The sequence below is a fragment of the Strongylocentrotus purpuratus genome, unplaced genomic scaffold (assembly GCF_000002235.5).
Source record: "Strongylocentrotus purpuratus isolate Spur 01 unplaced genomic scaffold, Spur_5.0 spur5_contig_846, whole genome shotgun sequence".
Classification (NCBI taxonomy): Eukaryota; Metazoa; Echinodermata; class Echinoidea; order Camarodonta; family Strongylocentrotidae; genus Strongylocentrotus; species Strongylocentrotus purpuratus.
This window is the reverse complement of record NW_022145553.1, coordinates 813,499-874,446: the sequence shown is the minus strand read 5'-3', so window position 1 is coordinate 874,446 and position 60,948 is coordinate 813,499. Positions and strand designations below refer to the sequence as shown.

Here is a 60,948-nt window from a genome sequence, read left to right as displayed (position 1 = left end):
GGGGATTAAGAGGAATATGGTAGGGGAAAAAAAGACGCATGGTGCCAGGAATGACTTCTAAGGGGCCTTTTGGACGGGATCTCCATTGTGGCCAAGTGAAAAAGAAAAAAAGTGAAACGGCACGATTTTTGGGAATTTTGTTGGTCAACCAAGCCCCCCCCCCCCCATCTGGGCCTTTAGAAAGCCCTAAAATACATCAGCTGCAGGGGGCTCTGCCCCCTGCACCCCCATCCATTGTCGGCTCGGTCGCTACGCTCCCTCGCAGCAAAATCAAACATACAGGTTGGCACTTCAACTAAAAATTCTTTTTGTTTTGGCACTTCTAATAAACTAGTTGAGAAGGCCTGGTCTAATAGATAAAAGACAATAAACACATTTATTCCTTTCAGACTGCTGCATAAGAAGTCTTTCATAGTTTATTAATTTCTTTTACATCTCCTGTTGTACAGAAGGGTGCTAAAACTTCAAATAAAACTCCTTTATTTACAAACTTTAATGAGATTAAAAGATAAACACACTTGCATGCTTCATTATAGAAGGACTTGTGCATGTTATGTTGGATTAAAACGGTGTACAAGAAATACTACCGGTAATCAAACTGTGAATGAGTTAATTATGGGAATACTGCAAGGGTAGATGCCAAGGGGTGATATGAGACAGACATACAATCATATACACTGTACTCTAGTTGTCAAAGACTAATACAGTGACCAGATTTCTCAACTCTACTCTTTTCTAATCATGAATCTTGTCATTCCTGTAGTGAAACATATTAGAAAATAGCAAACTAATGTTTGTTGAATGTTTATTGTCTACAATTGGCATCTGATGTCAGTTATAAATATATGTCTACTATTTTGGTGTTCCTACGTCAAAGGTTATCCAAAGAACATGCTTTGTCTGTCCAATAATAGTCTTGGCTATTTGGGGGTTATCATGCTAAACCCAGTCAAGTATTGGTGTCCAACCCTCATGCAAATGTATCTATCTATACAAAGAGCTGTTCCAATGGTCAAATCAACAACATGCCATCAAACATGTTTACAGCAGTGCACAATACTGCCATACTGCACATGGAGACAAGTATTTTACTGCTTAAGCAAGGTTGTTAGGAGATGGGAACAGACTCTTCATTCTCAAAAATATACAAAATATACTGTATTAATGGCCAATATCAAAATGGAGTCATTTATCGTTTTTCTACCAATGTGAACATCTTCATTTGACCAGTTTTTACTGCTACAAGTAAAACAGAAACTTTCAAGAATGAATTTCAAGCTTTCCTTTGTCAAACAATATTTGGAACATACACTGTCATAATTTGGGTGATTTAAACTGCATACAGCACTGTATTGGGCTGAATGGATCTGATGTCAAGAGATTTCCAAGTCAGATTTTGAATAAATTCACCTCCTTTTGGGAGCAGTCAATTCTATTATATTCTAATATAATAAAGGCCTCAACACTTTCTTAATAATCATTCATATTTTTCTCATTAAAGGGCAAACAACATCAGGCAATAGCTTCTTCATCTCAAGTTCTGGTGAAGAGAGACATCTTTCTTTTGTCAACATGCAAGTTTATTGATTCAATGGTTAAACTATGCAATACCTCATCTCACCCTATATCCATGCTTACCAAACTTCCATAACCAAAACTAGGAATAACTTGAGGTAAAATTAAGAATACAGTGTCTTTCATATGGTTATCACAAGAACTTTTCAAAACAAGAGAGATAGATATCTATCTTATAGTTCTTATTGATTTAAGGCCCCCAAAGATTGATTATTCCCTCAAAAGATAAATTAGTCCTCCAAAATAGGAATTCATTGAACAAACTGTGAACGTCTTAAGAATGGGAAAGGTTGGCAGCTACATGTACATATTCTCAAATTGTGTTTATGATAATGTGGGTGTTTGGAGTCCATTTTGATAGTGGCCTAGGTTGACTTTTGATCAGATTGCAAAGTCCTACTTGAAGAAAAGCTTGGAGAAGGGCTGGTCAGGATTGAAGCCTGGTGCAAAACCTTTTCCTATCGAGTGGTTCTGTGTAGAGAAATAGGAGATAAAGAGTGATCAAAATTGGTTGGTGTTTAATACTGAAGTGGACACACTTCGTAGACCGATTCATGTCCAATTTTGCATGGAGGTACATTGAAGTATTAGTGACGCGTTCATATTTTCGTTTTAACGATCCAAAGTTAAATATGCAAATTATGTGCATATTAATGACCGAAGTACGCTAATTTTTCTAAATTTCAAAGAAAAACACAATAAAAAGTATTACATTGACTCAAAATGAATCACAGACATGGACAAGTTTGAGATTTAGGTATTTACATTGTTCATTGTAGTAGATATTTATATGTGCATGCATAAATTGCATATATTATCAGATACACACTGATGTGTATGCAAGAAAACACATACATTGTAGATGTATGGAAAAGTCACCGTTTTTGGATGACCTTTGACCCTTATTGGTCATGTGACCTTGGTCTAATCTTCGCAAATTTAGTACCAAAAGTTGCGCAAGACTTCAAAGGAAAAAAAGTCATGAACAAAAACTTTATATCTGCCGCGGTTCCGGAGAAGTCGTTAAATTACTACAGGGGGGATGGGGGTCAAATTTCCACCCCCCCCCCCCCCCACCCCGGTTAAAATAGGGATAAAGCATAGACAGCAGGAAGTACTAATAGATTAGAATCATCTGTCCATTTTGTTTGTTTTATTTCCGAAAAATCATCATAAAAAACAATAACACAATATAACAAAATCAAAGACTTATATAACAATGATAGAATGATGAAACGGTTGGATAGTCCATGTATGGGATATTGGTGTTTCCCCAGGGTTCTTTTTGTTCTGCATGATAGTATTTACCATATATACTCATCTATGTCAGAGATGTGTTATGCTGATATTAAATACAGAGATATATGTTCTTTTAAACCATGTGGTTTCCAGAGTGCAATCTACCAAGAAGAGTGTTGTGTGAAGGAGATAAAGCAATGGTCAATTTGAAATGGTCTCAAACTGAATGATTAAAATAATTAGATCTTACATCTCATATCTGGAAGTGTCCAGTTGTTCATACCAACTTCTATGGGAAGTTGTCCTTTACTTATGCTGCCCCTGCAATTTGGAACACTACCCCACTCATATGAAGGAAGCAGCCACACGTTATAAGTTCAGACTCTCCTTTTATCTCCATTTATACTGAGTTACAGTCATGCATTACCAGCACCTACTTCTCCTTTCTATAGATCTTTCTTCCTAAGCACAAAGAGATGCTATGGCAGTCATATGTGCTATAAAAGCACTGTATTATTATTATTATAACACAGGGATCCACACCAACTTTTTTGGAAAGGGACCCGGATTTAACTTTTAATAGTCTAAATGCATGAGCCCTATGTAAAAATTAAAAAATTGGGGTCCAGACTTAGATTTTGGCAGCCCATATGTTCAGCGCAACTGTTAACGACGAGCCCGATATACATTTCCCATTATGGAGGATCTTGATGAGGGGAATACTTTACCTGTTCAAAATCAATTGTGAGGTCATTGAACTGATCGGCACCAAACGTGATCTCAGGGAGGTACTTGGGCATCCACATGGACTGTGCTACCCTCCCCTTGTCACGGACACTGCGCAGGGAAATAGAGAAAATGTAATATCATATGCTGATAACATGAGATAATACAAATATTATGAAACAGATATCATGAAATCATAATGAAATTAAGTAATGCAGATTCTTGTGAGTGCATTTTACCCTTGGTGATAATGAAAGAAGTGTAAAAAAATACCCCAAAAATGAAATAAAATATACCAAAGGCAAATATTCCCGGACACTGACAAGGGAAATAATTATGAATGTACACTTTAAAGATGCACTCATCTTGTCATGGACACTATCAATGGATAATTAGAAAATGTAATACACACTTAACACCTGAAATATTAAACACACATAATGGCATGTATTCTACTCATACTATTTGTCTTATTAATATTAATATTGTCTTATTAGTAGAATACGGACCAATGGGTTCTATTCAGTACATCACTTGGTGCTTTGATCAAGCACAGAGTCTTCAAACACAAAATATGAGGGGCAAGCTCTGTCAGACTCTCAAAGAAAGGTACTGACAAAGTTAATAAAGATGTCAAGGCATACATTCAATCTATCCTCATCTTGTCACAGACACAATGCATGGAAATAGATATACAGAGAAAACAAAATCTTCCTTGATATTATGATATCTAACATGGTACGACACAAAATATGTTGTTGTCATATACACTTTACATAAATGAATTGCTTCAGGAATGGTGAAAAACACAATACAAACACTGCAATAATTGTGAAACTCACTGTTCATTTGTCTAGATTTTTGGTGCCCCTACTTATAGCAGATAGGAGGTGCAAAGGCTCAGTGGTAGAGCAGTGGTCTCATAACCGGGTTTGAAACCAAGTCAATGTGCCCTTTGGTAAGGTATTAATCCTCATTACCAAGTCCATCAGAGGGCATTTAACCATTGTTCCCCTGGATGCATACATATTCTTTCTTAGCAGTCAGATAAAACCAACCAACCAACCAATGTAAGTGTTCTTTAAAGTGGGCTGGTCAATTGAGCTATTTAAGATTTTAATCACAATGTAAGTTTATTTCTTTTGGTAAATTAAATCCAGCAGCCTTCTCCAGTATTGGATAGGCGTCGTCTGCAGAGCTGCCAACCTCCAGAACAGAAAATCAGAAGGTTCAAAATCAGTAATTTGGGGAATAAATCAGTAATTTCCTATGTGGTGCTATGAATCTTTAAAAAATGGCATGCAAATGCATGCGTGCATGATTATCTGAAATTTGTTGGTGATTTTAATCACACAAAGTTGCTAAATATTGATTTTCAGGTCATCAAAACACATCGGTTTTCGACAAAAAATTGGCTTCTATTAGGAGAATACTTGATACTTTTCTGTCTTTCTCATGCAGCGAGTGTTGGATGGCCGCCATACTGCAACATCACTCGCTACGATAGATCCCTTTGCGGAAAAAGAAAAAGTTTTTTTTTTTTCTTTTTGTAATCCGTAATTTTAGACAACATTCCGTACTGCCGTAATGATCGTTAATTTCTGTACCAATTATAGGAAATCCGTACTAGTTGGCAGCTCTGCGTCTGTTGGCGCAACAGTGAAATCATGGACAAAAAAGCATGGAGAATACAGGTCAAAAGATCATTTAAGGGCAAAAAGGTTAACCCATTGACGACTGGGACAGGGTGATTTTTGTATTAAACCTGAGGGGTTATAAGAATTCAGTAGACAATGGGTTAACCAAAGTTTCAGAGGTCGACAGAGGTCAAGTACTTACAATCTGTAGAGCTTGTCAAAGTTGTCATTATTCATTTCATTCCATGGCAGGTGCTCAAACTTTAGCATATCAAAATCTTCTGCCACCTATAAAATAAAATAAAATAATATAAAATAAAAGTATGAGAATAATGAGATGTCATGACAAAAATGAAATATACCGGTATATTCATTTTGCTATTCCAGTTACCCAGGGTGATTAAAACGAAAGTGTAATGGTTGAAATATCATCATACGCATAGAGGTATAAGCAAGCCATTAAGACAGAGCTGGTAAATACCTCTCCTGTCTTATTTTGGCTGAATATTACTAAAACTGGCATTAGTTCAAATGACACCTTGTAACTTTTCAAGGCTTGTGAATAACATTGCTGAAATAAGATTTTGTCCTTATTTTGACTTGTTTTTTGCATGTAATATGGACAAAAAATGTATATTTGTTGCATGTTTTTTTTAAATCAGAAAACAGATCAAAGGGAAAACTGACGTACATAGACAATAATTAGCAGCAGATCTTCCCTCTTACGTCACACAAGTCCGGGATGTAAAAACAGAGTTGCTCAGCGGGCAAAATTTAGAGTTGCAAATCGTTCACTTCAAACAAAGATTACTTGGCTGGATGACAATGTTTGGCTTTCATACTTACTTTTTTTCATTTACAAGACTCTCTCCTTTATTTACATGCAAAATTTATCCTAATCTGACATTTCCAACTTTTCCATCCTCCTTTAAGCTTTTAAGTCCATATCTTCAAACCTTTAGCGGTTCTAGAGAGAGGCGCATCTTTGAGAGGCACATAAAGAAATGAACGCAAAAACTCTCAAGCCTCACATCAAAGCCCATACCCCCAAAACATTGTTCTAGATCTGCTTGTGCAACAAACCCAGAGTAAATGTTGCCAAAGCAACCGTGGGATCACTCCTGATGCCATCTTACCCTGTCAACATCTCGAGGAACATTCTTGTCATAGACCATGACCTCTGAGGTCTCCTGCATTGCTGGTAAGAACTTGTGCTTGTATTCATCCTCCAAAGCTTCTAGGTACTCAATAGGGATGTTCTGCTCATATTCCTTAATCAGATCAAGAGAGGGGGCAAGGAGAAGGAGAGAAAGAGAGAGAGAGAGAGAGAAAGAGAAAGGGGAAGAGAGAGAGAAAGAGAAAGGGGAAGAGAGAGAGAGAGAGAGAGAGAGAGAGAGAGAGAAAGGGGGAAGAGAGAGAGAGAGAGAAGGGGGTGAGGGAAAGATAGGAAAGAAAAATAAAATGAGGAGAGAAAGTGAAAAAAGACAAAGAAAGATGAGACAGGGAAGAAAAATAGAACAGAGAGATAGAGAAAGAGGGAGACAGAGAAAGAGGGAGACCGAGTAAGTGCAGAAAAGGAGAAATATGGGACGGAGAGAGAGAGAGAGAGAGGGGGAGAGATTTTTTTAAAAATGTAAGAGAAAAAGAGAGGGGGAGAGAAAAGAAGGAGAGAGAGAAAAGCATGAGAAAAAAAGAAAATAGAGATAGACGGTTATAGACGGAAAGCCATTGAGGGAGGCAGATAGAAGATAAAGAAAATGAGGGAGGGGGAAGGGTGTGGGGAGATACACACACAAGAAAAGTGGAAACGTAAACAGAACACGAGATACACACAAAGATGCAAATTTTCAACAGAAGATAAATAACAGACATAGAGCAAGAAGAAGAACATGGAAGAAAGAGATAAAGAAAGAGAAATGGAAAAGCTTTGAATGTTAGCATTTGGAAATATGAGCTTTTTAAAAAAAAATGCATGGAAAATGTATGTTCACTGCAATACGGAATTGATACAATCTAAAGAATGTTTATTTTGAAAAGTCTGGAGAATAACACTGTATGGTACAGAGATCTGAATGATTGCTTTGTACATCACTCAGACTCAATTGTCTGCCAACAGTGAAACAGGCCCTATCTTACAAATGGATACACAGAAGTAACACCATTGTGGCTCTCTACAGATAAAAATACTATTAGAATTACACTGCAATGTTGACATGACTTTGTTGGGTAAAGGTATGCTCACACATAAGATGTGGAGTTACAATGTCAAGAAGTACTTATTTATAAATGTAATGTATAACTTCTAAGGAACACAGCCATTTTTAAAGGATAAAATGCAGCAAGCCAGCCTTTAGAGCAGTGATAATGAAGTATTTTTGAGTGAAAAAAAAAACTATAAGGCAAAGTTTAAAGACTATTTGAGAAATGAAATACATGTGTCAATAAATATTATTCTAACAGTAGTTCAATCACATGATTGGAAATGCAAAAGTCATGGGTTCAAACCCTGGCAGGATACTTATATCCTGGAGCAAAGGCATTTGATCTACATTGCTCCTCTTCTACCCAAGGGTTAGTTGGGTAATCACTTCTCAGATGTGAAATTCAATGGGATTGGATTAGCATGTGCGTGCACTCTTGAGATGTCATGATAACAAGGATAATATATGTAATTTCAGAAATTTGACCGCTATAACCTTTGACCTACGTACCCCCAAATCAAATGAGACTACTATAGTGATACACATTATCACCAAGTTTGAAGTTGATACCTCAAGTGGTTCTTGAGATATCATAACAAGGATAATACCTGTCATTTCAGAGATTGACCCTTGTGACCTTTGACCTTTGATCTACTTGTCCCTAAATCTAATCAAATTGTCTTCCTCTGGTGATGCATACCTGCACAAGGTTTGAAGTTCATATGCTAAGTGGTTTTCAATGTATGGTGATAATGAAGCTAAAACCTGTTGATTAAAAAATTGACCTCTAAGCCGTTCAAATTTTGACCAAATGAATTTAAAATCTACTTATCTTGTCTTCTTATGGTAATACATACTATCACAACGTTTGAAGCTTTTTCCTCAAGTGGTTCTTGATATATACGATAGCAAGGCTAAAAACCTTTCATTTCAGAAATTGACCTCTATAACCTTTGACTATTGACCTACTTACAAAAAATCAAATCAGATTGTCTACTAAAGATGATACATGCTATTGCCAAGTTTGAACCCCATGTCTCTAGCGGTTCTTGAGATATCACAATATCAAAAACCTGTATTTTTACTAATTGACCTCTTTGACCTATTTACCAAAAATCTGATCAGATCGTCTTCTTATGGTGATACATATTATCACTAAGTTTAAGCCTCATACCTCTAGTGGTTTTTGAGATATCTCAATAACGAGAATGCATGATGGACGGATGGAGAACTCCCCCCCCCCCCCTAAAAAATGCCTCGCCTCCTCCTTCGCTCGGCGGAGGCATAACAATCATCTATTAATCGTTACCAGAGATTTTGTTGAATCACCTGATAAACCACTGCCCCCTCCCCACTTCCTTCCCCACCCCCCCCCCCCCCTCCCCTCCCTTCCCTCCATCCAAGCTTGATCCACTCACCAAGCCTCTTGACTTGACATTGTCAATCAGATCTGCAACGGGCGTGTCCATGTAGATGACGCAGTGGGGCGGTTTGAGACGATACATGGAGATCTTCTCGACCTCTTGGTAGTAGTCATAGCCTGGTGAATTTCAATTGAAAGGTGACAATGTTTTATTTAGTACTAGCAAGTCTTGTAAGCACTGGTCATGACCACTGCAATGGTCTTCCAAAGAGCTTCACTTGTACATATGTCACTTACTATATGACCCCCCCCCCCCTCCCACACACACACACACAAAAACAAAACAAACCAAAAATCTTGGAGAATTTTGACTGGTTTAAATGATCCATCTACATGGATACATTTACAAGGAAAACTGCATCTGGTTTATGGCATTGATGTTCTACGAATAAAGCTGATATTAATCCAAAAGCGCTAGTATGTGAAACACTATGACAACCCTGGATGGTGTAAGAAATCATAGGTTAGATACTAAATTTGGAATATATAAATATTCTCTGATTGAGGTCATTGTCATATGGGTAAGTCCATGATTAGTTACATAACATTTTTAAGAGAAACTTTGCACTTATGATCCCAATAAAAAAAAATGAGCATGTTCAATTGCATTGTTTTTTCTTTTTCTTCAAGTGCATAGAGACATGCAATTTGCCTAGATGTGTTATGCGCTATATAAAAATGTTTAATTATTATTATTATCATTATCATACCAAGAGTAGTTCTTGTGTAGACCTTTAACCTGTGTGAAAATCGAATCTAGCGCTGCTTGAAGTTACAGTGACGACACAAATTTTGGTTACTAACTAACTAGATATACAGTTTGTGATTTTAATTCATTAATAACCTAGTGGCTTGATCAGAAGCAGGCTGGCAGGCTAAGGGTACCATGCAATTCTCATGGATATTTAGATGACCTTTCAGGTCTTCAGTCAGAAAATACTGACAGAATTGATAAGATATTGGCTAGGTTTGGAATCTCTTCTTGAAGATCAGGAGGTCATCAATCAATGTATGAACCATACTTCACAATCCTTGTTCTTGTGATGGTAAACAAACATTTGATTGGAATAATAGATTTCAACTCTACAAAGTACAAGAAGACTTACATTCTTTCCTGAAGTATCCCATTTTGAACATGGCTTCCATGAAGACACTGTCACTATACACTGACCTCTCCAATACTACACCTTGACCTGCAAGTAGAAATAGAATTCATTAATCTTTATAATTTTACAAAAATGTGTCACCATCTAAATGAATTAAAGATAAAGTTGAGTTCTGGTCATGCGATTGCATTGTGAGAGAAACATTGTGGCATTAATCAGAAAAGTTTGATCATCTGGCATATAAATATTGGTGTGTACTGCAAGGTTCTGGAATCATCAAAATAATACGAAATTTGGTGACATAAAAATCTGTCCCGATTTTTATGATGTTACATGCCATGTTTAGAATATTAAGGCATTTGAAGAGCCATGCTTTTCAGGGAACATGTTTTATCTGATGTTCTTCCATTCCATGATAACACTTGCAAATTATTTATCACCTCTTCCCAGAACTCAACCTTCCCTTTAATGAGATACAACTGTACAAGAGCATTAACACACACACTCTTAGGGCTTAAGACAGGGCTCTAGACTAAGTTTTGACAATTTGGAGGTCCAAACTGAGATTTTGGGTGCCCATGTGTCCCGGGCACCCATGTGTCCCGGGCACATGTTAGTGTTGCTTAAGACATCAGGGCTCGAATTACCCACCGGCAATCGGCAATTTGCCGCCATGCCCCTCTCACTGGCCGGAATGCCCTTTTCAAAATCAAACCATTTACGGCCACAATATTTTAATCCACAAAAAAATTTTGCCGACATTATAGTCATCTTAAGCCAACCCGACTTGTAATGTTCAAAAAGGTTTTGTTGCCCATATGGAGCTCTAAAAACAATGATAGTCGGCAAGGTTTTGTTGCCCCTCCGGAGCTCTAAAAACAATAATTACCGGAAGGTTTTGTTGCCCCTCCGGAGCTCTAAAAACAATATTTATCGGCAAGGTTTTGTTGCCCCTCCGGAGCTCTAAAAACAATAATTACCGGAAGGTTTTGTTGCCCCTCCGGAGCTTTAAAAAAAAAAATTACCGGAAGATTTTGTTGCCCCTCCGGAGCTCTAAAAACAATGATAGTCGGCAAGGTTTTGTTGCCCCTCCGAGGCTCTAAAAACAATAATTATCGGAAGGTTTTGTTGCCCCTCCGAGGCTCTAAAAACAATAATTATCGGAAGGTTTTGTTGCCCCTCCGGAGCTCTAAAAACAATAATTACCGGAAGGTTTTGTTGCCCCTCCGGAGCTCTAAAAACAATGATAGTCGCCAAGGTTTTGTTGCCCCTCCTGAGCTCTAAAAACAATAATAGTCGGGAAGGTTTTGTTGCCCCTCCGGAGCTCTAAAAACAATGATAGTCGGCAAGGTTTTGTTGCCCCTCCGGAGCTCTAAAAACAATAATAGTCGGCAAGGTTTTGTTGCCCCTCCGGAGCTCTAAAAACAATGATAGTCGCCAAGGTTTTGTTGCCCCTCCTGAGCTCTAAAAACAATAATAGTCGGGAAGGTTTTGTTGCCCCTCCGGAGCTCTAAAAACAATGATAGTCGGCAAGGTTTTGTTGCCCCTCCGGAGCTCTAAAAACAATAATAGTCGGCAAGGTTTTGTTGCCCCTCCGGAGCTCTAAAAACAATATTTATCGGCAAGGTTTTGTTGCCCCTCCGGAGCTCTAAAAACAATAATTACCGGAAGGTTTTGTTGCCCCTCCGGAGCTTTAAAAACAAAAATTACCGGAAGGTTTTGTTGCACCTCCGGAGCTCTAAAAACAATATTTATCGGCAAGGTTTTGTTGCACCTCCGGAGCTCTAAAAACAATGATAAGTCGGCAAGGTTTTGTTGCCCCTCCGAGGCTCTAAAAACAATAATTATCGGAAGGTTTTGTTGCCCCTCCGGAGCTCTAAAAACAATAATAGTCGGCAAGGTTTTGTTGCCCCTCCGGAGCTCTAAAAACAATAATTATCGGCAAGGTTTTGTTGCCCCTCCGAGGGTCTAAAAACAATAATTATCGAAAGGTTTTGTTGCCCCTCCGGAGCTCTAAAAACAATATTTATCGGCAAGGTTTTGTTGCACCTCCGGAGCTCTAAAAACAATGATAAGTCGGCAAGGTTTTGTTGCCCCTCCGGAGCTCTAAAAACAATGATAGTCGGCAAGGTTTTGTTGCCCCTCCGGAGCTCTAAAAACAATATTTATCGGCAAGGTTTTGTTGCCCCTCCGAGGCTCTAAAAACAATAATTATCGAAAGGTTTTGTTGCCCCTCCGGAGCTCTAAAAACAATAATTATCGACAAGGTTTAGTTGCCCCTACGGACCTCTAAAAACAATAACAATCGGCAAGGTTTTGTTGCCCCTCTGGAGCTCTAAAAACAATAATAGTCGGCAAGGTTTTGTTGCCCCTCCGGAGCTCTAAAAACAATATTTATCGGCAAGGTTTTGTTGCCCCTCCGAGGCTCTAAAAACAATAATTATCGAAAGGTTTTGTTGCCCCTCCGGAGCTCTAAAAACAATATTTATCGGCAAGGTTTCGTTGCACCTCCGGAGCTCTAAAAACAATGATAAGTCGGCAAGGTTTTGTTGCCCCTCCGGAGCTCTAAAAACAATAATTATTGGAAGGTTTTGTTGCCCCTACGGAACTCTAAAAACAATAATTATCAGCAAGGCTTTGTTGCCCCTATGGAGATCTAAAACAATGATAATCGGCAAGACTTTGTTGCCCCTACGGAGATCTAAAACAATAATTATTGGCGAGACTTAATTTCCACTATGGAACTCCTAAATTAATTGGCGGGACTTAATTGCCGATACGGAGATATGAAAGAATGTCTTCATCCAAATGACTGAAACGTTTGGCACAAAAAAAACCGTAATGACTCAGGCTTAGTTTTTCAATCCATCCTTTTTATTTGAACCAATCAATATCGGGAAGTTTTGTTTACCCATCGTTGGTTCAACATCTTTACTTCGCGTTGTGACCTTTTTAGTGCGTTTTCACAGTTTTTAATCAGTGAAAAACTTGGATTTTTCTCGGGAGGAGGGTCTGGAATTAAATCAGAAAAGGATTAAGAGTCGAGATAATGGTACAAAGAATCGTCTTCTTTCCCATACGTTTTAATTAAAACGTCATAGCTTCCGCCCATCGCGCGGGAGGGGTGTGAATTGAGTTCAGAAAAGGATAATACCGGTAGTCGAGATCGAGACGAATCGTCTTCTTTCCCTAATAATTTATTAAAAACGTCTAAGCTTCCGCGCTTCCCTTGGACTTCAGAAAAGGATAAAGAGTCGAGAACGGTAGAACGAATCGTCTTCTTTCTCTAATGATTTAATGAAACATAAAAGCTTCCGCGGAAAACTGTATTCATGCAGGCGAGGATTATTTTCGAGAACGGTACAACGAATCGTAGTTTCTCTAATAATTAAATTAAATGTCAAAGCTTCCGCGCTTCGATCGCGCAGGAGGTGAGGGAACTGAATTCAGACGAGGATTAAGAGTCGAGAACGGGACAACGAATCGTCTTCTTTCTTTAATGATTTAATGAAACGTAAAAGCTTCCGAGCTTTGCGGGGGAGGGGGGGGGGATGAATTTAGACGAGGATTAAGAGTGAAAAACGGGACAACGAATCATCTTCTTTCTCTAATGATTTTATGAAACGTAAAAGCTTCCGAGCTTTGCGGGGAAGGGGGGGGGGGATGAATTTAGACGAGGATTAAGAGTAAAAAACGGTACAACGAATCCTCTTCTTTCTCTAATGATTTAATGAAACGTAAAAGCTTCCGCGCTTTGCGCGGAGGGAGGGGAACTGTATTCAGACGAGCAGGCACGTACGCAGGGGGGGGGGCGTTTGGGGCGTTAAACCCCCCCTTTGGTTTTTTTTTATGACTGTATTTTGGAGCAAACCCCCCCCCCCCCTTTTTTTTTAAATGAAACACACACACAAAAAAAAATTATGCAAATGGCTGATCTAAAAAAGGTGACGTCACCCCCCCCCCACCCCTCCCCCCACCCCAAAGGGAACAAAATGTCAAATTTTCAAATTTCGAGACCAAAAAACAAAAAAAAAGTGTCCTTTTACCCCCCCCCCCCCGCTTATTCAGCGGCTGGCTGAGTCGTTACGATTTTTTTTGGGACAAAAAAAAAAAGTGGCCCCCAGCCCCCCCCCCCCCCTAAAGAAAGAAATCCTGGATCGGCCCCTGGGTGCACATATCCCCCCCCCCCCCACCTTGAAAACAACAGCGTGACGTGATTTTACGCGCACTTTCCATGTTGGCCTTAGTGCCCCTTAGGATAGATTTGTGCCCCTTTCAGTGGATTTGTGCCCTCTCAAAATAGTGGCCTTGACCCAAATTTGATGTAATTCGAGGCCTGAGACATGATTACATGTATACACTGCCCATTTAGGAACATTATGACAGTGTAATCTATTCTATCATTTATGTTCTTGTAATGCTTCATTTTATTGGATATTAAATTTGGTGACTGTGTATGTATGAACCACAATTAATTTCATGGTTTTTTTAATGTTGGATTCCCTCTACAGTTTAATTGTCCCTCCTTTACTCTTCACTCATTTCAAATTTACAAAAAAAAAATTCTCCTGGAGATATTTTGGCCAATTGCCTGACCCCAACATTAAAAGAGTGACAGGAAAAAAGAAAGAAAATGGAAATAATCTGTTAATTAAGTTATCTAAGGGTAATATAGAAAAATCTATGGGTATAGATCATAACTACTATCTCGATGGTCCCGTCTATTTATGATCACGTTCGTTTTTAAATGGTCATACTTTTTTTAATGTTTGCTAAACCTACCTGTTTCTAGTAGATGTTGTAGTGCATCTGCATACTGAACAAATCTAACTGCATACATGGCGAGCTGAAAGCGGAAGGAGTGCCCATCCTTCGCAAAGGGATCGGCATAGAAACGCTCCAGTGAACAAGAGCCTATGACAAGGAAGCAAACAGTGAAATGTACATATAGTTTAAAGTAGATATTCATTGATTTTAAAAACTAACTTTATTTTCATTAATGCAAAGTTGAAACTTTGATTCGACAAGGTTATCAAAATTCAATGCTTGGAAACATTCAAACTAATGATTATTATAAATTTAAACTAGATGGAATTCGACTGCGCGCAGTCGAAAATGATGCCTCCGTCATAGAGCAATTTTACAAACCAAAACCGAAGAAATTTTTTGGATTCAAGTTCAATTGTAATCCATTGACAGGTTCTCAGAATATCGTGATTACAAGCAATTTCTCATATACATATATATATGACTCTTTGATCTTTGACCTCATGACCCTAAAATCTACTCAGTTCATTGGCTCTGCAAGATGTCCTGAGTTAAATAAGTAACATACATGACCTAATTTTGGCAGGAATCCATCAATCGGTTCTTGAGATAATGCGATCACAAGCTGTTATTGCATACATGTGTGCTGTGGCCTTTGACCTTTGACCTCATGACCACTAAATCTAATCAGTTCATCGGCTCTGCAAGTAACATACATGACCTAAGTTTGGCAGCAATCCATCAATCGGTTCTTGAGATAACGCGATCACAAGCTGTTTATGCATACATAATGAGCCCTGTGACCTTTGACCTTTAACCTCATGACCCCAAAATCTAATCAGTTCATCGGCTCTGCAAGATACATACATGACCTAAGTTTGGCAGCAATCCATCAATCGGTTCTTGAGATAACGCGATCACAAGCTGTTTATGCATACATAATGAGCCCTGTGACCTTTGACCTTTAACCTCATGACCCCAAAATCTAATCAGTTCATTGGCTCTGCAAGATACATACATGACCAAAGTTTGGCAGGAATCCATCAATCGGTTCTTCAGATAACGCGATCACGAGCTGTTTTTGCATACCTAATGAGCCCTGTGACCTTTGACCTTTGACCTCGTGACCCCAAAATCTAATCAGTTCATCGGCTCTGCAAGATACATACATGACCAAAGTTTGGCAGCAATCCATCAATCGGTTCTTGAGATAACGCGATCACAAGCTGTTTATGCATACATAATGAGCCCTGTGACCTTTGACCTTTAACCTCATGACCCCAAAATCTAATCAGTTCATTGGCTCTGCAAGATACATACATGACCAAAGTTTGGCAGGAATCCATCAATCGGTTCTTCAGATAACGCGATCACGAGCTGTTTTTGCATACCTAATGAGCCCTGTGACCTTTGACCTTTGACCTCGTGACCCCAAAATCTAATCAGTTCATCGGCTCTGCAAGATACATACATGACCAAAGTTTGGCAGGAATCCATCAATCGGTTCTTCAGATAACGCGATCACAAGAACGGGACGTACGTACATACAGACGTACGTACGTACGGACGGACAACCCGAAAACATAATGCCTCCGGTTACTTCGTAACGGAGGCATAAAAACGCTTAAATACCGTCCCGGCAAAGCACCTGAAGAGCTCTCTGAACGCTGCTGAGATGTGTGAGATCATAGTATGGACATGACTTGCACAAGCAGACGATGTCCCATGACATCTCACACATTTTCAGTGTCTGTGTTTTTATCTACTCTTGAGTTCTTTCTCTTACTTCACTACCGTCAGGCTAAATGTATAATATATTGCCTCACTCTAAACCCCGCGCATGGTTTTATTTTGATGACAAATGCAGCGATACAAAAATAAAGGAATCTGTCGCTTGTAAACAAAATAAGACGCCATCATAGACGCCATTGTATATTCAGCTGCACACATGTTCGGCGTTTCAAGAGGGAACAAATGCCGTCCTTAATATAATTCCGGGGCTTTTCAATTTGAAAGTCTGGTTTCTTTGATTGTTAATTAAGCCCTATCCTGTGTATTTACAAGCAAAAGATTTTAGTTATTAGAATCGGGTCATATCCCCTTTTGAATGGTTTGACATGCCATTACATTTACATACACTAAACTCATTATAATTTGAGAAATAATAGCTTTGCAATTATGTTCATTCTCCATGGGATGTCGTCTGCTTGGGCAGCGTTGGTCCATATAGTGACGTCATTAAAACATCGTTATTTTCCGGCGAATCTTTCGTATATCATAGCTGCTATGAAGGTGGTTGTATTTGTGTTTTTATAAATCACCGATATGTAGTTGACCTAAAACTGGTCCGATGGCCATCTGTTAGCTTACCAGTTTCTAGTGATACATTAATTGACATATTTGTGATCTTCTTTGAATTTCACCTTTAAAGGGCTGTAGCATGACGAGACTACATGTACATGTATGTGTCTTTCCCGTGGCCCTTGGAGCCAATCGGGTATAATACGGACGACGCGACCGCAGTATTCACGTGCATGCAACATACGCGAAACTGGAGAGTAAGGAGAAATTCGTGTTTCGTGCCCTTTAATCTACTACCGAACACAGTACAAGCATTTTTTGTTTCTTGCTTTGATCATTTTGCAGATGATACCATTCAAAAGAGGGTGTTACTCTGCAAGTAAAAACTACTACAAAACAAGAGAAGTGTTTTTAAAACGAAATTATGCGGTTTTTTTAAATACAGTACAGTAAAATACAGGCAACAGGAAAATAAAATAAACAATATCTTGAGGGCAATAGAATATTCTTCCTGATTCCAAAATCTACATTTTTAAGGATACAAATGCAAGTGAAATGCCTTACCCATGAATTTGTCATCATATTTCTTTCCCTCTCCAAGCTCTTTCTCATCAAAGTAATGAATAGTAGCCTCCTTCATATATTTCATTCCAAGCTGGTCAGCCAGACCCTTGGCCAGTGAAGTCTTCCCAGCACCAATGTTGCCATCTATCACCACAATCTTGCTTCGTTCATCAAACCGATCGAAGAATTTATAGCCAAAGAGGTTGCCAAGGATGCTGTCTGTGCCTTTGTTTCTTGTAGGTTGCTGAAAGAACAATGTTAAGTGTATGTAATAAAATACAGTCAAAGTTATGAAAATGAAGTGGAGATTTCTGGTAATGTAACTTGCTCTCTGGGGAAAAACAATCAATTAATTATTTGTATTGCTTTAGACCAGTCCTTTGAACCATCAAGATGTACAATCAAATTGCGGCACATCATATTTACAGAAACCATTCACGATAGAAAAATGCATGACACACATTTGCAATAAAGTTGACTACATGTACAAGTACATGTATGTACATTTTTTATTCTTCCAGATATATTTATATTCTTACTTGCTGCAGTCTCTCTGCTTGCAGTAAATGAAAACTTAAAATTTATAGCGCTCAATTACATTTTCTATCAATTCATTACCAGGACTAAAATTTCATGCTAGAAGATAAAAGTGAAAGAGAAGGAGAAAGAGAAGGAGAAGGAGAAGGAAAATGAGTAAAAGGTGATCAGTTAAGTTTCTTTTAAAGCGGTGTTTCCTTTTACCGTACCACTTCTTTCTGACCTACCTGACACAGTTTGATCTGACCCCCCTTTATTACTATTCTTTTTCTTCATAGAGGCATTTTTATTTTCATTTTCGCGCTAAGCCCAGTTGATCATATTTTTTGCGCGACGAAAAGATAACCACGCCCATGAATCACGCCCGGTATCTTCAGATGGTGCGCACTGTGAATTCGCCACAAGCGGCTCGTGCACAGAAGCAGCACCAAGCTAAAGACCCCTTGCATGCACTGCATTTACCACGCACGCTGGGCTGTGCATTATTCGTAGACTAAAATTGCATTGATCAAGACGGCATGTGATAAATGCGTGCATAAGCATTTTAGTAGACTTTTCATCGAGAAAATTTAACCCTAATTGTTGGATGTAAAACAGAATCTAATTCATAATTGTGTACAAAGTAGTTCACCCCACTTTAAATATATTTTGAGTACGGTAGTGGCCCAATGGAGAAGGAACTTAGGAAATTAGTGATAATTTTGTGTAATATTGTTCACGGAATATCAATGGGAGAGTTATCCACGTCCTAGTCCTATGTCAGTCTACTAACCAAACTACCAATAGGGTGTCTGATCACGCATCTTGTTTTGTGTGCTAATACCCTTCCCATAGACATTGCACACATCCCTATGCAGTCTACGTGCATTGCGCGACCATGCTAAATTGGTCAGTGTTTTTAAAAATAAATTGAGATTTAAACCTTTATTTGTTGTGATCCTGAAGGTGATATTAAGATAAATGAGATGTCATATAAAAGAGTAGACCAAATTTTCTGTCTCTTTCGTTTGTTAAGCCTCTTAGACGGAAAATTTGGTCTAATGAAAGAGCAGATTAATCTCCATATTTCCATACCCGCCAACATTTGAAAATAAGAATTAGGAATTGTTAGCACGGTAGGCCTATGCCTGCGAAAATAAGAAATCGCACATGACATGCAGCGGCAATGTGACGCCGGCTGCGTATTTTTTATTTACACGGCAGCAAGGGGAATTTCTCGATTAATTCCAATGAAACCGCTCAAGATGAGTCTAGACTAGACCGAATTGGAGTACGAGTACCTAGCAGTGCAGTGCCCTGTATTATAAAGGGCATTGTACTTACGGAAAACCAAAACCTTCATACTAAGTTACTTTTATTGTAAAGTTTAAAAGATTTGAATAAAATCAGTGAAAATTTGAACAAAATCGGGCAAGGAATAAGGAAGTAAGAGCTTTTTGAAATGACTAGTCACTAGAGGGCGGTATTCAATTTGATGACATCATCTGTGAACAACTCTCCATGCCTTTTGTACATAAAATTTCACAATTTTTTTGTTTTCTTCTTATTTATTTGTGTTCTTGATCCGACTTCATAACATGTGAAGTAGAATATCATTTTGCATTCTACCTGTATATCTTGCTTTCGGGGGAGTACATTATCTCAATCACAAGAAAGAAAGAAAAACATGAAATTTGATGTACAAAAGGCATGGAGAGTTGTTCACAGATGATGTCATCAAATTGAATACCGCCCTCTAGTGACTAGTCATTTAAAAAAGCTCTTACTTCCTTATTCCTTGCCCGATTTTGTTCAAATTGTCACTGATATTTTTCAAATATCTTAAACTTTACAATAAAAGTAACTTAGTATGAAGGTTTTGGTTTCCTTTAACATGTAGATCTAGAGAAAGAAACGAAGAAAGACATCAAAAGGAAAACAAGAAAACAAAATAGATAGGTGTCTTATGCAATAAACAGAGACGGCAGTATGAAATTATATGCGACACCAAGGCACAGAGAGCGTGAAAAAAATTGCTCTCGGCTCAGTGAAAAAAATACAGGGCGAATTTGCCCCCAAATGCCCAAAAGAGCCCCCGAAAATCAGAAAGAGCCCCCATCAATTTGCATAGAGTTCAATGCAAAACAAATTTTAGAGTGTTATTTTTATGCAGACAAGCTTGAAAAGTAGCCCCCGAAAAATATATATTAATTTTATCCCTGTCTCGGCTACGTACCAACAACACACATTACATCGACAGCACAAAACAAGTCATATTCAGTATAGCCTAGGCCTATCATCACTTTGTACACGCACTACAGACTAGACTCTCCGCGAGCGGTTTCATTGGAATTAATCGGGCTTTTCCCCTCGCCGCCAGGTAAATAAAAAATATGCACCCCAGCCCCACTCAGTGTTATTTAGGGTACGCATAGACCCTATATATGCATCTTACTAGTTCCCAGCACCCCTACCCCCCCCCCCCCCTCTCCCTTTTCAGCAGAAGTCCGGTGGGTAAAGTCAATGGCCCGAATTTCACAAAGCAAGGTTTGAGCTCAGACCAAGGTTTGTCGTCAAACCTCCTTTTGTTTCGCCAAACCTCCTTTTGTTCTTTACAAACCAGGTTTGTAAAAAACGCATCATATGACGTACGAAAACCAAGGTTTGTTCGACAAACCAGGTTTGTAAAAACGCATCATATGACGTACGAAAACCAAGGTTTGTCGACAAACCTCCTTTGTGAATTCGGGCCAATACGGGTAGACTAGATCTTTTCCTTTGGTTATATGAGTCTTTTCAGCACAGTCACAGGCGCATGCCTTGCCATTACTCATTCACTTCACTCATCTCAATTTAGGCTCACCTACAACAAGACCTACAACAAGATCTAGACTACAACAATACCGACATCGCAACACTATCCAAATCCAATGCTTTCTGAAGACAGGAATTCAATTTATCATTAGGGTCTAGGCCTAGGCCTAACGTTAAACTTACGTGTAAATGCAAGTTAGACGATGCTTTTACAGTTGTTCCGACCAAGCAGATCTGTCTAAACACAGCCAAATTGGAGTTGGAGCTAGAAAGTCCTGCTCTAAATAACTGATGTGCCGCCATGATCATATCTGATGATTGATATTTTTTCGGCGGCCCAACGTGATGTGAAGCGCTTACCGTATATGAGCTAGCTCCCAGTTAGCCCCAGCACGATACGGCAGCAGTGATGGATGGCCCGGTAGCTCTCGGCGCCGTACCCTCGTTGATGTACCCTCGTTGATCCGATCCGCTCGTCCGGCCGCACGCATTTACAAATAGCACCTGATCTTGAGGAGAAATGCATCTTCGAAGCAGGGAGGTGATAGAGAAGGAGTGGAAACTCCACTGATCTCTACGGGAAATAGAGATCAGTGGGAAACTCTTGTAATATAGTCAGACGCATGCGTATGTCTACAGCGTATAACAATGGGATGGGTAAACTTTCCACTTTGCTTTGAAGTTCCATGCTCCGAGCCGCTCTTCCACTGCGGAGAATTTCGGAGGCAAAATTTCAGTGTAAATTATAAACTTTTTATTGGGAATAGTGCATCAAACAATTTTTAAATTTAGTACTCAGCACTTCCTATAATATTTGTGTAATAATGTGTACCAGAGCTGGTAAAAGAAAAATTAGATCATGACAAATACTTACTATTTTGTGATCGTATCCGGACACTACCCCTGGACATCCACCCCCGGATAATTAACAACCCCCAGTCTACAACCCCCACCCCCAAGACTACCATCACCCCTCGGACAACTACCCCCTAGGGCAACCACCCTCTATATGACGACTACCCCCGCGCGGACAACTACCCCGCCCGCTGGACAACTACCCCCTACGATAGTTGTTCGGGGCTAGTTGTCCTAGAAGATGTTGTCGTAGGGGGTAGTTGTCCGGGTGGTAGTATAGTTGTCCTTGATAGTGGGGGGTTGTCCTAGGTGTAGTTTACTGGGGGTATTTGTCCGGGGGTAGTTGTCCCAGGGGGTAGTCGTCCTATAGAGGGTGGTCAGGCGCGCCGGAAGCAGTTTGGGATTGGGGGGGGGGTGGGCAAACGTTCCAGGGGGCTCACATTCCAGGGCAGTGGCATAATGAGCAAAAACGTTTGGAAGCCCCGGCAGGGGGTCAAAGGGCTGAGCCCCCGAAAGCTCAGCGTTTTTATTTATATACCTTATTTGTAACACTGTTAGGTCACTATTGGCGGAGAGTCCAGGGGGCAGAGCCCCCGGAACGGCTCAGGGATTTTAGGTATTAATTACGGTTAGATGAGCATCCAGGGGCCCTACTTAAGGCAATTGATGTGGTCCGGAAGCTAAGGAGTTTCAGGTATTTAATTACGGTCAAATGAGCATTCAGGGGCCCGCCTTAGGGCCCTTGGTGGGGTCCAGGGGGCAGAGCCTCCGAAAGCTCAGGGGTTTTAGGTATTTAATTACGGTCAGATGAGCATCCAGGGGCACTATTTAAGGCAATTGATGTGGTCCGGAAGCTAAGGGTTTTAGGTATTTAATTACGGTCAGATGAGCATTCAGGGGCCCGCCTTAGGGCCCTTGGTGGGGTTCCAGGGGGCAGAGCCCCCGGAAACTCAGAGGTTTTTTTTAAGGTATTTAATTACAGTCAGATGAGCATCCAAGGGCCCGTCTTAGGGCACTTGGTTGGGTCCAGGGGGCAGGGTGCCCGAAAGCTCGGGTTTTTTAGGTATTTAATTACGGTCATATGGGCATCCAGGGGACTGTCTTAGGGCTCTTGGTGGGGTCTGGGGGCGGAGCCCCCGTAAGCTCTGGGGTTTTAGGCATTTAATTACGGTCAGATGAGCATATTTTGATACCTCTTTTATGACATTGGCAGGTCTCTAATTTTTTCTCTATCTCTTTCTTTCTTTTTCTCTGTAACATACTTTTTCAAAAAGTGAGGGGGGCTCGAGCCCCCGAACCCAGCCGTTTCTTCAGGCCCTGACGTAAAGGCTTTTAAATAAGTATATTTTTCGCCCGACTGTAAATTAGGGAATTTTTAATTTTCCAACAAACTCATAAAAAAGTATATGACTAAAAAAAATACCGGAAAATCATGTCATTTCAGCAATATTTGTAAATCAGTGGTATCGAATAAGAAATACCACATCCCCCCCCCCCTCCCCATCGTAAGCCAGTGTTCAGGGCTCATGTCTTCTCACCCCTATTACAAAAAAACACACACGCTTTCCCATCCTCTCATATTTCCACGATATGCGCGTATCGCTATAATAAAAAACCTCTATTGATAAATATAGGTGGCATGCGGAATGTTTAGAAAATTGAATTCCTGTTAACTTTCCTTTTCTTTGAATGTAATTTTATATGTGATTTAATTCCGGTTTTTATTATTGTTATGTTCTTTGGGGTTTAAAATACAAACCATCTTTACTCCTTTACTGCATTTCTTTCTTTCTTTTTTGGAGGGGGGGGGGCGTTTTGGGGGCAAAAATGCGTTTTGCCCCCCACTTTTTTGTTTGGGAGGGCAAGTGGCAAATCATTAAGGCAAAGGAAAATCATTTAAGAGGGACAGCGAACGTTTGTAGAAATACCATTTTCTGATTTAGGAATTATAAATCCTGATATTTCATGCGCTCTTTTATCTCACCATCATGGTCAACAGTAAATGTTGCAGATTAGCGCATAACTTTTCGGCAGCTCGGGTATAGTGAGAATTTTTTTTTGTCTTTTATGCTTTTTAGCCCCCCACCCCCCCCCCCCCCCCGAAATTTGAGAATTGCGCCGACTGATATTCGCTTAGTATGGGGGAATAGGGGGTATTGAGAGCACTATTTTTTATTTTTTGTTGCCCGTCGGAAATGTGAAAATCGCGTCGACCGATATTTAGCTCAGTGGGGAGGGGGGGGGGGGGATACTCAACACCCCCACCCCCCCCCCCCCCCCGTCTTTATCGTCTTCTGATCCTATCACATTTTATAATATTAGTGTCTTCCATATATCCCACTTTTATGTCTTTGGGTTTGTTTGAGTGTTTATTATCATGATTTTTATGTTCCATTTCCCTTTGTATGAATTCTCCAAAATGTTTATTTTTTTAGTGCCAATGTGTAGAAAGATCACAAAAAGACTAGAGGATTTCTTGTCCTTTTTTTAAAGTCATACTCTACCAAATAATAAATTAAATGTATAGCGTTACATATCGACAAAGAAAGTTATGACAGTCGAGCTGCGTGGGACGTACACTTTCAATATTAATTCTGTGAGTTGGAGGCGTCCTAGCTCCTAGGCCAGGATGAGGCTCCTCTCAGTATCTCGGAAAAGAGCAGGGGCGGATCTAGGGGGTTCGGTGGTTTAACCCCCCCCCCCCCCCCCCCCCATTGGGCTGCCAAGTGAAAAAAGGGGGGAGAAGAAAAAAGGGGGCAAAAAGAAGAAGAAAAAAGTAAAACAGTAAAACGGCGCGATTTTTGGGAAAATCCATGATCCGCCACTGGTCAACCCCCCCCCCCCCCCCCCCCCCCCCCGCTTGGCGAAAAAGATCCGCACCTGAAGAGCACTTTCTAAAACGCGTAGCAAACAAGTAGAGCTTAAAGATACAAGCCAACATGTAGAACTTTGCATGAATTATGAATATGTCATGTATGTCATAATTATGTGTGAAATTTAAACCTTAGCAGTGTCCTATTATTCGAATTATGCAAGGAAACCCGTTTACTTTTTTCATCTTTGGTAATAACGTACATAAAATGAGCTGTAAAGAGTACATGAGCATTTGTCTACATTCTTGTAATGGCCAAAATAAAACCGATTGAATCTTTGCGCAGCATAAAACGTACGACCATTCGGTACAATGGTCTGAAATATCAGACTATTACTTTCTGGTTCTATAGCTCCTAAGTCGATTCGACAACTAATTAATACTCGTTATTTTCCCACTTCCACTTCAAGCCCCCCGCCCCCCCCCCTTTTTGTAGGAAGTTCTAAATTAGTATTGTCTTTCAAATGACGTTGGAATTTAACCTTTTCATTTTTTTGGCCTGCAAATGGGACGTAGTACCTTTAAGACCATTAAAAAAAAAACATGTTTAGCGTCCTGCCTTTTTGAAAATTAGGAGGGAGGAGGCCCTTTGTTTTCCAAAAAGGCCGCTCGGTACATTTTCCCTCACAACTTCGGGCTGTTTTTCAAGCCGGCATTTTCTTTCTTCTTGAAAAAAAAAATCAGAAATAGATCGTTTTAGCAGTGTTTTTATTCATTTTTAAAAACGGGGACGCTAAATGACTCGGTAACATTATTGAAGGTTGATGAAAAAAATTGCTTAATTTTGTATAAAATGTTAATTATTATATTCCTTCTACTGTACTTACCCTCTGACATGCAAAAAATCCTGAACAAATTCTTAAACCATAAATATATATATGGTTTTCTTTGAAGGCGTCAGTGTGCAGTGATTAACAGACATTTTCCCAACCGTTTTTTCCATGAAGAAAATACATAAAACAGGCTATTGAAAATTTGTCAACACTTAAAAGTCTGGAATGGTATGTAGAGCCAATTCATTGGCTTGTGACGATTTACATTCACCTCAAATGTAATTAAATTACAATAATATAGTTGGCTTGTGACGATTTACATTCACCTCAAATGTAATTAAATTACAATAATATAGTTGGGAGAATTAAGGAATCGATCAGATCAGTTTCTCCCAATTAATGGTCCGTTTTCACTAAATCTTTAATTGTACATCTAGCATTGAAGTTTAGCACCGCTTTCTAGCTCTCATCTGAATAATGTTACTAGATTCTAAGTCCCTGGTCATATAGCTATATAAGATTATCGTTGATTTAGTCAAGAAGCTAGTTGGTTTCGAGAAACGGGCCTCACTCACAGTTGCTGTTGTTGTTGTTCATTGTTGATGTTATTGCTCTCTGATTTATTTTGTTAAAGGTATTACAAAGTTTTGGGAAATTTTGAAAAATGGGTGGATAGTGATTCTTTACAATTTTGATATATTTGGATGCCTCTGGGGATGAATTAAAAGAACTAGAAATTTTAGCCCCTAAAACACTTCTGCTTTCGAGAAAAATTGAATATAAAGATTTACCGGTGCTCCCGGTAAATTTTGAAAAATTTCAAATAGCTCCTACGGCCGTACAATGGTAGCTGCGACCATGAAAATCTCAGAATATGTAGTTGTGGTATATAATTTCCGAACGGGAATAGCTAATCAGTCGATTTCAGTCAAGAAACATTGTTTTACAGCTTAATGAATATTTGACCTTGAGAGGGAGCTATACAACATAAAGTGTTTATTATTTACAATTTCATAACTTTAGGGTCGATTTCGACCGCGACAACGATCAGTGAATATTGTAGGATCGCATATGCTTCCAATATGTTCATTTGAACCAAATTCACGACCCCATACCAAAAGTTTGTATTACCTTTAAAATAGGTCGAGCTGCTTGATTCGCTTACAATTAAATAAACGACTTCTAGACTTGCTTTACGTACTCGATTGGTATTTGAACACAATTATCCATTCACCCCCCCCCCCCCCCACCAGTTATGGTGGACAAAATATAGGATACAAGAATATAGGCCTTATTTTTCTTTCTTCATCAATATACAAATTTGCCATCTCAACGATACCATAAGTTGTTAAAATTACGCACAGCGAGTTGAAGGTGAAAAAACCTGAAAAAATTATGGAATACTTAAAAAAGAGTGAGTCCAGTATACAAAAAGCTATTGTACGGTTCTTTCTCAGAACGAAACGGTTCCCTATCAGGAAGTAATACCTCCCTTGATGAACAGTAAAATATAATACAATATTATAAATATGCTAAATTACACTCAGTACATTAAAAATATAATAACATAATGTAATAAGAAAATAAAATAAGAACAGTAAAACATAATACAATATTATAAATATGTTAAATTACACTCAGTACATTAAAAATATAATAACATAATGTAATAAGAAAATAAAATAAGAATAGTAAAACATTATACAATATTATAATATGCTAAATTACACTCAGTACATTAAAAATATAATAACAATCATAATATAAGAAAATAAAATAAGAACAGTAAAACATAATACGATATTATAAATATGTTAAATTACACTCAGTACATTAAAAATATAATAACATAATGTATTAAGAAAATAAAATAAGAAAAAGTAACAACAATGATAAAAGGTATGATAAGATTACTGAATATAGAAGCTTGTGTAGGTGCTATCTTATATACATATTTATGTATGGTGTGTATGTGATATAACAAATAATCTGCACGTACTGTTAAGAAACACTAACAAAGCCCATGAATGTTTTGCTTACGATATTATTTTACGATACTATCTTAAAAGATAGATAAATATAAAACGAAATAAATGTATTTTTAAAAAAATCCAAAATTGAGAGATATAACACGTGCCGTAAAGTAATTTGGCGACAATAGTCAAATCACTGACTAATCGCCAATAACTCAAAACACAACAACAACAACAACAATGGCTGAGGGTGAAGTCGGTATTTTGCGAAGAGTTCGGGCAGGGTCGAGGGCTGAGGTATCTATTTTGAAGTATTTTCCTAAAATATTAGTTCAGTATGTCATTTTGATTCTTGATCCTAGATCTAGGCTATATCATTTTGAGTGAAAATGCATGTACCGGTATGCCATGATCACTCGGCATCTCAATTCAATCACCTATGATGATCACGGAAACAATTCCCTGTCAAGTTCGTGCTATTGCTACCGCCGCGCGCGCCCCGTAGATCTACATGTATAAAGCCTACATACTTGGTACTTGGTTGGGTAATCCCTTTGGCAGCTCACTCAGGAAGCTATACTGGGATGGTAGGTGAGGCAAGTGACTACAAGGAGTGTCATGAATTGCTGGAATGGTATGTAGGTCTACATAGTACATGGCCTAGATCTATGGATTATGCCTTTATCATGGTCGGGGGTGGTATTCTGAACATTGTTGTAAGTTTTGTGTTATCTTTTGTTGTATCTCACAGAGATAACAGCCCTAATATTGTTGTAAGTTGGTATTCTGAACATCAGACATTTTATCCCTGTGTTTGAATTGAACTTTTGAAGGACTGCCTCTATCTTCTTTGACCACTGTTGACATGCCCATTTGTATGAACACTACCAATCAAAATCTGTTTTATATAAGCATGATAAGTAGGTCAACCAATAGGAATACTTTATGCCGTATCTGAAGATGCGCCTAGCACATACTAATCTTGGGCGTAATTAGTTATTTGAGCGCTTATTACGCGCGTCATCATATGCGCTGTGGCATGTGGATCATGAAGACAAATCACGCTTTCACTATATTGGTTAAGATAAGAGTCCTAATGCAGAGATAGGGTCTAGGAGATGAACAAACAACATGTGAATGCGGCCAGGAACAGACAATGGAACACCTGCTAGTCTGCCCAATCCTGCCAGAGCCATGCACCCAAGATGACCTGGAAGCCGTGAATTGCCGTGCCAAAGCCTGTGGACCACTGGACGGGACTTGTGTAGTGACTCGATAAGAGGTTAAGATGAGAGCATTAAAATCGTCATATCCTAGCATGTCATTTCTTAGAAAGTTCTCATCTGTGATGTTTCCGGTCAACACACAATCTTCTTCTAACTCGTCTATTGGCACGAAGTTGGTTTGGCGCTAGTGTAGTTCCGTATCCGTTTTTTTTTAGCAGTTTAATATCGATTCTTAGCAAAGGAATTTTAGCCCAATTTTAATCATAATCATGTATTGCATTTTCCACCTGAATTTAGATCGCATCCGACATTGGGAAGCCTCCGTGTAGGGCTTCGATGTCGACGTCGTCGCTCAGTACCGTCTCCGCGCTATAGCTCTGCAACTCAAACTGAAGCTATCAGTCTAAAATTAAGCTTCAGTTTGAGTTGCAAAGCTATAGCGCGGAGACGATACTGAGCGACGACGTCGACATCGAAGCCCCAAACAGAGGCTTCCCGATGTCGGATGTGATCCAAATTCAGGTGGAAAATGCAATATATGATTATGATTAATATTAGTAAAAAATTGGGCTAAAATTCCTTTGCTAAGAATGGATATGAATTATGAATCTGCTAAAAAAATGGATACGGAACTACGCTAGCGCCGTTGGTTCTGGGCAAGAAATATTGCTGCCATTATATCACCACGAAAGATACAACAACCCCCTACCTGTTGTAAATACCATGCAAGATAAGATAAGATAAAAGATACAACAATTTTCAGAATACCAATTATCTTGTCATATTATCTCTCGTGCGCATATGCAAATGAGGATTAAGCGCCATTTTATTACTAATAAGCACAATTACAAGCGCACCAAAGTTTGAACGCAGGCGCGACCAAAGAGATGAGAGAAAAGATACAACAAAAGTTACAACAGTGTTCAGAATACCAACTTTATCTTATCTCCAAAGATACAACAATATTAGAGATAACACAGGGTTCAGAATACGGCCCCAGGTTTACTAGGCCTAGCGGCTAGCACGAAGAACTTTGGGCACTTGTTCAGAAGCCTATCCAAACTTTGACCCGTAACTCCGGTGTGGAGATACCTTACTAAAACATACCCAAAATGATGTAAATATTCATGTCCAAATAAAGATCATGAGTTAACTTAAAAGTCGTTATAGTAGGCCTATGTTTATTACCTGTTTCGGGTCAATTTTTCTTGTTATTTTTGGAGTTGAGTAAAAAAAAAGTTTACACCTAGAAAATTTCTTATTATTTTAAAAGTCATCTATGAACAGTTAATTATTATACATCTTATGAAAGAGCGTTTTATCCAGAAACATTTAGTATCATTTTGTGTGGTATGTCTTCACGCTGGGATGAATAGGAGGCATTGCGAGAGTGCAAAAAATCAACTTGCCCCAAAGTTGCTTACATGTATGTGATGTTTGAATAAAACAATTGAGATTTGGGTACTGGTATTAATCTGGTCTTTGCAGATGAAAATAACATCCCTAACAAAATTAATCATGCCACACATATAAAATATAGAATATCAAATATCAACAAACATTTGTGCGCATGTGGATATGTGTGTGTGACTTTGCTTCTGCAAAAAGCTTATACCGGTAATGCATTTCATTTGATACATTCAATTCATTCCTTCACTCCGCTAATCTCAACATAATACATACTGTAGGCATCACTTTGGCGCAAGTCGATATTTGCACTCCAAGTGTGAACACCTACCACACAAAAATGATACCAAAAGATTTGGGATAAAACACTCTTTCATAAGATGTGTATTAATTTACTGCTCATAGATGCTTTTTAAAAGAATTATCAATTTTCTAGATGTAAACTTTTTTTGACTCACACGCTTTAGGCCGCACCCCCGATTTTGAAGAAAAAAAACTGAAGGAAAAAAAAACGGGAAAGGTGCAATGCTACAAGACCAAATAAAATCATCGCTATTTTCTGGTAGAAAACTATTTTTCCTACAAACTGATACTAAATTCATCAATATTCTTATAAAAATTTAAAGGAAAATCCAAGTTTAAAATTGTGTTTATCTAAAAAATGATTGCAATGTAGCAAATCTTTGTTGATTTTGAAGCTTGTACTGTATCGCAGGCAGTTTTGTATCCGATAAACCCCTACCTAGCACAATGCAATGCAAAATTGCCTGAAATGGATTTTAAGAAAAGCGGATGCGCAGTTGCGTTGCGCAGTAGTTCCGTTGCGATGTCACGAACTGTAATATAGTTTTACCAGTAGTTTTTTTTGTGAAAAATAAGTTATGATGCTTATTCAGGAGATTCACAAAATGCAACACAAAATTGTCAATTGTTGGCAAGATGTGTTGAGTTATTCTACAAATGTCCTGTACCATTGTACATTACTGGTATAGTCATTGTAGTCCCATATGTACGCATACGTGCTGACCCGAGGTGACCCGAATTTGACTGTTGTTGTGCATAGGCTGCAGTGCTGCACCCAAACTTTTTGATATTTTCTCTTCCGAAAATACTGCGGCCATAACGCTGGAAAATACAGTAATTCATATTATGGGCCCAGCGCACAGATTTTGGGCCGCCAAAACTTATGCTAGCATTTATTATTAAAGGCCAAGTCCACTCCAAAACTAACTTACTTTCAATAGAACCAGAAAAATCAGACAAACCAATCAAAAATGTTTGAGCAAAATCGGATAACTAATAAGAAAGTTATGAATTTTTGAAAAAGTATGGAAAACTATGTAACAATGAAAATCACAAGACAAATTGGAAACTCATTCATGAGTCCTCACTATCCACTAATTGTTTTCTTTATATTGATAATATAATTTTCCTAAGAATCTTATTTCTTCACACCAGCATCCAAGTTGGATTGATAGTAATATGTTTTTGTGTGGATGCACTAATAAAGAGTAATTTTTTTCAGTTAAATCATGAAAAATGTGAATTTTTATAAACTATTTAGATAAAAATCAATAATTATGAATATACAATATTCAGAAAATAGTATCAGTTCTTCAAAGTTCATAAAGTTCGCAATATGAAACCTGGGCAAAGGCATGGGGAAATCAAATTAGTGGGATTAAACTATATAAAGCAATTGATAAATAGTGAGGACATGACATCACAAACTGATAACTAAGTTGTGTAGTGATTTCCATTTTTCTATAGTTTTACATGTATACTTTACCCAAAATTCATAACTTTTTTATTAGTTACCCGATTTTGCTCAAACTTTTTCTGATTGGTTTGTCTGATTTATCTGCTTCTATGTAAAGTACGGTAAGTTATTTTGTGGAGTGGACTTGTCCTTTAAAGGTTCTCTTAAAAGAAAAGACCCTCTGAGTCGTATATTTTTAAACAATGTAATTTTAGTCATTTTGTGTGTTGGAACTTGGAACCAATGGGAAAGTTGTCTGGCACTTCACAGTGACACTGCTGATTCAGCCATTTGAAATGCCCATATGCACAGTGATTACAACTTTTTAAAAATTAATAACTTGTTCTCTTTTTGCCCGATTTTGTTTAAACTTTCACGAATCTGCTTTCTTTTAGAATACATGAAGCTCCTCCATCAGTTTGGCAGTGATTATTCTAGATTGCATAAAGTGGGACTTCTCTATGATTTAAAGATTTGCGAACAATTTTAGATCTATGAACTGGTCAATTAACATGTTTTGTATTTCAAATGTCAGATCTGTGCATGCATTGTGCACCAACATATTGACATCATTGTGCATTTCTTTTCCTTACAGGACTCATATTGACATCATTGTGCATTTCTTTTCCTTACAGGACTCATATTGACATCATTGTGCATTTCTTTTCCTTACAGGACTCATATTGACATCATTGTGCATTTCTTTTCCTTACAGGAATCATATTGACATCATTGTGCATTTCTTTTCCTTGCAGGACTCATATTGACATCATTGTGCATTTCTTTTCCTTACAGGACTCATATTGACATCATTGTGCATTTCTTTTCCTTGCAGGACTCATATTGACATCATTGTGCATTTCTTTTCCTTACAGGACTCATATTGACATCATTGTGCATTTCTTTTCCTTACAGGACTCATATTGACATCATTGTGCATTTCTTTTCCTTGCAGGACTCATATTGACATCATTGTACATTTCTTTTCCTTACAGGACTTTTTCTCATGGGAAGAACAAGCGTTCGATGAGATGGACAGTACTTTAGCTGTCCAACAGGTAAGATCAAGAAAAAATGCTTTCAAATTGGCAACACACCCACCAACACCAGTGTTTTGTGTTCACTTTTAACCTACCCTCCTCAGAGGTCCCCAAATATCAACGTTGACTTGACGCCGAAGCTTCAGGTCGATACATTTGTTGTTGTAGTGAAGTCTTCACAAAGAATCATGTACTTATACATTGCATTAAAGATATTTCAGCACAAAATTGCCAATGCTACTTTAGCCTTCCAGCAGGTAAGATAAAGAAGAAGAAAACACATTCAAATGGGCAATAGGCCAACGCAAGTGTTTAGCATTAACTGTTACTGTAAGTGTTCAAAAAGCATCATCTACAACTGTACATGTACATACATTGTACTTAAAGGAAAACTAACCCCAAATAACTTGAGTTGTTCTAAGAGATTTTTTGCATTCTTGGGCATTAGGACCTGCTGAAGATGGTAGGGTACATGTAGGAGCCCCCGGCATACATAGTCATATATGGGTGATTGGGGGCCCATGACGTTTGTACAACAACAAATCAATGTTATATTAACTTACAAATTATTTGGGGACTACGAGGCGACGCCCCTGTCCAGCACCCTATGATATCCTTGCCGGGGGCTCCTCACGGCCCTCCCACTCCGGGGTTGGAATGACCGCATGCGTGTTACCAAAATGTCCGCTAAATGGGTACTTTTCACGCACCAAAGTCCGGCTCATACATACACAAAATTGACTTTACACTCCGGTGTTTTCAAAAGGAGGGAACACGCATAAGCGTACCCTAAATAACACTGAGTGGGGGGGCCGGGGGGCTCCTACCCTAATATCGTTCAGTAGGTCCTAAGGAAGCCCTGTACCAAAAGTGGCAATTGTACAACAACAACAAAATGTTATATTACCTTCTAAATTATTTGGGGGCTACGAGCGACGCCCCCACCCCTCACCCTTATAAGATATTTTTGCCGGGGGCCCCTACCCTTATTTGTTCAGTAGGTCCTAAAGAAGCCCTGTACCAAAAATGGCATTTGTACAACAACAAATCAATGTTATAAAATTATTTGGGGCTCCAAAAAGATGCCCCCGCCCCCACACCCTTAAATTAATTTTTTTGCCGGGGGCTCCTAGCCTAATATTGTTAAGTAAGTCCTAAGGAAGCCCTGTAGCAAAAATGGTGCTTTTATCCGGCAAGTAACGATAATCAATAAATTTGACGCTAAGCCACCTGACTAATGGGCAAATTTATGGATGCTTCGTTCCCAGGTGTTTCTGGTGTTGAAGCATTTCAATTACCTGCTGTTATCCTTTGTACTCCAATTGCCAGAATGCAAATTGCATAAAAATCAGTTGGTGCTGTTCTGGGGTGAAGGTTTCGCCTACATGAAATAGATTTTCAACCGCTTTATTTTAGTACTTTTAAATAAATGAGTTACAATTGTTACCGGTAGTTGTTACCCAATTATATATTTTTCACCAAATAATAATAATAATAATAATACAGCATTTATTATGCACCATCAATCTATTAAACTATTCTGAGGCGCAGAGGGATAGAATTAGAATGAGATATATAGGAAATGAGAAGGAGGAAGAAGAAAAAAAATGCATAGATGTACATTCAACATATAATTAACTAAAATAACATGCGAACATATATGACTTTAGATTCCTTTAAATGTTTCTAGGGATTCTAGTGATCGGATCCTCAGTGGATGAGCATTCCAAAGAGATGGCGCTGCAGAAATAAACGCCTTTTCTCACAGACTTGACATATTTATATTATCTTCTCGGCTATGGTTTTCCCTCATTTTCAAGAACATGGCTGCGCCGATTTCATGCTAAAAGGCATTACATCATGCCAAGAAATCTTCATATCTCATATACACATTCGTAAGACTTATTGTACATCAAAAGGCAGGAATTCAACTCGTTTTTCAGAATACCTACACTTATTCTTGGTTAGTTCAACTTTGAATTTTTAATGGGGCTTTTGGGCCAATTCTGGTCGGAATTAAATTTGTGAAAACTTCCCCCCCCCCCCCAAAAAAAAAAGCAGGAAAATTATGTTAAAACTTAAAAATCATGTGATTAGCGGTAAACTTAGCTCTTTTTTTTCTTCTGATACTTATTTTGTTCCCTAATTAGATGGCAAGATGTCAATATATTTCATGTCTTTTTCAGACATTTCCTCCGATTAACGGAGATGAGTTGATTTACATGACAAATCACTATTTTTTTTAACGATGATCGTACATGTAAGTCTAGCCATTCTAGAGAAGTATGAAACAGAATTGAAAAAAATAATTAAAGAGTAACATGATATACATGTAAGGTTAACCTCTTTAAGAACTTTTATTTTGTCAAACCCTAATTATTACAAAGTTATAATAGTAGTATGAAATAAATAAACATAAATGTTGAGCATAGTGGTGTTGTGGTCTAGTGGATATGTCGGCGGACTGTGGAGCACAAAGTCCTTTGGCAAGACATTAATCTACATTTGGCACACTCAACCCATGTGAGGTAAATGGATTCCTGGTAAGACGATTCCTTGGAAATACACTGTGCACTAATATTATAATAACGACTGCCAGAGCTAAAGCCTGAGTAATCATTTTCAAAGCTCTTTGTAAGCCCATAGGGACGTTATAATGTATATGCGCTATACACTGTACAAGAAAGGAATATTATTACACATGTAGTGTAGAATTATAAAAATTTGTTAGATTTTTTTGTTGGTCTCAATCATGGTGCTCTCTTTATTTATTCCTAGGGATTTTCTGTATCACACAATCCCATTTTTTCTGATTATCTGGGAGTTGAAATAATGCCCTTGTGGCTCTGAACTCAGTATGGAATATTTATGTCAGGTTTTCCTAACTCCTATAGTAGGTCAAGGTTCATTAACTTTCTCAAGAAACAAGAGTTATTACGGTATGTGATCTCTGAATAGGTTTGCTATTGTCTCAACTTTTTAGCGTTTGCTTCCAGTTTGACAGCAAAATTAATATTTCTTTTAAGATAAGGTTTCCATATTTTGGGGGAATGTTCTCAATGGAGACATTTGAACCTGATGGATCACCCCAAAGGTCCAGACATGACAAGCTCTTCATCATGTTGTTTACTGTTTCCATTTCAAATTAGCAACTACCTCCTTCAGGGGGCAGTTTGGACCAACTGCTGCACAGTCAGTATGAAAAATGAGTCTGTAACTTACACTCTTCCAGCTTCCCTCTCCTACCTCACCTGGTTATTAATGATGTCATTTTGTAAATGGCAGAAGAGAGTTTGGAGAATGGGACACATTTTCGTTTATCATTGCATTTCATTTTATTCATTGATAATCAGCATTGGCATTGGCAGGTAACTTCTTAAAAAAAATGTATACCAGTAGGCCGATTTGTGATCTTGGTGTCGCATTCTTTTGATACTCTGTCAAAAGGTCCTGGGTTCAAATCTCTGCCTGGTGCATAGTACATGTATGTCCATAGAAAAGGCATTTTATCTACAGTTGTCTCTCTCAACCCAGGGGTTAGATCGGTTACTGGCATGACTTATTCTTTGAAACGCACTGTGCACTGTCAACAGTCCTTCTAAGATCAAAATCTTGGGTACTGATTTTAGAACTATTTGGAAGCATATTTGGACATTTACAGTACATACAGAAAACACAAAAACCATACATTTTAGTTGTTACATATATTTTTGTTCTTGTTTTTCTAGTTTTAGTTCTTTTTCTTCATCCTCTTCTTATTGGTATTATTATTTGTATTATAATTAATATTAGTTTTATTGGTATTAGTATTAGTATTATTATACTTGTGGTTATTGTTAAAGTTATCATTATTATTATCATCATTATTATTATTATTTGCATCATCATCATTATCATCATCATCAAACTTCCCTGCTTATGTCCTTTATCTGTTTACATTATGATGTGATATGTAGAACATTGGGTCTTAGGGTAGGGGCAATATTCCCAGTACACGTGTGCTCAGGTTGCAAAGTGTAGGGGCAATGTTCGCATGTACGTGAACTCAGAATTAACTCTAATGCATCATGATACAAACAGTTTCATCTGACAGTCGCAATAAAAGCAGAGACATAACAAGCCTGGTGTTGACTACCTTAGTGAACATTAAGAACAATGCACTGATGACAGAGTCAGTGAACCACGTTCTCCTAAAGAAAACATTTGCTTGACTCTCAGATCAGCTTTTGATTTTAATTTTAATTTTAAAATATTGAATACTAAGATACTCACAATTCCTTTAAGCTCCTGCGAGTTTTTTTTTATCCCCTTTTTGGGGGATCATATAAGTCATTAGTGGCAAACAATCATTCCTTCATGTGAATGTCATTGGTATGTATGTATCTATGTGAGTTTGCTTTGCGGAATGTTGAAGGCCGACCGCCCTTGTTCAGTAGCCCTACTTTGATGTTCCTTTCAAATACAAAATCATGGACAGAACATCAACTTATCTGGCACAAGCGTACATGTACACGACACATGCTAATATATTTTGATACAAGAGTGCAATATAGAGACACAGGCTAAATTCCTTTCTGATATCCTATTTGCTACTAGCATAGAAGTACATGTAGATGTTATCTTTAAGTTTATTTTATTTTTCAGTTTAATCAGAATGCAGGTTAGTATGTCAGTGACCTTGCACTCTTACATGTTTTCCCCTGTGTACAACACCATTTTTCTTCACCTGTTCAAAGTGATTGTTTTCCATTCCCACTTGCTTTCATCATAAATAAATGAAAATGTTATTTTTTGTGATTTATTGTAGATCTGTCCTTATCCTATAAAACTGATAATAATAGCGATTTGGGGGTAATAGCACCCTAGATATACAAAATGAAAGTGATCATGTTTTGGCTTTCTTTCATATATGTCATGCATTTACTACATTGAATGGAAATCCATTATTGATGGTCACAGAAAGTCATGCAGTCATATTTTATTTTCCTACATTTTTATGTATTCTGGTAACACTTGTTGTTATGTTTAGGCTAGGTCTGTTGTAATTTCAACTCTAATCTGTCTTTCGTTTTTTTTTTTTTTTTTTGGGGGGGGGGGGGGGGGAGGTCCTATAAACCAATATAGTGGAAGTTTCATTTTAATCACTCATTCTGTGTAAAAAAAAATTATAAAGGTACCAGATACTATACATGTTTATTGGACCATGTTCTACTGAAAGTAAAACCTAACGCTGAGTTTAGGCTTTTGTCCAAATGAAGTTAGTTTGAGATGTTTAAGTTTTCCTTTGTTAAACTGATCTTTGACCCAGGGTCTGGTTTAACTGAATTTGTATAAGATGGACCATTGGGAATAACTATCTATTAACTATCGACTCGAGCATTCTTGCTATGATAAATGGCCTCTGCATTTATCTGGATTCTTTGATTTACCTCCATACTGTCAAGTTTTCTATGTACATTTATTGTTATTTGAATATTTTGTATTTGATTATTCGAAAAATTCAGAAACATCTGCTAAAAAGAAAGAGACAAATTCTGATAGCTTTTGCTCATATCACTGCAATTTTACTTTGAATGTCAAGTTAAAGCGTGAGTTCACATATCTGTGTCTTCTTGTTTTTTTCATCATCTTCTGTTGACAGTTCATTCAGCAGACCATCAGGAAGGATATCAGTAACATCGATGGCATCCTCCACCCTCCAGAGGGCCAAGACGAAGGCGTATGGAAGTATGAACATCTCAGACAATTCTGTCTGGAGCTTAATGGCCTAGCTGTCAAGTTACAGGTAATTCTTGATTTTTTTTAAATTTAATAGTGGAATGCTACATGTACATGATGGAACATGCAGGTTTCCTGGAACAATGATAGTATCCTCTAGATCTCCAAGATGATGTTGTTTGAACATCTGACACAGTTCTGTCTGGAACTGAATGGCCCAAGTTACAGGTGGTTCCTGATTTAGTGGAATGCTACATGTAGGGAACATTGATTGTATCCTTGAGATTGCCAAGAAATGAGTGTTTGGAAGTATGAACATCTGAGACAATGGTTTACATGTAGCTGTCAAGTTACAGTTGGTTCCTGATTTAGTGGAATGCTACATGTAGGGAACATTGATTGTATCCTTGAGATTGTCAAGAAATGGGTGTTTGGAAGTATGAACATCTGAGACAATGGTTTACATGTAGATGTCAAGTTACAGGTGGTTCCTGATTTAGTGGAATACTACATGTAGGGAACATTGATTGTATCCTTGAGATTGTCAAGAAATGGGTGTTTGGAAGTTTGAACATCTGAGACAATGGTTTACATGTAGCTGTCAAGTTACAGGTGGTTCCTGATTTAGTGGAATGCTACATGTAGGAAACATTGATTGTATCCTTGAGATTGCCAAGAAAAGGGTGTTTGGAAGTATGTACATCTGAGACAATGGTTTAGCTGTCAAGTTACTGGTACATGTGACTCTTCTGTTTGAATCTACAGACATGCGTGTGTAGAGTTTAGCCGACAAAGAAAGAATGCACACTGAATCTATACAAGTGATAAATGTTTCTCACATGAATGCAAAAGACCAATCGTTTCATTCGGTTCTAGGACAGAGTATAAATAACAATAATCATCCTGTCATTTCTTTTCATAACAGCATGAATGTAACCCTGATACCTGTTCACAGATGACTGCTACAGAGCAGTGGATCTTCCTATGTGCTGCTCACAAGACACCCAAAGAGGTAAATTGACTGATAGATCAATGATTTCAATGTACTGTAAAACCAAAACCTTTCACTCACCTGAAATGTTCACAAAATTTGTGAGTGGTGTAGATTCCTGAAAATTTCACGCTGCAAAATAATTGAAACACAACAGACAAATTTCAAAAGTTTCATGTTGCGTCTGCTACACGTATATGTAAAGAAGTAAGTGTACATGTAGACAACAAACAATCTTATGGAACATCAGTTGGAATTCCTATCTGAGAGACAAGGTAAAGAGGGTTAATACATTACCAAAGGACACTAGTATATTGACCTGTTTGGGTTTTGGTTCTTTCACTTAGGATCTTCTGCTTGTGAGACCACTGCTCCACCACCGAGTTTAGAGCCCATAGTTGGGCATTAGATGCAAATATTTAATGTATTGCTTGTATTTCCTGTGTATATAGTGCACATCAGAATATAATGCCTCTATACCCAGGCTCCACTAAAACTATTTTCTGAGAATCCAGAGTGACAATATATACATGTAGGTCTCAAGTCAAATAGACCCCTGTTAACATGTCAAGTATTGGGGGTCTTGAGCAATATTTTGGGAATCCATGTTCGATGGACACCTTGGAATATTAAGAAAATCTTGGGATCTGAAGTAAAATTTGAGGGGTCCACTTGCCAAAAATGTATTTAAAGTGAGCAATTGTGTTATTTGTTCTCAGTGTCCAGCAATAGACTACACAAGACACACCCTAGATGGCGCTGCATGTCTCCTCAATAGCAACAAGTACTTCCCGAGCCGGTAAGCAAACAGCAATTAGTGTTTTTTTTAATCCTATGGTACTTGTAGGTTTGAGATGAGGACCAAAACAAGGGTGTTGGTGCCATGAATTCTTTCTCAAAGTTACTACTTAAAGGTATTACAAAGTTTTGGTATGGGGTCATGAATTTGGTTCAAATTAACATATTTGAAGCGTATGCGTTCCTACAATATACATTGATCGTTGTCGCGGTTGAAATTGAGTCTAAAGTTATGAAATCATAAATAATAAACTCTTTATGTTGTATAGCTCCCTCTCACGGTCAAGATATTAATTTAGCTATGAAACAATGTTTCTTGACTAAAATCGACCGATTAGCTATTCCCATTTGGAAATTATATGTCCCAACTACATATTCTGAGATTTTCATGGTCGCAGCTAATATTATACGGCTATAGGCGCTATTTGAAATTTATCATAATTTACCGGGAGCACCTGTAAATTTTGATATTCAATTTTTCTTGAAAACAGAAGTGTTTTAGGGGCTAATTATTTTAGTGCTTATAATACATCCACAGGGGCATCCAAATATATCAAAATTGTAAAGATTCACGATCCACCCATTTTTCAAATTTTCCTAAAACTTTGTATTACCTTTAACGTTTAGAAAATGTAATGGGAACTAAGATCATGTGGGGGATCACAATCTTATGGACCTGTATTGTTCAACTGACTACTCAATTATGATGTTATCATTGATATTCAGAGCCATAGTATGAATAATTCTTTGAAAGAAGAAATGATTTCACCCCTTTTTTATATTTGCATACAAATTAATTGATAAAGTTCATGCAATAATTAAAAAGTGTAATAATAATAATAAATAAACGATTCAGCTGATTTTATGATCATGTCAAAATTATGAAGAAATCATTCAAAATTCTGAAATGTGGGCAGGTCTTATGAATATATTGCATCAGCATTAGATATGAGAAGCATTCTTCACCAATTTCTTTCAGTATTAGAATAAAAGGAAGATTTTTAATTAATTTAACAATAATTATTTTTATAAGATGTTTGACCTTTGATTATTTAATTTTAGCGTGAGCATTAAGGAGTCGTCTGTAGCCAAGCTGGGTTCTGTATGCCGTCGTATCTATAGGATATTCTCACATGCCTACTTCCACCATCGCACATTGTTTGATGACTATGAGGTATGTTAAGAGTACTGTCTGTCAGTAGACATTTGTTGTTGTGGATTAACACCAATTCCATTTGATTTTTGAAAAACTGGTCAGTTGCTTGAAATCATCATCATCCTCAGCTATCTTATCATATATCACTGTCATTGCTAATCATAATGTAATCAACAACTTCATCATTATTATCACCTTCATCATCATCATTACTATCATCATCATTTTCATCACCATCATTATCACCATCATCACCACAACTACTGCCACCATCATCATCGTCAACCATCATCAATTAAAAGAATGATATGACAGTATATGGGATGGCCTCCCATCTCAAGGTACACTTTTATATCTTGATCTTAGGGATTTTAACACCATTGTAATTCAATAAACTGTATTGATCCCCTGTCACTGTTATGCTGAGATACATGTCATGTTGATTTAGTCAGACATGTTGTGACATGTAGGTAAACATCATATTTCTGAGTTTATGATGTGTAGTTTTCTCTTAAAATTACATGCTTTATTTGATCTGTAAATGTATTATGTGTTGACTTACTGTAGACCACATTAATCACTATATTAGCCTTATGTTTTGAAGCTAGGGCATAAGGATGTATCAAATGATCCTTATAACTTTTAATGCATATGCTTATTTCTTTCTTTACTCTTAGAATGAGACATTTCTATGCCGACGATTCACAACGTTTGTGACGAAATACAACCTGATGCCGAAGGACAATCTCATTGTACCAATATTAGAAGACTCCCAGGGAAGCACAGAAAGTGAAGCGTAGTACACACAAATCATATTATTCAGTGGCAGAAACTTGCATAATCATCTGTTATGGGGGAGGGGGGGGGGGGGGGGTCTATTCGTCATTCCCCACTAACTTGTGTTTACAAATACTTGAAACATAATACACAAAAACAATTTCATTCATAATGTGTAATTATCTTTTCAGAGGGGGGGGGGGGGGGGGGGGGGGGGGGGGGGGGAGGGGGATTACTCATCAGTCCCCCCCCCCCCCAACAAAAAAAACACCCCCAAAAAATCAATAAATAGTTTATACATGTAGATCACAAGATGTACTCTTTAACCTCCCACCAAGCCAGATAGCCCCAATGTATTAAGTTTTGTCAGGCTAGTTTCATCCCTTATTTATATGACATGTTTGTAAATACGTAATGTAAAAGTATATACAGTAGTATTTTCCGTCAATTATCATGTAGAAGGGTTAGGCCATCATGGTAGTATGGTAGATTTCAACATTATTGTTTACATCAATTATAAAGTTGTATATTTCTTTGGGAATATGCATACTGGTTCATTCGCAAATACAAACTGCAAGAGTTTAATCAACCACCAATTTTAAGATGGAACAAATAATGGTGTTCGTAACAAAGAACCTACAATAAATAATGGTCGTCATGAAGAAGAAGAAGATAATTCACACTAAACAATGCAGGCATTTGTAATACTTGATGTTTGTAGATTATACTTTGATGAGATAATCTGTCGAACTGTAATGTGCTAGTACACAGTACTTTAATTTGTTTGCATTATCTCATTTAGAAAATGTTAAGAGTTCTTGCTTGCAATTAGCAATGTGACAGTGGTTTTAGATGAATTACAAAAGAATGTACAAGTATGTTTAGGTTGCCTTTAGGCTTATTAAGATATTACGTGGCAAACCGCTGCAGCTTTTTTACATGTAAATGAATGGCAACTGCATGCAACATAGGTCTGTGCATATTCACTGAGCTCAGCATTACAAGATACAGAAATGTGAGGCTTATTACACTTCACATCAACAAAAAAAATGTTAACGCCACACTTTTGCCTCGTCATATCTGAACGTGCCCTTTGAAGAGAAACCAACGAACCCTGAAAATGATGAGGTCGATAATTCACAGTTATTTGACTCGTATTTGTAAGCTTCGTTTAGTATTTTGTTCAACTCTGGTCAAATAATTATAATTAATTAGAATTATCTGACTGAAAGCCCATGACATGGAAATTAAGCTGTCAGATCTTGTTTGGAAAGAGAGTTTACAATTGGATATACAATAGATACAGGATTACCCAGTATCCACATGCGATATGTACAGTGTTTGCATCTACTTTAAACATTGGAAAACATTACTATAGATAAATGATATGTACTGAATTTTTTGGACATTTGAAAATTACGTTAAAGGGAGGGAGGGGAATGGTAAATACTTGCATGCCTAATTTTGTTGAGGTAGTTAGTAAATTATGTATTGTACATTGTGTAGTGGTTGTAACCACTTGGTTTGTAGCTTTTGTGAAATATATGTACCATATAGAATGTATTTATAATTAAATCAGATAGACGTCTGATTGTCATGAGTACGCATTCATTTCTTCCAATGAAAAGTCAAGCTACATAAATTAAGTGGGATGCAACTAATTCGCAGGCACAGTCTTTGTGCGTTACAGTGTCTGCACTGCTAGACTAGACCAATGGCATCTGTTCTTGAAGGCCAAGTCCACAATTATAATATGTAATTTTGTATAACATTGTAATTATTATTATCCTGGTCATTGGATTAAATTGCTGTCCGCAGGGTTCCCTTTCTTTCTGGGTAGTATCCTGGCCAGGTGCCAAGCACCAGTGGTGGATCCAGGGGGGGGGGGGGGGGGGGGTGGCCAAACCTATCTATGCCCCTTTAATTCCCAATGTGGCATACCTTAAAGGTAAAGACCAGTTCTGATCATGCGATTGCATTGTGAAAGAAAGGTGGAATCAATCATCTAGCATATAAGTATTGGTGTGTACTGCCAAGGTTCTGGAATCATCAAAATTATTTTAAAAATTGGCCCAGTGTTGGTAAAGTTACAAGCACTGTACACAGAAAGATGTGGGACTACGCGATATCTATCCAGGCCGGATATATATGATAATTTAACATATATATCAATCAGTAGGCGGTTTCCCGGCAAAATTTGTGTCATCACTCAAAATGTGCCCCTAATCGTGTCAAAGTGCCCCCCTTGTCAAAACATTTTCTTTTCAGAATCCTCTCCCACTTTTACAGAATCCTGGATCCGCCACATATTACCGCAATGGCATACGACCTTCTTGCCCAGTCAGAAACCGATTCCACAACTGTATTTTCCAACCCCATCTACAAAGATTATTGTAAATGAGACCATTATAGGCTCTTTGTGTACACGATATCAAAGTCCAAACACAATATAATTGGCATTTCATGCTAACATAGTTATACCTGTAGTTTCGAAGGTCTAAATTGATCAGTAAAGAGGGGGGCATATAATTCATTATAAAGGCTGTCTCATTTATCTTATTAACGGGCAGCAAATAAAGTTGGAGTTTTATAAGCATGACACGCTGGTTATTTGTTCGGGGGTGAACACGGGGCAGATACCTTATCCCCCTGGATCCGCAACATATAGGGAGCGGCCGGGAGAAAATGAGGATATGTATGGCGTCTGATATGACATGAAACAGGAAGTAATGGTGATTTCATAACCAACAAAAATCAACCACACTGACTGAAATAGTGATCAAAGGTCATATAGTTTCCTTCAGCAAGCTAATGAGTAAGTTGATAAATACGGGGGGGGGGGGGGGATGATGGGAAAGATGAAAGTAACTATGAAGCAATGGTAACTGATCGAATTAGGAATAGTGTGATTGTGCGTACTAACTATCTGTAAGAAATAACGTTTCAGAAACAAATAGGAATGAACAAAGTAGAAAAGACATTGTGTAGACTTAAAATGTGAAAGGGAGCGAAAGAAAGACAGAAAGAAAGGAAAGAATTTTCATCATAAAAATACTGTAAAACCATTAGATACTAGGTCTTTAATGATGCATGCTGTATGTATTGGCGTGTGTGGTTCAACCATCGGGGAGGGTGTGGCACTGGAACCATGCATGGGGAGGTTCAACCGTCATGGACATAATGGCTAGGACCAGTTCGATAAAAATGCGAATTAAAATTACCTTCATATACGAGGAGGACATAGGAAGGTGATTTTGCTTAACTCATGCCCTCTCCCTTCCCACTGCTTCTCTCTCTCTCTCTCTCTCTCTCTCTCTCTCTCTCTCTCTCTCTCTCTCTCTCTCCCCCCTCTCTCTCTCTCTCCCCCCTCTCTCTCTCTTGACCACTCCATTTGATGATGGGCTGGGGGGCACGTGTACACCCACCCACCCCTTCCTGATGAACCACCCAAAGCCCCATCCCTGCCTGATGAACAGCCGATACGAGAAGCTACACACACAGAGCTAACTTTAGAGAATTGTGATATAAATGGGGAAAATCAGAGCAACAAAAAAAAAAATCATGAACCGCACAATAAATTAATGGACAAGAGGCGCGGGAGCCCTCACTGTTATTGTTATGCTTTGGAGAGCAGCCATAAATAAATGGGAAGCTTATCCCCGGCTTATCCTCACGATTCTATAGATTATCTCCCCCTCCTTTTCTCTGATGGGGAGGGGGGGGGGGGGTGGGAGGGCACACATCCAAAGCCCTACCCTGCCTATGCGTTATCTGCTGTGGGATAATTGATGAACAGCCTAATTATCTAATACGAGAAGCTACACACAGAGCAAACTTGAGAGAATCGTGATAATTGGAAACTTCAGCGCATAAAAATATCATGAACCGTACAATGGACAAAAGGCGCAGGGCCTCACTGTTATTGTCATGCTTTGGAGAGCAGCCATAAATAAATGGAATGCCTATCCTCATGATTCTATAGATAACCTTCCACTCCCTCTCTTCTCTCTCTCTCTCTCTCTCTCTCTCTCTCTCTCTCTCTCTCTCTCTCCCAAAGTAGGAAGTAATAGTTCAGTATAAATACAAACCGATCCTGCATGTACTTGTCTGGCTGTATGAACAGTTCATGGTATATCTACAGCTGATCCTGTCAGGGGAGTTGTTCCAGTGTTTGTGGACTATCTTTGATCCATTGCCAGTGTAAAGGCACAGGATTATATTTACCAGGTTATATGGATTACTACTACTTGTCTTCATCAACATAAGACCGTCGAACTATTCAAGTACGTATGCCATTATTATGTTCATATATAGCCACAAATGTGTGGGCCTTTAGCTTATAAAATCTTCATTTGAATTTCATACATAATATTCAATATAAGCAGAGTGCAATATGTAATATGGTTACAAAGATAATAGAGGCTAATATAAAATCTATACCAATTGCTACAGCATAAGTCATAATGTATCACGATGTGTACGTCGTTTGACTGTTGATAGCTAGCAGCATTGGATCGTGGTATCGGGGGGGGGGGGGGGGAGGGGGGTCCATATCATAGATAGTGCCTGCAAGCCTGCATTGGGAACTACTTATTACCCAACCCCAATTTGTCAATAATTGAATAAGTTCTTTGATATAACATAAACAACACGAAAAGGAGAAGAAGAGGAAGTAGAAGAAGGAGAAGAAGAGGAGAAAGAAGAAGAAGAAGACGAAGAAGAAGAAGAAGGAGAAGAAGAAGAAGAAAAAGAAGAAGAAGAAGAAGAAGAAGAAGAAGAAGAGATAGAAAAGAAGAGGTTAAAACGCAATTATATTTTCTGTCCCCGCCCCCAGTCAAATTATCATAGATCCGCCCCGGGAACTGTACTTCCCTATCCCGTATAGCTTGGCAAGATCCATGCAGTTCGGTTTATAATAACAGTTGACAGCGGATATGTAATGAAGATGTCTTTCCCTTAGATTAGGAATTGTTTCTATTTATTTAATAAAAAGCTGGTTGTGTTTGGTGGTTATGTTCATGGCATTGTAACACGAATAAATTTTCATCAACTTACATGGTTAATAGAATATATATTAGGAATTGATATTAGGACTTGATATTAGGAATTTGTTATTATTTATTGAATAAAATCTGGTTGTGTTTGGTGTTTATGTTTATGGCATTGTAGCACAATTTAATTCTTATCAACTTACACGGTTAGTAATAATAGAATGGTTATAACACTAACATCACATTCAACCCCGTGCCTCAATAACAAATGCATTCATTTTGTTCATTAACTATGAAATTTGACCTTTATAAATGATGATGAGCCTCCATGCTTTTGCAGATATTTGCACCCTTGATGGCCCTGCCTGCAAGCTAGTAGTGCGTGGGTTATACTGGAATTCTATTTACAAATTTACGTGGGCAAGCATGTTTATTATAAATGACTTGTTGTTCAATTCAATCTGATCGGAAAAATATTCAAATACCCCAGAGCACCACTATACACTGTAAAAAAAACCATAGCTCAATAACCCCTGAAAACCCTAACTCAATTACCCGTATAGTTCCTTTCCTTAATAGAGGGATTGCCTAATTTTAAGAGGATCCAGTGTATATTGTAATGGGCGGGGCGGGGGGGGGGGGGGACGGTAGTTGTCCTGGATATAGTTGGCCAGGCTATTCGTCCTGGTAATGTTTTACATTGATCCTCAAGTATCCTGGCATGTTAACAAAATAAATTTGCTTCTTTTTATGGTCAATAATACTTTTTACATTAAAATTGAAATTTGAAGTTAAAACTTAATTGAAATTGGAATTGAAATGGTCAAACATCACTGACATTGTTGACCTTTCAGAAAACCACGGTATACCACTAAGCCGCCATGCCGCTCATCAAGCGCGAGGTCGAACCCGTACTCGTCAGTCAGGTCGACATCGGAAAGGACGTCAAGAACGAGCTTGAGTGCGTCACCAACTACACCCTGGCCAGCATCATTCGGCAGTTGGGCAACTTGGGCAAGCACGCCGAGGACATCTTTGGCGATCTCCTGCACGAGGCGACGTCGCTGGCCCGGCGGGCCGGGTCGGTACAGGATCGTCTGGACAAGCTGAACAAAACGTTTGATAAGCTAGATCCACAGACCGATTCAGGTAAGATGATTTGGTTGTTTTAACAACTAAATATCCATTATTGTTATTGGTTCGATTTCTTTCAAACTTTCGCCATTCTGTTTAGCTTATTTTTCTGCTCTGTTTTCATAAAGATGAACTTATTGCATTTAGTGTTGAATAGCCCATTCAGTACTTTTTTTTTAATCGTTCATTAATTAATCGCAAAATACTTTTGGCTATTCAGGGCGACCTGGGTATTTTCTAGTTATTAATATTTGTCTTTGTAAGTGGCTTTTTTCATTCAAAAGTAATGTGGAAAATATTATTGAACTTGAGATCTCAGACGCATTATCAGCATTCTGGGAATTGTACACTATTGACCAATCAACTTGACGAAGACTAGACTTAAAATTAAAAATATAGCCGGGACTTAAGTTACATATCTGAGTATAATTTGAAGAGACTATACAAGAAATTATTTGGTTTGATATTTTATTTTTGCGAAGTTTAAGTACTTTTCACCAAGCTTCCCCGAGCCTTTCCGATGCGTTCCTATCTATTCATTTTTCGAAACGATGATATAGTCATACGAACAATAATACAATGCCGCAATTTTACTTCCTTATGACAGCCTAGACATAGGCTTTTGGGGAAACTCCCCTCATACCATCCCGAAGTCTTGAGTCAATAAGTCTTACGAAAGGTAAACAGAAAATCGTGCCAACTCACAAGAAATAACCACCAACCTGGAACTAAAATTACCCTCACTGACTGTACAATAGTTTGTAGACCAATGATTAGTATTTCCCATATTGCCCCTCTAATATTGAAAAAGAATAGAGGGTGGGGAGGGATGAGAATTAGGAAAAAGAAGAAGAAAGGTGTCTACGTATAATTAAACAAACCATAAATAGAAATTGAGAGAGAGAGAGAGAGAGAGAGAGAGAGAGAGAGAGAGAGAGAGAGAGAAAGGGGAGGGAGAATGTTGAGGGTGAGAGAAAGAGGGAGGACATCAGGTCTAGGGGCGAAGCGAGAAAGGGCCGTCTTTCCTTTTTTCTAAGTTAGTATTAAAGACCTATACATTAACTTCCAATTAGCATTTTGCACACACTTGAATTCGAAAATGGGCTGGGCAAGCACTCATTCAGCCCGACGGACAAACATGATGCCCCCGAGGCCCGAGCAATATTCATGTGATAAGGAGAGGGTTTGCCATTCTTAATCTTTTTGACCCCCTTTTGTTTCTTGACGCTGACGCCCCTTTTATACACAACATATCTCAAGGGGGGGGGGGGGGGTTGCCTTCACATTAAGTGCTTGTTATAACAATTAGAGAAACGGGCCAGACAGAGTTTAAGTAAAATCTGATTATAAATAAGGAAGTTTTAAATCTCTTAAGTAAATCCCTAACAATATGACAACCCTTACTACATGTTAGGTGTAAGGGAACAATGTGGTGAGTTTAACTGGCTCCATGGCCAAATATCAACCTTCCCTTTTTCAAATATCGTGAACGAAGCAAATACTATTGACTCCTCAGTATAATCATTTACAATGAAATTTCGTCATAAATACATTCTCGTATTTCCTACGGCTTGTCTTTCCCGCCTTCTTTAGTTTCTTTTGGTGAAACAATGCCACTCCTCCACTTTCCAATATCCACTATCGAGTGCAGGGGTTCGAACCCAAGACCTTTGCAACTTTTGTCAATGACGACAGCTATGTTAATGGATGCCTCAGAATCCCAGAAATTTGCCTGAATAAACGGAAATATGAATCCCCTTGTGAAATTCAATGTCTGGATTCACCGTCATGACCAAGATTATTCTTTGAAGAAAAAAAATCAAAGTAAGAATGTTCATATTGTGTTTGCAGTGTCTCTACGGGACATCAACACCAGATTGGCCTTCCAGAGCTCTCTTATTCTTGACGCTGAGGTCGTTTCTTCACCCACGATGCCCTCTGCCATGAAAGCGACATATACGCGATGTGAGCAAACCCCTCCATTATCAAAGCTGAACCAGTTCAGGTGAAACTTCCCATTCTCTTAAAACTCCTAAAGTGACTCGGTAACATTGTTAAAGGTTAATGAAGAAAAAAATGCGTAGTTTTGAATGAAATGCTACTAACCCTCAGCCTGAACCCTCTCACATGCAAAAAACCCTTAACAAATTCTCAAACCACAAAGATATTTATGATTTTCTTTGAAGGCGTCACTGTGCGACACCCTCTAACAGTAAACTCTCCCAACCATTTTTGAATTTCCCCAACTGTCTTTCCATAAAAATAAGACATAAGACATTGTTTTTCAACACTTACATGTCTGGAATGGTATAGAGCTGATTCATTGCTTTGAGATGATTAAAATTATCCTAAAATGTTATGAAATTGTAATAATATAGTTGGGAGAATTAAGGAATCGATCAGATCAGTTTTTCTAATTTTTATCATTAATAATGATCTGTTTTCACTCAAACGTTCAGATTATCTTTAATTGTACATTTAGCATTGAAGTCACTACCTTAGCACCATTTTCTCTCTTCTGAACAATGTTACCAGGTCCCTTTAAGTTGATACATTTAAATTAAGAAGAACGTATATCAATCAAATCAACCGACGAACAAACTGACCAACACATCAACAAACAAACAAAGGGCAAACATCAATACAATAAGACAACAAATTAACTCGAATATTATTTTTTACGTCTTGCCAGCCATAATATATGAATGCCTCTTGTGTCATAGGCCAACCAAACATGTATTTGGAGAGGAATATTCTGTTTATATGTCAATGAGTTAAATCAAAATAAATTTTGAATAAATCAGATGACTGCTTGCGAGCACGAAAGCAGAATATTGTGCATTGGAAAAGCCCTGAAGATGAATAATACTGTTTACAACATATTCCAATCCTCTGAACATGATTATACAATGGTAACATTATTCTCAGGTACGTTGTTACTCCATGCTCAGTAGAGAGATAATTCAATTAAGCTATTATTATCTAATTTTTTCTTCATGATTCTAGACAAGATGGCAAGGATGGGCTCAAGATGTACACGGACCCCAAGTTCTTCTTCGAACGATGGAAAAACGAACAACACAAAGACATCGACAAGAAGAAAAAGAAGAAAAAGGTATAGGCCTTGGTTTCGATGCCAAGCTCCGATTTCATCAAAGATAACAGAGATATAGAGAGAGAAAGAGAGAGAAAGAGAGAGAGAGAGAGAGAGAGAAGAGAGAGAGAGAGAGAAATAGAGAACAAATAGAGAGAGAGAGAGAGAGAGAGAGATGCATGGATTTTTTTTTTTTGGGGGGGGGGGGGTCGGGGGAGAGAGCAGAAGGGGGAGGGGTATATAGGTTTTAACAAAAGATAACTCTGTTACTTTTTACATTAATGTACCCCCTGTTCTTAACGGCAAGTGACATGTCCCCTTCCAATGACTAGACGGATGCTTAGCCTCAGATCCAACTAGTTGAAAAGTAATTCTTCATTTTAAACTCATCTTTACCTGCCCTATATGTTGTTTCTCCACAACAGAAGAGACCACACTCTAGCAATATGAGCAAACCCAAGAAAGTTTTGACAACGAAGGAGAAATACAAAGACCGTGCGTTAGGGGAAGAATTCGCAGCAATGGAGAGAGAGAAAAGGGCCCAAGAAAAGGCATCCTCCGGTACCACTTCAATAGCAAAAGATGACAATTCTGGAGAGGAGGAGAAAAGCAGCAAAGGAAACTCCCATCTGGCCGGTCCTACCAAAACCCGAAAGAAAGAAACGCCTGAATCCATTCGCAAACCAGGCATGGCACCGCCCCCTGCACCCGGCCCTCCTCCGGCGCCAATATCGAAAGGAGGCGTGCAAAATTCAAGCGAGATGTCCCTACCTCCCCCTCCTCCTCCACTGGATTACGATAACCCGTATTCGGAGGTAGGAGACATGCCGCCGCCCCCGCCTGTTAGCGGCTACGTAGCACCCCCGTCATCGGGGATACCAGGTGCTCCACCAGTACCGGCCCCTCCACCACCTTTACCTTCTTCAGCTGGCCCTACACCTCCCCCACCTCCGCCCCTTCCAGGTACAGCGTAAACAGTCAACATAAATTGCAATTGGTCGGTCATGAGCATTTTCTAATGACCAACATCAATGTTTTGTCCGTTGTTTTCTTTTGTTGTTGTCGTTGTTGTTGTTGTTCTCCGCCTTTTTTCTTCTTCTTGTTATCAGTATCAATATATCATCCTTATTATCATTATTGAATTGAATTGAATTGAATTCAATTGAATTGACTAGAATTCAATTGAATAGAATGTCCCATTTATTTCCTTCTCATTGACAACGATTGTATAAAAGAATGGAACGGTACAGTGAATAAATCAAACGAGCAAGAGGCGAAAACGAGGAAAGCAAAATGATTGTTTTGGGAATGCCAATTACACGTAAAGGACAAGGTACAGTTATCATCATCATTATCATCATCATCACCATCAGTATTATTGTTAATATTGTGATTATTATCATTATTCAGCTGCTGGAGCTCCACCACTACCACCCCCAATTCAAAGACAGACAAGTGTGACCACCAATCCCAGACCTACTACTGCTGTGTCCCAGGTCACGGGGGCACGAGATGATCTCTTATCAGCAATAAAGTCAGGTATAATAACATTTGTTTTAACCCACAAACCTAGAATCATGCAACACGATTAGTCTAATTGAGGTCAAATGACTATCTTGAGTAGTGACAGAGTATCGCGAAATTCGATTGTAAATGTACCATTCTGTACACTTTCATTTCATGTTTAGTGGAAAATAAATCCAATTAAAAAAGAAATTCAGCTCTTGTTATCTTCACCCACATCCTACAATTTAATTGAACGTGACTTCATGCAGCTCATCCGTTAATATGTAAATGTTGCGGTACACTTCCTACCTCATACTGCGAGTTCTTTATAGACTCCTTTAAAAGAGTTTGTAAACTCAAGGTTGATTGATATAAGAAAGCGTGTTTCTTCTTCTTTGAAATGATACCCCTTTCGTTATGATTTTTTTTTCTTCCAGTCGTGGAATACGCATTACATCCAAATACGGGACAAGGTCAAAAGTGACATGTTGCAAAATGAACATCTCTTTGTTCGGCTGTGCATTCTTCTTTCTTTGAAGAGTGTAGGGATGCTGTGTAACACTCCATTGCATAACAATACCAGTGCTTACCAATGCATTTTGCAACTTTTCACTTTTGACCCTGCTCCTTATTCTGATGTACTGCTCAATCCATAGCCAGTAAAATCGTATCATAATGGGAGGAATAAACATACTTTGTAATGGTACTAAACAGGCGATAGTTATATATCTGACAAGAGAGATACAATCGATCAAACTTGACTTACCATACTTTTTTAGGGGTTTATCTATAAATCACTTCTTTGCCTAAACCTCTTTCTGTTCTTTAATTAAGATTGTATTGTTTTATTTAGGTCCATTTGGGGGCCGAAATTGCAGCTTGGAGGGTTAGGGCATATTTATCTTTTGTAATTCGCATGTAGTTAAAGTATGCAAGATTTTCCCCCTCTTTTTTGGGGGGGGGGGTGCCTAGTGCCCCTATAGATCCGCCATAGTTTCAAGCGTCTTAACAAAATACAAAGTCGATCACAGTAATTTTAACTAATAATTTATATCATATAAATTGATATGGTTGCAGGCATGAAACTTCGCCGAGTGGAAATTAAGGTGAGAGACCGACCAAACGAGCCCGAGAACAACAGCGTAGAAGCTATCCTACGAAGACGGATCGCGGTCGAACTCAGCTCCGATGAGGAGACTGGTAGTGATGTCAGCGACGATTCCGATTGGGACGACGAGGAAGACGATTAGGACATATTTTTGTTTCAATGATGTTGATGCAAACTAACCCCCTTGCACACGAGGCGTCATTTCTACTGTATAATTTACTGCGCCAATCAAGGCTTTAATTTCATTTAGTCAATACACTAGAGAATCAAAGTAATGTGTGCACCGTTTATTTTGCTACGATGTTACTTTCACATCTCACGTCAGGAACTGCGTCAGCAAAATTAAACCTCGTGTGCAACTAGCGTTAGATGCAAATAGAAAACTAAGTAACAATATAATCCGCTTTTGTTTTTATGGGCATATGTTAGCGTTTTGTAGAGAAAAAATGTTTAATTGCTAATATAACCATTCAGATCTAAACGGTACATAGCAACGTGTACGATTGTAACTGTGAAATAGAAACTTGTGGCTCCATATATAGATACTTTTATACTCAATGATTTATTCTCTATTTTTACAACTTTGACTACGTGTAAACTACTTTGCATTTTCTTAAGAGGTGATGTAATCCACCTCCAGCACCCCTTCATGCGAAATTTAACTCTCTATACAATTTCTTTTTTTAATACCTTCATAATAAAGTTTATATTCTTTCTTCACTGTTTACGAGTCAGGTTGTAAAGAATTGAATAGAATGTTATTCATTGGGGTATTGATCATATTTTGGGAATTTTCAGAAATGATAATAATGATGATGTAATATATTACCCATAATAACCGCAATACAGGATTAAATACATACAGAAACAAAGACAGTACATAAGTAATTAATCGTTTATATGAAGACACGGTATACACGACGTATATCTTGCATAGCAGCAGACAGATAGATAGCCTTACATCAATCAACTTGTTTATGAAAATGAATTTAGATTGGAATCACACAACTATCATAATCCTTTACAGTCAAGTAGACTTATATTCACGGGCTGAATGATGTAAATCTACCATTATCCTTCTTTATTTTGTAACACAGTATTTATTTTCATATTCTAGTACTAATTGTTGACTGAAGTAACGTAATAATAAAACAATGCATGACCTGAAATTCGAATATCTTAAACAAAAGATACGGGATATGAAATGCTTACCATTCTGGCATGTGCCATTATTGTGTCACACGAGTATCGCGTAAACCATTACAAAATATTCTTGTTCTATTTTCATTTCTCTCTTTCTCTCTCTCTCTGTCATGTATAATGCTCTTTCAGAAGCTAAAACCTTTTAAAAGAAACAATCTTTCATAGCATCGGTGAATTTTTGAGGATTAAAAAGGTGTTCTGGATGTTTTGATTTCCAGATCTAAGTAATAGGCCTATTCAAAAATCTTTACTTTTCTTTTGCTAAAGTTATCCTTTTGAAAAGTATTTGATATGCAATTTCATTGATAATCTATTTAGGTATATATCGGTATGTGTTTTGTTTTTGTTTTTATCTTAAAGGAGATTAATGAATAATTATTGTAACATTGACATTTGAATTGCTGATGCTTATCTCATCTTTACAGAAAATGATTGGAGTGGGAAAATGTGGAATTTTTTTAGAACGAAATACATAGAATGATAATAGTCACATTTGTAAAACGCTTAATATGTTTCTTAACGCTTTACATTGTAATTCTTATTACCCCGGTCATTGGATTAAATTGCTAATTCGCAAATGATGACATGCTCCGCTCCCTTCTTAGTGTTCCGACCAGGCGCCATTTTACGAACACACACATGCCAATCCAACCACACATTCGTATCAACATTCGCACCCTATACCGGTTACCCATTTAACACCTGGACGGAGAGTGGTTGAAACTCTCATCTCCCTGGGTAAATATAGATTACTGTCTTGCCAAAGGACGTTATATAGTGCCACGGTGAGTACCATATCCACTAGAATAGCTATAATGAGTAGTGTAGAATTTGTAAGTGCAACTTTGAGAAAATGGACATAAATAATATATTAAGAGGAACATCAGACAGAAAGCGAGATGAATACATGTTGGCAAGAGGAGAAGAGAGAGGTATTTACAAGACAAAGAAAGAGATAAAGCGAGGGAGAGAGAGAAAACGAGAGAACAAGAGGGATAAGAGGATGAGTTAGTAGAGTAGGAAGAAAGAGAGTACAGCAGACCAAAGAGTTACAGAACAGAGCCCTGTACAAGAGTGGATATAAACCAATCCCAACTTAAAGGCCCACTGCACTACTGGTAGCTACTTGCTCCCTCTATAAAACAAACGATGCCTAATCGGTGACCATTGGTCCCCCATGATCCTCTCTTTCTTATGTTAACTGAGAGCTGAGTTGATGAGATAACCACCTGTCCAGTGACCTTGCAGAGTGGTCTAATCCCTCCTGTAAACTACGGCAGATAAGCTTTAAAATCAATCGCAACTCCTATCTCTTAAGTACACAGTTGCGATTAATTTCAAGTTGCATTTGATTCGAATCTATCGCAACTCTTTATAAGAAGAAGAAAACGGTGCTCAGAGAGAATCAATACATATATTTGTACTCATAACATGTGAAAATACTGAGTGATCATGCACGTATTCCTTCAGTTGCTCTACTGGAAATATAGAGAGAGAGAGAGAGAGAGAGAGAGAGAGGGGGGGTGGAGGAGAGAGAGAAAAAGAGGGAAAGATATTTGGACAAGGTGGGCAATACATTATCCATGAAAGGTTTTTACCACTGTACAAGTGGTCAGAGTTAAAAAAAAAAAAAACTTAAGCAAACATTGTCTAAAGGGTTAATTCTCATTCAAAAATACATTTAGGCTATTATGACATCATTACATGCGCAAAAATGACTTTAATTGTTACATATTCATTGAGGAGAAAGAGAGAGAAAGAGAGAATTCTACAACGTGCACCAATATATCCAGGGTAGCCCATTTCTCCATTGTTATTAGTGGTCAAAACAAATATACAACAAATTAAAGATGTCGAAAGGATTAATTCCCCTTTAAAAGACATTTATTTTTCTAATCACTGCATGACATTGCGCAAAATACGAGTCATGCTGCAGTGGGAGAGAGAGTGGAAGAGAGAGAGAGAGAGAGTGTGTGTAATAGAGAGAGCGAGGTAGAGAGGGAGAGCGAGTGGAAGAGAGAGACCGAGTGAGAGAGAGAGAGGGAGAGAGAGAGAGAGGAGAGAGAGAGAGAGAGAGAGAGAGAGAGAGAGAGAGAGAGAGAGAGAGAGAGGGAGGATTGTACAACGTGCACCAATATATCCAGGGTATTCCATTTTCCAAATGTGACATGTGTTCCGGGGAGAGGTCTGATAAGTACACCTCTGGGTATTAGCCCGTTACACGTGTCTAAATTCAAGGGTATAATCATGGTCTAGTTATGTCACTATAAAGTGTCTAAAACATCGTTTACAATCTGAAAAAGCGATTGTTTCCTTGCCCCGACAGGACATGTTGTTTTTAGAAGCATACCCGGAAATTAATGAGCCGACGTGAAAGCGCACGTATGCACGGCTTCATTCGGGTCTTGGCCCTGATTTTTATTCATTCCTCTTTGTTCTACCTAAATTTGGCTTTTCATTCGAGATATTACAACTGCAAAAATTAAAGGAAACATCACCCCAAGAAATAACTTTACTAATTATTCTAAAAGATTTATCGCATTCTTGCCCATTACAAGATTCCCACCAAAGTGTATGAGAAAGGCATAATTAAGCAAGAATAATGTATAGTTTCTCAGCACGACATGGACATCGCCATTTTCTCGATAACGTGACGTACTATGTGAAACTGTTTATCAAGTAAATGTATTCAAATTTATGGATGCTTTCCTCTCAGTTGTGTATGTGGTGATGAAGCATTTCAGTCACCTGCTATTATCCAAGTTGGTGCTCTTCTGGGGTAAGAGTTTTAGATTTGCACGCCGACATAGAGGACTGCTATACAAGTGACATCCCCTTAACCCTAAAAAGGCCGGGCAATTTGAGGTCTTAGTACGGCCGGGGGGGGGGGCATTATGGCCCCCCCCCCCATAAGATCTCGGCCGTGAAGCGGCCGATCTCCGCGAAAATTTGCACGCATGTCAAGTGAAGTGTATAGAATACTATAATTAACTCATTTGCATATTTATGGTAATTTATGCAAATAAGGTCATAAAAATCACATTTTTACCCATCAATCATTATATTATTCATATTTATGCATTCTTTTTCATTACATATATTCATTAGACCATTCTGAATAATAAAACGACAAAACAAAATTGGAAGAGCCAGCTTATTCCTTATGTTATTCCTTGTTTTGATATTTTCACTTGTATTTCATTGTTTTTTGTTGTTTTATTTCGTTTCTAACTACGATTCAACTATTTTGACTCCCAAAACAACCACCTAAAATTTAAACAAGACCCAATAACCCATGTTTGATCTATTTTTAGGAAAAATGACATGTTGTCAAAATTTCACTTCAAAACTTCCGGGTTGTGACATATCGCAAGAAGAACTGATGTAGCGAGCGGCGCGCGTCTTTTTTCCCGTAATATAGCCATCTTGTCGCTGCATTTAATTGGCTCAATAGGACCTATACGTCATGCGCTATTCATCAATATTCATGATACGCACGCACACATAATATGCGATAATTTATCAAATATGAGATTTCATACAAAAATTACAAATGCAAAGCTAAGTTTACTTTAAAAAAAGTGACATTGCGACAAAATCGAGAGGCTTACCATAAACGAATGACTACCCAGATAGTAACTTGTCCATAATCATTGCGACATACTGGTTAATTTAGTCCAGAATCTGGCCGACTTAATTTTGAATTTGATCTCCACCTCACCGTATCAACGCAAATATTCATATATTCAAATATTAATATGCATTCTAGGATGGCTATATTACGGGAAAACAGGAAGCGAGGGGCGCGCGCGTTGTATGCAATACACGTCAAACATGGTGTATTGCTAAGTGTTTGGGTGTAATAATTATTGTTCCTCGACAGAGGCGGCCCTCCCGGGGGGCAGGGGGGCACAGTGCCCCCCCCCCCACTTTTTCAGATACCCCCAAAATGCCCCTTTTTACATAGGAAAAGTGCCCCTTTTATTTTGTAAGAAGTGCCCCTTTTACATAGGAAAGGTGCCCCTTTTACTTTGACAAGTGCCCCTATTACTTAGTAAAAGTGCCCCTTCCCCTTTTCACCTCTGACGAGTGCCCTTTTTATTTTCTCATTTTCCTTTGCAATAAATGTTCATTTTCCATTCTCATGAATCTTGAAATTATCTTGAATAAGTGCCCTTTTTAATCTCTAGTAAGTGCCTCTTTTCAGGTACGAGAAGTGCCCCTTTTCACTTTTAATAAGTGCCCCCTTCACCTCTGATGATTGCCCTATTCAAAACTGAGAGGTGCTCTTTTTACTTTGACAACTTCCCCTTTTTTCCTTTGTAAGAAGTGCTCCTTCTCCTTTTAATAACTACCCCTTTTTAAAACTCGGATGAGCGCACCTTTCATTTTAACATGTGCCCCTCTTATTTTCTAATAAGTGCCCCTTTTCATTATGATAAGTGCCCCCATTAAAAAGAGAGAGCTCCTTCCCCTTCTCATAACTTCCCCTTTCCCTTTCTAATAAGTACCCCTTTTCCTTATGATAAGTGCCCCCATTAAAAAGAGAGAGCTCCTTCCCCTTCTCATAACTTCCCCTTCCCCTTCTCATAACTGCCCCTTTTAAACATCTGAACGGTGCCCCCTTTTCATTCAACAAATGCACATTTTCCTTTATTATAAGTGCCCCTTTTACATTTTCATAAGTGCCCCTTTTCATATCTGGTCAGTGCCCCTTTGCAACTCTGATAATTCCCCTTTTAATAATGATACGTGCCCCTTTTCCTTTCTAATAAGGGACCTATCCCCTTTTCACCTCTTATAAATGACCCTATTAAAATCTGATGGGTGCCCCTTTTCCGTCAACAAATGCCTATTTCCCATTTTCGTAAACGCCTCCTTTTCATCACTGGTGAGTGCCTCTTTTCAAGTGAAAAAATGCCTCATTTTCACCTCTTATAATTATCCTTTGTACTTATACACGTGCTCCTTTTCTTGTCTTATCCCTTTCGATAATTGTCCCCTTTTCATGTAATCATTAAACGTGCCCCTTATTTAAAGCGACTAAGAGCAGTTTCCCCCAAAGTTCGCTCGTTACGCTCGCTCGCATTTAAAGATTATATAATTATGTTACTTATCAAAGGTCTTTTCAGTCTTCCGTTATGAGAATGTGCTTATAACCCCATCACGATTGGCTTTTTTCCTCTTTATAAGATGTAATTTTTCGCACTGCGACCTCACAGATCTTTAAAAATTTTCTCGCTCGCTTCGCTCGCTCGTAAATGCATATTCAGACATCACACCCAACTGTAAAGTTTGATGCTTAAGCGATATCTTGTATGATGTATGAAGAGAAACAAATATTGAAATCATCCCTGATAATGTAATCACAATGTAGGGGTATATACCAATGTCTAAAAATTGTATATTTTCGCTTTGAGATTTCCCACTGTAGGTGCCCTTTTTTCCAGAAAGTGCCCTTTTTTGTTGGTGCCCCCCCCCCCCCCCACTTTGAAAGCCGCCCCTGTTCCTCGAAAACCAAGGGGAAATCGTCTCATCGTTTTCCAGACCAACACAATCGCAATAAAATATTCAAGCTATAGGTAGCAGCTCTGAAGGTGGAGAAATTTCTGGACAAAAAGTACAAGTACGACAGGAAAAACGATGTGATCTGCAGTGATTATTTTACAGTTTACAGCAGGGAAACATACGTACGCAA

The 60,948-nt window shown here is 38.3% G+C and overlaps 3 protein-coding genes across 5 annotated transcripts; 2 read left to right on the top strand and 1 right to left on the bottom strand.

Moving 5' to 3' along the window:
• Nucleotides 1-379: 379 nt before the first annotated feature.
• On the bottom strand, nucleotides 380-21,404 carry LOC115926853 (NADH dehydrogenase [ubiquinone] 1 alpha subcomplex subunit 10, mitochondrial-like). 2 transcript variants are annotated; one of them, XM_030992341.1, is made up of 9 exons: nucleotides 21,053-21,404; nucleotides 17,540-17,783; nucleotides 14,690-14,821; nucleotides 9,908-9,994; nucleotides 8,797-8,918; nucleotides 6,314-6,448; nucleotides 5,380-5,465; nucleotides 3,543-3,651; nucleotides 380-2,046 (listed from the first exon to the last, which is right to left on the bottom strand). In XM_030992341.1, exons 1-9 carry the CDS (start codon nucleotides 21,176-21,178, stop codon nucleotides 1,972-1,974), a joined length of 1,116 nt encoding a protein of 371 aa, XP_030848201.1. In that variant the 5' UTR covers nucleotides 21,179-21,404; the 3' UTR covers nucleotides 380-1,971. The 2 variants fall into 2 exon arrangements, with proteins under 2 accessions (XP_030848201.1, XP_030848207.1); XM_030992347.1 differs by having other exon boundaries at nucleotides 6,314-6,436.
• Nucleotides 21,405-27,565: 6,161 nt separating this feature from the next.
• On the top strand, nucleotides 27,566-42,421 carry LOC578479 (MOB-like protein phocein). 2 transcript variants are annotated; one of them, XM_030992332.1, is made up of 7 exons: nucleotides 27,566-27,639; nucleotides 32,730-32,792; nucleotides 38,416-38,559; nucleotides 39,418-39,504; nucleotides 40,203-40,282; nucleotides 41,344-41,455; nucleotides 42,115-42,421. In XM_030992332.1, exons 1-7 carry the CDS (start codon nucleotides 27,583-27,585, stop codon nucleotides 42,235-42,237), a joined length of 666 nt encoding a protein of 221 aa, XP_030848192.1. In that variant the 5' UTR covers nucleotides 27,566-27,582; the 3' UTR covers nucleotides 42,238-42,421. The 2 variants fall into 2 exon arrangements, with proteins under 2 accessions (XP_030848192.1, XP_030848196.1); XM_030992336.1 differs by lacking the exon at nucleotides 27,566-27,639 and adding an exon at nucleotides 28,014-28,058.
• A 3,832-nt stretch (nucleotides 42,422-46,253) lies between these two features.
• LOC115918844 (wiskott-Aldrich syndrome protein family member 2-like) lies at nucleotides 46,254-55,831 on the top strand. Its single transcript, XM_030992324.1, has 7 exons — nucleotides 46,254-46,497; nucleotides 48,060-48,354; nucleotides 50,191-50,344; nucleotides 51,346-51,454; nucleotides 51,859-52,396; nucleotides 52,844-52,972; nucleotides 54,017-55,831. The coding sequence occupies exons 2-7, from the start codon at nucleotides 48,087-48,089 to the stop codon at nucleotides 54,187-54,189; spliced, it is 1,371 nt and encodes a 456-aa protein (XP_030848184.1). The 5' UTR covers nucleotides 46,254-46,497; nucleotides 48,060-48,086; the 3' UTR covers nucleotides 54,190-55,831.
• The last annotated feature ends 5,117 nt before the right edge of the window (nucleotides 55,832-60,948 follow it).

Bases quoted from the DNA above. Each gene is read 5' to 3' on its own strand.
- LOC115926853 (XM_030992341.1), bottom strand. From the start codon at position 21,178: ATGATCATGGCGGCACATCAGTTATTTAGAGCAGGACTTTCTAGCTCC. The intron at 14,822-17,539 runs GTAAGGCATTTC...TCCTTGTCATAG, and splicing joins ATATGATGACAAATTCATGG to GCTCTTGTTCACTGGAGCGT. The intron at 2,047-3,542 runs GTAAAGTATTCC...TTCTCTACACAG, and splicing joins TCACAATTGATTTTGAACAG to AACCACTCGATAGGAAAAGG.
- LOC578479 (XM_030992332.1), top strand. From the start codon at position 27,583: ATGGCTGAGGGTGAAGTCGGTATTTTGCGAAGAGTTCGGGCAGGGTCG. The intron at 27,640-32,729 runs GTATCTATTTTG...TTTTCCTTACAG, and splicing joins GGGCAGGGTCGAGGGCTGAG to GACTTTTTCTCATGGGAAGA. The intron at 32,793-38,415 runs GTAAGATCAAGA...TTCTGTTGACAG, and splicing joins GTACTTTAGCTGTCCAACAG to TTCATTCAGCAGACCATCAG.
- LOC115918844 (XM_030992324.1), top strand. From the start codon at position 48,087: ATGCCGCTCATCAAGCGCGAGGTCGAACCCGTACTCGTCAGTCAGGTC. The intron at 48,355-50,190 runs GTAAGATGATTT...TTGTGTTTGCAG, and splicing joins AGATCCACAGACCGATTCAG to TGTCTCTACGGGACATCAAC. The intron at 52,397-52,843 runs GTACAGCGTAAA...ATCATTATTCAG, and splicing joins CCCACCTCCGCCCCTTCCAG to CTGCTGGAGCTCCACCACTA.